Genomic DNA, 68883 nt, shown 5'->3' on the forward strand with positions numbered 1-68883 from the left:
CCGGCCTGACCAGCCCACGACCCACCTGGGAACTGCTGGCCTGGATCCCGTCCAGGTGTCTGCACCAGAGCCTAGCTGGCTGCTGTGGGGTCCCAAACGGCTGGTGAGCTAAGACCCCTGGGGGAGGAGGGGCCCAAGGCCAGAGGAGACACTCGCCCCTCCTGGCCTCCCTCCGCCCCAGGGAACCCGGAATCTGAGGACACCGTGCACAGAGGGGGCAGGTGGTAAACCCTCTGTGAGTCACCTGGACTCCCTTGACCAGGGAGCTGCAGGGATGTCATCAACCTGTTCTGGAAGCAGGCAGGAGCCGGCCAGGTGCAGTGTGTGTGGGGGGGCCACGATGGCCACTATCATTCAGCAGGGGCGGACATTCCCATCCTCACAACAGCCCCTCGGAGGCCACCGTCACAGTCTTTTCATTTTCGAGGGGAGGAGAGACAAAGCGAGGCTGCCAAGAGAGGGAAGGACCTGCCCAGAGTCACAAGCAGCCAGTGCAGGAGCCGGACTTGAACCCAAGTCCTGTGACTGCCAGTTCGTGCTGCTCGGGGTGGAGGCTGGCGAAGAGCAGGGCTGTGGGTGTGACAGGCCCGCGCTGGAGTCCCAGCCCTGCCCTCTCCTGCAGATGTGACCTTGGACATGCATCTTAACCTCGCTGAGCCTCAGTTGCCTCACCTGTAAAGCGGGAATAATTTTCTTAGGGTTCTTGCGACCTTTCAATGGCATAATGCGAGTAAAAACCGTTTGCACAGGGTCTGACGCGAGGCCTCCACGATATTGGCTGTTATTATTGTAGTCATAAATGGCTGGCAAGGCCGCGTGCAGAAGGGCCTCCGTCAGAGAGGGGAGCCACAGCGGCTCCACCTCCCAATCCTGAATTCAGATTCACATCTGACATGGTTATGGAGACAGTGGCCCAGAATATTTGAAGCTGGGACTGTCCCCCAGTGCAGGATCAGTGGGTACCACAGAGGCACCTCTCAGGTGCTGTGGGAGCAATAGGAGGGGAGGAAAGGGAGGGGTTAATCTACTTGCCACACAGGGTGGGCTTCTGGCCTCCCAGGGGAGGTGGCACCCAAGCTGGGCCTTGAAGGGTGCATAGGAGTCCCCAGCAGAGCAGTGAATGAAGGGGACAGCAAGGGGAATAGCACCCACAAAGGCATGGAAGCGCACAAGGGCATGGCACTTCCGGAAACCTTCAGGTGGCTGGAGTGGCAGTGGGGGTGGTGGGGGCAGGTGGAGAGAGGACACCTCGTCTCACCTCCCTTCCTGGGTGCCCACATTTTGACTGTGCAGCCAGGACCACAGCCTCTTGCAAGGGCAGCACTTTGCAGCTCACGCAGACTTTTTCTGTCATTTCACAGATGAGGAACCAGAGGCCCACAGCTGGGCGGGCAGAACTGGGTGGGGATCCAGATGTGCTGACTCTCAGGCCAGGGACTGACTCTCAGATGGCCGGGTGTGGGCGCTGGGAGGATTTCCTCGGGGAGCTGGGATGCACAAGACGATGGTCAGGGGCCTGCAGGAAGGGCCGGGCCAGGCCCGTGGGAGCGATGGGCAGGGATGACAGCCCGGGGGGCGGCTGACGCGTGTTATTTATGGCTGTTTCTCTCTGAGTCCTTCAGGGCCAAGAAGGTAATTGAATGAGTGAGTGCGAGCAGATGCGGGCGATCATTTAATTGTGGCAGAAAATGAAGCTGGTTGCAACTGGGGGCCGCCAGCCCATTACTGCTGACCCTGGTTTCTGCTGAGTTGGGCAAGTGGGGCCAGAGTGGTCATCCATCCTTGGCCTGCCCCCACCTCGTCCCCTGGCAGCTGTCCCCATGCCCGCAGGGCCTGGGCAGGTTGGTGGTCAGGGAATTTGTTCTCCGGGCAGCCCGTACCCACGCCCCATGCCCCCAGGCTGCCACGGACAGTGAGGGCACTGGGAGGACCCAGAGGCCAGCGGGATTCTGGTGCCCGGCAGCAAGACAGGGGTTCAGATTGTGACGTGTGGAACAGCACCGTCAGCAGACACACAGGAAGCCCTGTGTGTGCCAGGCACTGGTCTAGCAGCTAATTGCATGAACTCGGTTAATCACTCTGAAAGAAGTGCAAATACTCTCCCAGATTTCACAGATGAGGAAACGGAGGCCTGGATGCTGACTCCTTGCACAGGATGGAGAAGCCCTTGGGAGGTGCTGAGATTCTGGGGGGCCCGATGTGGGTGAAGCAGTGAGCCCCCTGAGGTGCCGAGAGGACCTGGCCATGCACGTCCCCCAGGGCCCTGCCAGCTTTCTCTCTCACCTCTCATCCTGTTTCAACCTGCTGGCCACCCCCTGCCTGCCCTTCGGGAAGACCAGGGCAGAAGCCTGGCCCCCAAGTCCCAAGGCAGGAGGACACCCTGGCAGGCCTGGGCTAGCTCAGTTCCCAGAGCTCTGCCCGCTGGCCTTCGCTCCTCTGGCGCCCTTTCCAGCCCTCTGAGGAAGCAGACACAGTTAGGCCTCGAAGGTGAGGAGCCGGTCACCTTCCCAGGCTGGGGCAGCCACAGTGGCCCCGGCTGTGGCGGGCAGGGCAGCCGCCACTGACTGGAGCGGCTGGAGCAGGGGTGGGGTTGGTGGAGCTCAAACTGCAGGTGACCTCAGGCAAGTCTCTGGGCTTCCTGCATTTTCTCTGACTACCCTCCCCACCTGCAGCTGTGGCCTCGCCTCTCTCACCTGTCCTGCAGGACGTCAGTGCTCCCCACCACACTCACCGGGTAGCCCCACCGTGAGGAACTGGAGAGACCTCAAGAGGGGCTCCTCTTGCTTTCATTCATTCATTCATTTATGTGGCTGTGTACCTGCCACAGAACACTGTTTGATTGTAAAAATTATGTCCATGTCTTACTTTTATAAAAATTAAACTTACTTAAAAAGAAGGGGAAGGGTATTTTACCACAATTAAAAAAGGAAGAAGGAAAGGAATTGAAGAGGCCCCAGGTGTATTGGTCCAGTGCACCACAGTGGCCCCCCGTGCCCTGCCGAAGCCACAGAGAATACCTGCAGTGCAGGTGGATCCGCAGGTGGGGCGGCAGAGGCCGCAGAGGGCCGAGCCTGCGGGAGGTCCAGCAGATGTTCACGTGAGCACTAATCCTGCTAACGGGTTAATCGGGTTAATCGCTGCGCCTCTCAGATGTCACAGGGGCGCTTTAGCAGCTTCCCACTGACTCCATAAATATTCACTGGCTGCAAGCTTTGACCCTAAATCGGAAGCGGCTCCCGGGGGACGCAGCTCAGGGCAACCACCTCAACCACCGAGAGGGGCTGGGAAGGGTCAGTGGGGACTGCTCCCCCTGCCTCCCCCATGTCAGCTGGGCCCAGAATCTTCCATTTCCCTGGTTCCATGTCACGCGCAGGACCTGGAGGGTGAGAGTGGGGGTGGGGGGGCGTGTTTGCCTGTGTAGCTTGTCATATGAACATGTACACAGGTGTGCACGTGTTTACACGCTTGTGGGGGCATGTGCATGTGTGAGTGGTGTCTGGGTGAGGGGGTGTGAGTCTCACTCCTGGAACACAGGCCCAGCACGGCCTCCCTCCCCTCGCAGGTGTCGTTGGCTGAAGCTGTGTGGCCAGCACAGTACCTCCCGGGAGACCGGCGCCCTGCTCTCTCCCTTGGCCCTCCCTCACGGTTTTCTTCCCCAGGGTGCTGTACATTCTCTCTCTTCTTTCCTTTGACAAACCGACTCGTAGGTGAGGCTTCGGTAGGTTTGCATTTTTAAAAAGGACAAAGTGTTAAGCTAAAGGAATGAATCTTTAATGGTGGAATTTCAGGCCTCTTCCTCTCAGGAGAAGTTTTATTTGTTTTGGCTTTGGTTTGATTTTGTCAGGGAAGCTTCCCTGTGTCGCTGGAGCCACCTGGAAGCCCCAGGCCCCCTCCTGGACACTGCAGGCCAGGTCACTTTCCCGGTCAGTTGCCAGAGCATTGCCTGGGGTGGGGGGCCGGCAGCTTCCTCTGGGTCCCAGCCAGGGAGGGTCCGCTCTCTGCTCTCTGCTCCCGCCTTCAGCCTGTCCCTTCCCCTCCCGCCCTGCCCTGCACATCCTCCCCAGAGGGAGATGGGGTGCACTCTGGGCCATGAGTGCCCTGCGTCCCCTCCTGCAGGGCCGGGGCTGGGCAGGGGGCACTCCAGCCACACCTGAGTCCGATCCGACAGCTGTGAGCATTGTTGGCTCTTACCTGGACGGCCCTCCCTGCCTCGCCTATAGCTGCAGCCGCTCTCTCTCAGTGGAGGCCTCAGCAGGGCCAGTGAAGGGGTGAACCCCTCACCCAGCCTCAGCCCCAGGTGGGCGTCCCTGCCAGCCAATCAGGGGCCTGTGCACCAGGCAGGCTGCAGGGCGGCATCGGGCTCTCCCCTCCTCAGCCTGCTGCCCGCTTCTCTCCCAGAGCAGCCCTACCACAGGCCCCTCGCTCTTCAGTCCCGGAGGATGCAGAGGGAGCAGTACAATCTTTGGGGTTCTCTGTTTGGCTGTGCTGGCTGGGACGAGAGTCAGGGGACATGGCTGAGTCCCTGGCACTCCTGGGACCCGGTCTCCTTGTCCTCAGTCCCCTGGCCCCGGGAGGCCCCCCATGGAACTGAGGGAGGGCTGGGCACTGGGGTGGGGTGCTACGGACACTGCCACCCCCTGCTGTGGAGATCAGAAGGGGAAGAGGCCTCACCCCTCAGCCAGGGGGCTGGGGAGGCTCAGCACAGATGGCTGGGTCAGCAGGGCCCATCTCTGGCCACCCAAGTGACCCTTCTGGGGTCTGTACCTAGAGCTTCATCTCCTGGGGTGCCAGCACCCCGCTCTGGCCTCCCCAGTCTGCCCAGAGCCCCCCTCGCGTCCACCGTGTGTTCATCCTCAGGGCTCCTCATTGGAGACCTCGGAGTCCTCCTGTTCCCGTCACCTCGGCCGAGCCGCTGACCCTGCAGGACAGCCTCAGGCTGGACCAGAAGCAAGGCAGCCTGACCTCACTACTGCACCCATAGTGGCTGGGGAGGTGTGCAGCCCTCCACAGGGCCCTGGTGCTTGGATGCTTCTGGAGACAGGGGGCTCACCACTTCATGCAGCAGCCTGCTCCAGGCAGAGATGCTTCTACTTCTTAGACAAGTTCTTTGTAATTAGCTGAAGTCTGAATACTGGTTACTTCCTCTGTTTATTCGCAGTCACACCCTCTGGAGTCACACATTGTCATCATAATCATCATCATCATCATCATCAGTGCTTTCTATGTACCAGGCACAGAGCATTATGTCATTTAGTCCTTTCAACACCTGTGAAGTTGGTTGGTACCTGTGTCATCCCCATTCTGTAGATGGGAAACCTGAAGTCCAGAGGAAATGTGTCATCTAAGTGTGTCACATAGCCAGGAAGTCACAGAACCTAGGAGTCAAATCCAGGCCCATGCCTTTGCCAGCTAGGGATGTGCCCATCCCACCCCCACCACCCTCTTGGCTCCTTCTCCAGCTTGTTCTTATTTCTCCGCCAGGCTCTGCTGCCCCACATAAACTCATACTTTCTCCCCGAGACCCTGCTGCTGGATTAACTCCTCTTCCAGGAAGCCCTCCTGGGACAGCCAAGGGGTAGGGAAGGAGCCTTCCTTCTCAGGTACCTTGTAACAGTGAGAGGAGGGGAGGGGAGGGGATAACGGGGCCATGTCTGTGATGTGGGTGAGTCTGCGGTGACACACTGGGGCGAGTCTCTTCCTTCTGCTCCTCCTCCCTCCAGGCCAGGCTTGGGTCAAGGACCTGATGTCCCACTTGGTGCCTGGCAGGGCCCTGGGAGTCAGCATTAGGGAAGGCAGCCCAGGCCTGGTCTCATACTGACCCTTGGCAGGATGGCAGGGCCTGTGGCAGTGGGGGTGACGTCTTCCTGCAGGCCTGTGGTCCGGCCGAGCGTGCACCTGACTCTGCTGGGGTCTCAGCAGTACAGAGAGGGCAGGGTTGGGGGTGCAGACTTCACTGCCACTCAGAGGACAAGGAGCAGGGAAGGGGCATGGAGGGGCTTCCTGGACTCCGGCCATCCCCTGGAGTGCCAGGCCACCTGCAGGGTGAGAAGCTGAGTGAGTGTGCGAGCGATGGGAGGCAGGACAGTTCTGGTGACCAGGGGTCTGGAATGTCCCGCGTCCTTTGATGACCCCTGGCCAGCCACAGTCCACGGCCACAGTGCCCTTGGTCATGTTCAGGTAGCTCACCCCTGCCTGCCACCTGAAGCTCCTTCTATTTCTCAGTCTAACTACTGAAACCCCAGGGAGAGGTGCCATATTCAGGAAGATTCCCATGGGTGAAAAATTCCGTCAAGCTTTAACCAAAAGCTTGCCTAGTGTTGTACCATCTCTGTGTAGGGCAAGACTTTCAAATTCGTCTAGTTCTATCCATCCATTCCATGTTAGCCTCTTGGCTAAGTGCCCATGCAGCCTCTGCTTACACACCTCCAGTGATGGGAAGCTCATTACCTCTCAAGGCAGCCAAGGCTCAAAATAGTGAGAGTCTTCCCTCTGCTACAGAGCTGAGGTTTGTCTCCCTGAGGCTTCTGCTCACAAGGTCCAGCCCTGCCCCCTCAGGAATCCTGAGAACCAGCCTAACACTTCCCCTTATGATGTTGGGAACAAGTGACCATCTTCCTGTTAATCTTCTCCCGAGCCAAAGCCAGTAAGAGACCCCTTGGAGAAACTGGGCGGTGCCTGCCAGAGGGGAGAGAGCATCTCACGCTCAACCTGCAGCTGAGCTGGTGAACTCTGAGCCCAGCCCTCAGCTTTGGGTAGAGACTGGAGAGAGTTCTTGGCAGAATCCACTTGTTTCTCCCCTACTCACTTTGGGGGGTCTCGGAGGCCCAAGCCTGACTCTTGCTGGGACGTGTTTAAAGGGAGAGGCTGCCTGTGGGTGCCCTAGCTGTAGGGAAGGAGAGACGGGCATAGGGGCCTGATTCCCAGGTTGACGGCATGGCGGGGGGCCGGGCTTGAGCTGCCCAAAGGTCCCTGCCCAACAGGACAGCCTGACTGTATGGGGCTCTGTGCACTTAGGTCTGGGGCCGTGGGCGTTTCACTTCCTTCCTCCTGGGAGCCGCTGTCCCTCCTCCGTTCCTCCTCTCATGGAGGCAGGGCACAAATAAATAAATAAAACGAAATAAACACGTTTGTCCCTGTTAAGTTTCATCTCGTTAGAGCTACCCCATCGCTCCGGCCTGTCAACTTCTCTTTAGATCCCAGCTCTGTTATCTGGCGTATTTGCCATCGTCCCCGCAGCTGTGTGGTATCTGCAAATTTGATGAAGTACCTGGAGCGTGTTTGTCTCAGAGGAAGCCCCCACCCCCTGCTGAGTGGCTGGAGCACACGCGTGCACACACATGCACACTTACAGGGTGTTCACGTGCACACACTTCCCTCTCTCTGGCCGAGGCTTGTTAGCCCTGTCCAGTCACCTTCAAGGTCCTGGTGGGGATCCTGGGCACCTGTGCCATACACAGGGCCTGGCACTCAGCAGCCACCTGCTGTGCACATGTCCCTATGGGGGATGGGTGCTCTGGGGACGTCGCACCTCCTTACCTCCACTGGCTGCCATTTAAACAGCCTCAGACCTGGCCGTGCCTTGCCAGGCTCTTCTACCAAGCTTGGGGCCAGGCTGGCCGGCCAGCATGGGCCTCGGCTCTCCTGGACAGCCACGTGACCCTCCCTCCACTGCTAAACACGCAAGAGGCGGTGCCTGAATGCACAGCACATCCTCCTCCTGGCTGCGGCTGTGGCTGCCGGTGGTGGAGCCTGCATGACCACATGGCGCAAGGACCCCTTCTTCTGCCCGTGCACCTGCTGCACACTGCTTCTCTGATCCTTGTCTCCAGGGGACCCCAGACCTTGTCTTTGCGGTAATTGCACAGCGGGGGTAGCCAGCTCAGAAAGATCCAGATCTTCACTACAGAGCCTGCCAGACACTGCCTTAGCAGCACGAGAAAATCCCAGGGCCTGGACAGACTTTCCAGAGTCTTCTAGTCCATTCCCCAGCCTGCCGGCACTGGATGTGGGGGTGTAGAGGACCCAGGCATGTTCCTACACAGCCACAACTGCAATGCGAGCTGTTTGTTCTTCCCTCAGGGAAGGCGCCAAAAGCTAGTTACCTGTATCAGTCAGCTGAGGCTGGTGACAAACAGCCCCAGCTTCCTGGTGGCTTATACCAACAAACAATGATTTCTGGCTCACACTGCTACATTGTGGGTCAGCTGGGGATTCTGATCCAAGCCACCATCTCTGTGGGATCCAGGCTGAGGTGCGGTCCTGGCTGCAGCGTCACACCACGCCAGAGGAAAAGAGGAGGCAGGTCATGTACTAGCTCCCAGTGTTTCTATATCCAAGTGCCATTTGTCACTTCCATTCACATTTCATTGGCTGGATCAAGTCAGCGGGCCAGGCCTAACTGCAAAGGCAGTGGGGAGTTTTCTTGTGCCAGGAGTTTTGGCAAATGGCCTCAGTGACTACTGTGTGTAGTGGCTGTTCCCATCCCTCAGGGCCAACGCGAGTTCCCACCAAGCCACTTGGATGCTGGTTCTCTGAATCCAGCATCCACTTCCCACCCTGGGGTCCCTGTGCCCAGGTTTTGCCCTCGTCTCTCACTGTGTTTGCTCTGCAGGGTGTGTCTTTCCTTCTTCCTGTCTCAGCACTCAGGGGTTCAGTTCTGACCAATCTGCTCTCTCCCCAGGGGTTGCCCTGCCCCTCACCCCCAACTCATGCCAGGCCATCGGAGTCCTTCCCTTCTCTCCCTTCCCTCACATGTCCTCAGAGGGTGGCGGCTGGGTGGAGGAGCCCTCGTAGGACAGGTGGCCCAGATGCTCCCCCTGCCTGGATGGGGCTGCTCTGGGGCCCGCCCACCCCCACATCTCAGTGGATTTGTTCATCTGAGCTGTGTGTCCACCTGTGCTGAAGTCTGTCTGAGCTGCGTTTCTGTCACTTTCAAGTGAAGAATGCTGGGTAAGACACATTCCCAGGGGGCTCATCCAGACGGTATCAGTTGTTTGTTCCAAGTAACAGACCACCCTGAAAACTAGTGGCTCCATGTGATAAAATTTCATAGATCTACACACACACCACGAAGTGCGTGTAAAACTGATAAAACCTAAAGAAGGTCTGTGCCGGAGTTAACAGTATTGTATCAAGTCAAGGTCCTGGTTTTGGCAATATGCCCTGGGTATGTGCGATATTGTCACTGGGGGGAGCAGGGTGAAGGGTACACGAGAAATCTCCGTACTATGTTTGCATCTTCTGTGAGTCTCAAACTATTTCAAATTACAAAGTTGTAATAACACGGACTCAGTGGTTTAAGACAGCAGCCATGTGCTTCCTCATGATTCTGCCATTTGGGCAGGGCTGGGTGGGGACAGCTAATCTCTGTTCACACGGGGCTGGCACAAGTGGCTTCACTCACACATCTGCCGTGCCAGCTGGGATGCTGGAACAGCTGTGGTGCCAGTGGGCATCTGTCTGCCCACGAGGCCCCTCCAGCAGGCCAGCTGGTTCGTCTTTACATCGTGGCTCTGGGCCCAAGAGGGTGAAAGTGGTTCCCCTTGGTGGGAACTGGCTGGCGGCCCTCTGGCCACATTCCATTGGTCAAAGCAGGCCCTGGGCTGGCCCAGGTTCAAGGGAGGGGAAAAAGATTCCACCTCTTGCTGAAGAGGAGTGGCAGAGAATGTGTGGCATCTTTCACTCATCGCTGTCCCCAAACGCATCAGAGCTTCTGAATTTGCCCCCCGGGGTCTAGTCCAACTTCCTCACTTGGGATGCGGGATGGAGGCTGGAGAGGGCAAGAGGGTCAGCCACACAGGGAGGGTCATGGATTTAGGGGCAGAACTGGACTCCCAACCCAGGGCTCTTCCAACCTCACCCCACGGGAGCCCCGACTCCAGGGCAGGGCCCGCCTCACCCGCCCGGCATCGCTGCCTGGGGTTCTGTTTTGCACACGCTGGTGTTTGCAATCAGAAAGTTCAGTGGCCCTTCCAGTGTGCTTAAATTAGTCCCCACGAAAACCGAATCATTTCATTTGCAGAGAAGGGCTTAATTGCAAGGGGAACGAGGCAAAGGGAATTCTGTTGCCTGTTTTCATTGAAGAAAATTACTGTACTTTCCCCTGTCTCCTTCCTAAACAGAAGCAGCTTAGCAATTGGCCTGTAATCTCCAGTGACACCTCTTCTGTTCTTTCTTCTCAGACCTTGTTCAGCTCTTCCCCGCTCCCGAGACCCTGCTCCGGCAGGTTCTTGCTCCCCCACCTGGCCCCCCACCGGCCCGGGCAGCCCAGCCTGGCCCCCGGTGGCGGACAGCACTGCCCTGGTTTGCCTGGAGTCTCCCCACACCCTGCGATGTTGAGAGGATTGCCCGTGACTTCACAGGGGCCTCAGCCACAGACTGGCCCACACTCTGACGGGAAGAAACGTCCCATCGCTTTCTTTAGAAATCACGTGGAATCCGCTCCAAGCCCTCACTCACCAGGGCTGCAGAGCGGTCACGTTTCTGACCAAGGGCCTCCCCAACCAGCGTCTTACACGAATCCTGGTGCTTCCCTGGATTGGTGCCTGGCAGAGGGGAGGGGGCCTGGCCCCTAGATTGTCTTCACCACGGATCCTTCTGTCATACGATTCCGTGGCTGGCAGGTCCTCGAGTGTCCATGTGAGGAAACCCAGCAGACATACCCACACTCTCACCCGGGGAGCTGGTTCCTCCCTGTCTGTCTGCCTGAGAGCCCCTCCCCTCAGACAAGCCAGACTGGTTCCCTCTGTGGCCACTGTTTCCCTGGGGAGGGGGATAGGGACCTTTCAGGGAGACAGGTGACAGGCTGGCAACCTGCAAGGGGAGGTGTGCCAGGAAGTAAAATATGTTGCACGTCTGGTGTTAGGAGAGAAATAAAGGAGGGCTGGGCCCCAGAGGGTGTATGGGTAGGGTTGGGCTATAGCCCCAAAGGGGGACGGTGGTTTGAAGGAGAGGAGGAGCTGAGACACATGGAGATCCGGGGGGAACAGCAGAGTGGGTGGAACAGCAAGTACAGAGGCTCAGAGGCAGGAGCAGGCCAGGTGAAGGTGAGGGCAGCAAGGCGTGGCCTGATTAGAATGGAGGGAGAGCAGGAGGGCAGGTCAGAGGAGCCTCCCAGAGCCTCTCTGGGTTCTTCGTCTGGAACAAGGTGGTGTTATTTTGTTCTGGCAAATCCACAGCAGCACAACAAATCTGAGAGTGGCTTCCCCTTCCTTTCTTTGGAGAAGGGAAGAGAGCAGGGCTGAGAACACAGACTCTGGAGCCGGGCTGTCTGGGTTCAGAGCCTGGCTCCACTACCTGCCTGACCTCTCTGTGCCTCAGTTTCCCCTCACGTGCAGGGAATAAGAACAGCACCTACCGCGTGGGGTTGTTGTGCGGATTCAGTGGGCTACAGCTCACCAGGAGTGTGTCAGGATGCTGTCAAGCGTTGGCTAATTTTATCATCTTTCTCGATAACTTCCCCTGCTACAGAGATAAAGCCATTCGCCCAAGGTCCTGGCTGATAAAAGGCAGAGCTGGTCCTGATGATGCTGAGTCCCCGCCTCCACCCTGCCCACTGCCTGGGTGCAGAGTCGCCCCCAGAAACACGGCAGCAGCAGGTGGCATGGTGAGCCCCACTCATCCCCTGGGCCTCTCTTTCCCCTGGGGCATCCTGGGACCTTCTGTCCAGATTCTCTCCTTCCCTCCAGAACTTTCTCTGGGGCAGGGGTGGAGAGGCTGGCCTGGCTGCCGGGGAGGGCTGCTTTGGAACAACTGAATTGACGTACTGCAAACCACTCCCCTGGCCCTTTGCTTTGGGGGGGCGACAGGATAATGGATTTGAGTCCACACATCTGCCTTACCAGAGGGATTTTTTTTGAGGTTCAAAGTCAACGGTGTATTAATTAAGGGGGAACAGCTGCTAGCACAGTGCTTACGATAAGTCAGTGACAAATGGCTGTGTTTACCTTTTTCCTGAGCAGATAGTCAAGAAGGTGGCCTGGAGCTCCTGGGTGGACTTCCACAGCCGAGATTCATGGGGTACAGCCTCTCCCTCCCTCACCCCCCAAAGCATCTTTATCGGTGCCCACTGAGCCCGAGAGGGCTGTTTGTCACCGAGGAAAGACAGGTCTGAGCGCCTGGAAGGGACCGAGTGGAGAGACAGAAACTTCCCAGCAGAGCTCCTCCCCCCCCTCCCGAGGATGCCCTCGGAAGCCCTCCCCAGGCACGTCCCCCCACCCCGCGCTGTCCCCTGTGAAATACGAGCTGCTTAAAAGGGAGGCTGGGCCCCTCCAAGGCGAGGGAGGCTGCAGAGCGGGATCTGAGACGTCTGCAGCCCTGAGGCCGCACCCCGGGCCTTTGTGCGGGCACAGCGTGCGCCATAAAGGAAGGGGCCTGGCTGGCGGGGGGGCCTTTTGTTGGTTCGTTTATTTTGATCTGGCTCCTGCTCTCCAAACAGCTTCAGAGAAATAGAGCCCCGCATTAGCTCCCTTCTCAGCTTCAGACCAAACAGGCAGAGGGGACTCTTCCACTGAGAAACAGAAAAGGGAAAGATGGGCTCATTTTTTTCTGGGTTGTTTCTGGGTCCTTTGACTCAATTTACCCACCAAGTTTCCAGCTTTGGGAGGATAGCAGGCCAGTGCTCACGCGCCAGTCACCACCCACAGATGGGACCGGTGTGGACAGTGGCAGCAGGGCGGTGGGAGCGGCCAGTGGCTCAGAGGCTGCCTTCTTCCAGGGCCAACCCAGGCCTTGGGGTCCCTGCAAAAGGAAGGCCCGGCTGGATCTTGGCGCCAACCCCAAATACCTCCAGCTCTCCCCACATGCCTGCTGGGCCCCAGGGTAGATAGAGGTGGTGCTGGTGAACTGAGGACCCAGAAGTGCACTTGGCAAACCGCTGCCCTGCAAAGCCCTGCCTGCCCCTGCAGGTGGGGGACCCCCGTGTGTCCCCGAGGCTATACTGGTGTTCTTCAGTGTGGGGGCCCAGAGGAGACAGGTCTGCCACCGACATCAGTCTCCTGCCTCCTTAGGGGACACTATCAGCTACCGAGGAGCTGGACCAAGCTCACTCTGCCCTTCCTTCCTCCCCCTCCCAGGGCTGGTGCTGGGCACCCCAGGGGAGCCTCTGGGGCCTTAATGCAAGGCAGAAATGGGGCAGAAAGAAAGAGGTTCTGTCGCCCCCCACTGGAACCAGGCCAGCATCACCCTGCAGTGTAGGGTCGGCACTGCGTGTTACAGACGCGGAAGCTGAGGCTCTGAGAGGGTACGCAGTCTGCCTCAGGACCCCGCCGCTAAGAGGCTGCGGCCCAGAGGCAGGAAGGCGGGTGTGCGGAGAAGGCCCCGCCGGAGCCCCTGCTCAGCCGCCCTGCCTTCTGTTCAGCTGACCCCTCCCAGAGCCAGTGCTTAATAACTCCGCACACCGCCGTTCCTCATACATCGCTTTGGGGGGAAAAGGAAAGAACCACGGCTGAGAAACACATCCATTTTTAATAAACAGTTTATTTCTCCAACAGTCTCAGCCACGATGCCGAAGCCTGTTGCAGTTTCTTCTTCTTCCGGCTGGAGCCTGATTATGAGACCGTTTCCTTGCCACGGGGCTGGCGCTGATTCCAGCCCCGCCGATCATCCAGGCATCAGAGGAAATGAGAGAGTATTGCTCAAAAGAGGGAGACCGGAGCTTTATTAAGGAAACCAAAAACACCAATAAGACAGAAAGGGGTGGCAAACGCCTTCGGCGCAGCTGTGGCGTCTCCTCCGCTCACCCTCGGGCCTGCAGAGAACACGCGGGAATGGGGCTCTGCTGGAGAGGCGCCTGCACTTAACTAAGAAGGCCCCCAGCCGGGGCGCTTCCGGAGACCGCCTCCGACACCGGGCCACGCGCGGGCGGGGGCCCCGAGGCAGCGCTGCGGCGGCGCGGGCGCGCTCCCGGCGGCCAGCAGAGGGCAGAGGGCCTCCGCGCTCCCCGCGACGCTGCGCTGGAAGTTCTGGTTGGACTGCCCGGGCGGGGAGGCTGCCGCCGCCGTAAACACGGTGCCCTCCCCGCGCCACAAGAGCGGGACACCCGAGCTCCTGGAATCGGCGCCTCGGCCTGACGCAGGGCTGCGGCCGCAGGGCTGGCCTGGACCGGCCGCTGCCGTGCGAAGCACCACTGCAGAGGCGCGCCCCGGGCTGCCTCGGACGGGCCGCAGGGACGCTGGCAGCCCCGGCCCTCTCTGCTCTCGGGCCCTGTGCCCCTCCAGGGTCCTCCCACAGGCCACACAGCAGCTCACCGCTCCTGACCGCAGGGCCCGGCGTTTCTGGATAGTTCTACAGTACTTGTTCTAAGTTCTAGCACCTTCCCCCTTCAGGATAGAAGAGGCCCAATCCAGCTGGAGGACGGGCTTTCTGCCCTCACCCTCGAGCTCCCAGGTAACACCCCCTGAAGGCACATGGACCAAGCTGCTCCCCCAGCCCGCCGTCCCGACCCACCTCCCACAGGTGCGACGCCCACCGCACCGCCGAGCCTCAGCCGCGGGGGCAGCTGCAGCCCACCCTGCGGCACGCGTGCTCTGCGGGCACTCAGCCACTGCTCTTTCACCTCTTCCAGTCATGAAAAGCAAACCCTTCTCCCTTTTCTGCCCGCAAAACGGGCAGAGAGGGTCGGACCAAGCGGAGGACACGCGAGCCCGCCGGCCCCGGCCTCTCCCCTCCGCCCTTCACCGAAGCCCGCCCTTCGAACGGCGCCCCGTCCGAGGAGTCCAGAGCCGCTGCGGCCCCGGCGGGCGGGCGGGCGGCGTCGAGGCAGCGGAATTCCGCCCGGCGGGCGCGCCCTCTCAGGCCCGCCCGGGCTGGCTGGGAGGAGGCCGCGCCGGTTAGCGCTCCGAGTCGGAGAAGGAAGAGGGCTTAGTCCATCTCCACACCAGCATGTCCTCTCCCGCCACGCGGTGGGACTCCGTCTGGATGCGGGATTCGTTGGAGGCCAGGAACTCCACGGCCCGGTCCCAGACCCGCTTCATGCGCCTCCTGCAATGAGAGAGGCCAGGCTCAGCCGGCGATCCGTCCCCGGCCGCCCTGCCCTCCCGAGAGTTCAGCGGGTCTGCAGGCCCAGCGCACAAAGGGACCGAGCTCCGAGAGGCCGCGCAGACTTGGCTGCGGGAGAAACCGGCAGGTACTAACGGGACCCCTGCAGAGGAGAGAAATTTCTTGGGCCACAGAGAAATAATTCCTCAACCTTGTCTGCTCCAAAAGCACTCAACTAAAGGGAGCTGAAAGGGGCTGGAGGGGTTTGGGGCATCCCCAGGTGTCCAAAGGGAGGGGACCATGCTGTGCCCACTCTTGTTGGGGCCTGTTACTGCGGCAGACCGGGCCAGGCCGCCCCACCGCTGGGCTGGATGCATTTTAATGCCTCATGTGGGCTAATTAAAGAGTGGCCACTGGGCTGCTGAGAACTCCACGGCACTTCAGGGGATGTGGATGAGCTAAGCATCCAACCAAGCATCCAATCGGGGAGGCCGAGACGGTGGAGCTGCTCTTGGACCCACAGCCACCTCCTGGCGGGCCAGCCTCAGGCCTTGGGCCAGTGTGCACACTCCCTGCTCTGCTGGGTCCCCTGGGCCTTGCACCCCCTTGGACAGCCCCTATTTCCTCGCCCCACCCTTTCAGACTAGACAGGAAGATTCCAGGGCAGTCGGGGAGGGTGGCTCTGGTGTTCTCCCTCTGATGAGCTCCTGCCTTTGGTCAGCACTGCAGACCACCCCCGTGACCCCCAAGGGGAGGGTGAAGGCGAGTGTGTGGGGGAGCAGCAAGGTTCACCCCGGGAGGACATGTGGAAGGAAGCTCCCGAGGGGGCCTGTAAGGAGGCAAAGTGGGGTGTCGGGGTTTTCTTCCCCAGGGGTCAGGTCCTGTCACCAGCCAAACCCCACAGCTGGCAGCAGCCCCCACTTGGCTGGTCAGGCGAAGGTCCCACATGCCCTGGGGACTGAGCCCCTCACATGGGGTTCCGAGGGGAGGCAGCCAGCACTATGTGGGGGCCAGGGTGCCACCCCTGCCCCTCCTTCCCAGGCTGCCCGTTAACAGGTGACGACAAGCCTGCCGAGTGAGCTGCTCCCATCAGCCCCCTGCTTTCCTCACTCAGCAAGCTCCTGAGAGCTCCCTCAGCCTCTCAGGAGCAGGCCCGGGTCCAAGGGGCAGAGCCAAATGAACCCTCCCGGGGCCCATGGGGGCTGGGGTCTCCTCACGCGTCGAGAGCTTGGCTGCACTGGCGGGGGGCTTGGGAGATGATCAAGGGGCTGAGGGCTAATGGGGCATGAGCCTCTGGGGCTCACAGACGGGGGCTCGGACCTGCAGGGTGGCCGCCTGCTGCAGACAGGGGCTGAGGCCCTCTGGCTCAGGCCCGAGACAGGCTATAACGCCACTTCCTTCTCTGACTCAAGGGAGCACATGTGGTGCATGTAATTCAAGCCCAAGTGGTGACGGCTGCCCTTTGATGGGGGCTCACGGGCCAGGCACTGACCTAGGGAGTGGGGGCCATCTCCCCCACACTCCTGCTCCCCTTTTCCTCAGGACCTGCCGCTACCTAACAGCACACATTTTCCTCACCTATCTTGTCACCCCCCTCCTTCCCTGGAAGCAGTGCTCCCGCAGGGCAGGGATCTTTGCTTCTTCCACTCCCCACTGTCCCCCGGAGCCGGTGTACAGGGCATGTATTGAGTGAATGAATCACGGCAGCCTCTCGTCCCCACCTCCCTCCGCAAGGCATGGGGTTCCCTCTGTTTTATGGAGGAGGAAACTGTGGCTCATAGAGGTCGTTACCTGGATCACATGGCGACTCCAGGCAGGGCCAGGAATCAGGTGCGAGTCTGAATACACCAAGTGGCCTCCCCTGGGGACTGGAGGGCCATGTGGCTGCCTCACACTGGGGACCGGCAGCAAGCACAAGCCACACACCACAGTCAGTCTGCTCTCTCTAAGCTTCCTGCCTACCACCTTCCAGGGGGTACAGTGGGTATGAACATTAAGCATCTTCACATTTAAAAGGGGCCCTTAAACGTTCTATTCTTCCAGTTCCTCTTGTGTTGCACAGAAAGGGGTGACCTCGACTGCAGAGCCTGGCAATGAGAGCACAGGAATGCCACCAGCCTTGGGCCTCTGAGCAAGTTCCTTATCCTCCTGTGCCTCAGTTTCCTCATCTGTAAAATGGGGTACCCCCTGTTCTCACCTCCTAGGGCCATGGTGAGGAGCGAGTGCGTCTGTACTGTAGAGGGCTCCTAGCCAGCACACAGCAAGTGTGAGTGCTTAGCGTCATCGGCGAGATGACGGCGTCCAGCCGGAGACTGCAGCAGAATCTGCAGTGGAGGGCCCGCAAGCTGAGCTGGACCGGGGGGCCTTGCTGGCTGCCTCCTGGCTCTACCTCACCCCTGGTTTTGTCAGGGATCCATCTAGCATCTGCAGCCCGTGTGGAAGGTGGTGCTGGAATTGTGCGTGACAATGGCCTGCCACCCCTTCCCATGCAGCTGTGCGCCCAGGAAGCCGACGCCATTTGCTGCTGTGAAACTGATTTCACCTACATGTACGTGTGTGTGTCCACATGTGTGTGAGAACTGGACCATGATATTTTAGGTAACATAGGTTTCCGACTGTGGGTCATGGTTCAAATGTTTGAGAAACAATCTCCTCCTTCTTGCCAGTGGCTGATTCGAGAATAGATAAGTAACCAGTTCTGGCCAGCAGAGCCTCAAGCAGTGTGTCCCTGAAATGTCTTCTTTTGCTCATGAGAGCAACAGGAAGTCCACCTCTGCCCTGCTGGCTGTGACAAGGCAGACATTGCTCCAGCTGCTGGCCACCACCTTGTGACTACAGGGAACTCTAGCCACCTAACAACACCCATGGAGGGCAGGACCACGAGAATCACAGAAAAATGAAACCAGAGACCTGACTTGCTGTGCTTGGAGCCCACAGGACTCCCGACTTCTTCTCATGGGAACTCGTCAGGTCCTTCCCTGCCTGAGCCCCTGGGGGAGGGGGTCTGGTACTCGCTGCCCAAAGCACCCTCTTGAGGATGAACACTAACAGCGCTGCGCCTGTACAGAGGAGGGGGGCCACACTTCCACACCCCCTGGTCTGTGCATTCCGCCAGGAAGAGCAGATCGCTGGAGGAGCCAGGAGGTGTGGAGGATGTCCCGACCCGTGATGCTGGGGTTGAGCTGGCCCCCAGCCCCCGTGACGGATGCGAGGCTCTGGGTCTCCTTCAGCGGGGCACTCAGCGGAGTCAGACCCAGGACTTACCGGCTCTGTGGAGGGATCAGGGTGTCACGCACGTGCAGGATGCCCACGTACGGGTAGCGCTCCATGTCCTGCTCCCAGTCCACGTAATGGTCCTGGACCACGTCTGCAAGATGGAGGGCACTGTTTAGGGTGAGGACCTCCTGGCGGGGGCCAGCAGCCCTTTCACCCGGGACCACGCACCTATAATCTTCTTCACCATCTCATACATGGCCTGCTCCTCCTCTTCCAACTTCCGCCACCGGTATTTCAGGAGGATAAGGAGCCCCCACAAAAAAGCCAAGCCTGTGAGGGAAGAAAGCACGGTTAATCCCTTGCGTCGCCTTCAGCCGATCAGGCGCTCACTGGCTTTCACTGAGGTGAGTTGCTGTGCTGGAGGCTGTAGGTGAGCTGCCAACGTGTTCTGAGTACCTACTATGTGGCGGGTCCCGGGCTGGGGTGCAGGAAACAAAGGACACGGGCACGCGGAGGGAGGACAGACTATTAAGTGATCATCTTCCTCCCGCGGCTGTCACCACAGAGCATCCCCAGCTGCCCAGATCTCGGCTCCTCCCAGCCTCACTGCAGGGCTTTCATCTCGTCCCTCGTGAACCAGAACACGGCGTTCATACATATATACATGCCGGAGCCCTTTGTATTCCGAGATGCTGCTGCCGATAATGATGTCTGCGCCTGATGGCGTGGGTGAGGGACTGTGTGCACGCCCAGATGGCCTGTGATTTGTAACTCGGCTATCTCTGCAGAGCCAGCGGTGTCTGTGACTCGGCCTCTCGCCTTCACAGACACCCCAGCTCTCTTCTCAAAGGCAGCCCCTGCTGTTGGGAGACAAGACCTGTGCTCTCGTCCTCAGCTCAGCCCTGGGCCCTTCCTGCTTTCCTCAGGTATCTGTGGCTTCCCAGGGGATGTTTACATTGTTCAAGGAGTAGAATCAGGCCAAGCTCCTGCTGTGCTCCCCACTTGGCACAGCCTGCACTCTGGGTCCCGGGAGGGACGGTGCTCGGCTCCAGCCCAGGCGGCCTCCCTCTGAGGGACGCTGACAGTCCCTGCCCTGAGTCAAGGACACTTTCTAGTTATCCTCACGCTCCCACCTCCCATCTCCAAAGGTAAAGACGACCCAGGGCAGAGGCTGACTTGTTCATCTCCTCTGTTTTAGTAGACAGACCTCAGGCGCACCGGACAGGAATGAACTCTCCGGGCCTGGCTTTCTCTAACCCATCACTCGTGTCTAGGAGCGCAGCTGAGCGGGGCTCCCAGGAGGGGCTCAGTGCGAGCAGCCCCGGTGAGGGGAAGGGGTGAGCAGGGTGGCCGAGGACTTACACCAGAAGAAGATGAGCACGTTGGTGACGGCGGTGAGCAGGGCGCGGCTCAGGCGGCAGCCAACACCCATGCGGGGGCGGGCGGACTCCAGGCAGACCACCTTGTCTACCGTTGTCACCAACTCTGACGGGTCTTCCCCTTTCAACCTGAGACAGGACACAGGATTGTAAACATGTTCAAAAGCTCCGAGGAGCCGCCGTATATGCTCCACTTCAAGCAGAAGGAGAAGGAAGGAGGGGCCTCGAGCCCTCTCCTTACTTATAAAATAGACTTGGTATCCTGATAGCACTCTGCCCAGAAATTTCCCACGTTGGCTACTTAGAAAGAATAAAGCTTTAAAGACGGCAGCAGGCTTGAACCCCTACCGCTAAAGTGACGTCCCCCTCTGTCGGGTCTTTGACAGCCCCTCTCAGCGTGTGGAAGATTAAACTGTAAATTGGATTCCCACCTCCCAGCACAGAGAAATGGAAATGTTTACTGAATCGCTGGCTTCGCGCTGCATGGCAAGAACTGAAAAGGCAGAGTCTGGGAGGGTGTGCTTGTCCTCGGCGACGAGGACGCACATAAGCTGTTTAAGTGTAGACATCATGGGGCGCCGCGAGGCTCAGGGGAATGAAAATGGCCAGGCTCCCCGTGCAGACCCTAGCCACAGCGCCTCCACCCTGCCCGGGGTGAGGACGTGTCAGGACCCGCAGGGACGCCGACACCTGCTCCTTCTTCCAGCTAGGTGACAGCATCATGCTCTGGCCCGCACACCGGAAAGGCTGGTACCTGAAGTGTCCTGATTTCTCACGACCCCCTTTTAACACTGATCATCTGAGCTGGGCTCAGCCCCCTCCAGGCTGCCTTCCCCAGTGTGAAAAGGCGGCTGTCATCACTCTTCTGCGTCAGCAGCCTTGGCGAGCGAGTGCTGCCGAGGAGAAAATCCGCACTCTCCTCCGCCTTTTCCAACACAAGGGAAAATCGCTCAGCCACTCAGGGAAGCTTTCTTTTTTTTCAGCCAACGAATTTTAATCATGCCATGCATCCAGTTATCAAGCTCTAGGCTGAGCGCCCAGGGGCCCCTGCTGGATGCACTGATGATGGAATTAGTAATTTGGGTGGATTAGGGAGGCAGAGAACAAAACCCCAGAGTGTTCTAATATCAGGAGCCGTAACCTGACCAGAGACCTGACAAAGCCTGGGAGGTGGGAGCGGGTGCCGAGGCGAGTGCTTTTGCAGCAGGGGGACTTCTCAGGCTTGTCCCCCACTGGCTGGCGCATCCCCCACCCCCTGAGCAGCCAGGTGGGGCCTTTCAGCAGGGTGAAAGGGCTCGCTATCTCTGCCAACAGTGCTCCCCAGAGAGAAAGGAGGTGGACTGCCCGGTCAGAATAAAATCCAGTCTTTCCTTTTGCAATCTCCATACTGTGTGAAACCAACATACAGAATCATTTCGTCTACAAATGAAACCTCGCACCCAAGGAAAAGAAGTGCAGAAAAATGCCTTCTCCAGCCAACTGTGCGGGGCCAGTGAACTAAAAGGGCACAGACTGAGTTACTTGACACAAGGCTAGCATGCTGACATCTGGATTCTGTGTCTCATCTTGAAACTGCTCCTTCTATCGCATTCCTAAGGCTGCCCAGCTTCAAGCCTAGCCCACAGCAACTCAGCTGGAAGACCCGCCCTCTAACTTCAGACCCGCGACACCTCTGTTGGAGCACAAGAGTCAGCTGAAGGGTCAGGACAGTGGCCGCAGGTGCCCACAGCTGTGCCGCCACCTCGTGATGGCCAGCCCACACTCACCAGATGCCCACGTCCTTGTTACTGCTCAGTATCCAGGTCAGTGCGGCTTCAAACTTGGTGGAAGAGCTGCCAGTCACATTCTGTGGGAGGGGGCGGGAGAGGATTAGTTCTGCGTCTGGGCGAAGCTGTGGAGCAACATTACTCTGCTGCTGGATTAAGGAAGCCCTTGCCGTGTCCTATGCATGCCTCAAAGCCCTGTTCCGCTGAATGCCCAGCAAACTGGCAGGAAGGAAATCTGGGGCTGACGAGAGCCAAGGAAGAGGCTGTAACGGGAGGAAGCGATGTGGAAGCACACACAGGAAAACAATGCAGGTCTGAGACAGCCAAAAGGATATAATTTTCTCAAGGACTAAAGCATCAGGCAGGAGAGCTGGCAGCTCATCTTGGGTAAAATGAAAAAAAGTGTGGGGGTTGGGGGCCTGGTGGCCAGTCCCAGCTATGCAGCCTTGAGCAAGTCCCTGCCCCTCTCTGGGCCTCAGTTTCCTCGTCTGTGAAATGAAAATTGGCCTAGGCACCCCTAAGGTTTCCGCCAGCTCCACAGATCCATAATCCTATCATCCTGAGGCCACACGGAAAATCAAATGCACCTGAGCAATCTACACGGTCACCGTAAGGGGAGAGGACAGACAGGGTAAATGTGTGTCCTTAAAGCTGCTGAGAAGGGGAGAAAAGTGAACCAAAGGAGGAGTAAGTGACAGGGCCACTCAAAGAAAGGGGACCTGCCGCGGCCACACCAGCTGCTCAAAGAGCAGGAGGTCGGTGGTGAGCTGCCCGTCCACACAGCAGTCCTGGCTCACGCTCAAGCTCACCTTGGGCCCAGTCACCGACTGCTGCCTTAACTCAAGGGAGCCTAACTCTCAACTAAGTTAAAAAAAAAAAAAAAGAAAGAAAAAATGCCAAACAGCAAACTCAGAAACACTGCCGGGCTTGAACGATCAATACAAAAGCCCCAGGACCTCCGGGAGTGGAGACGACGCAGCCTACTTACTGCTACATGTTCCTGCGCCTCCATTACAGGGATGCATTTGCTTTTTAGCTTCTCTGGATTTCCACATTCAAAATTACCTAGGAGGAGAAAACACACATTCACACACAGAGAAGAGGTGAAAAAAAATGACTCTGAAATGGACTAAAAAATGCAGCAGAATCAAGCCATCAGCGCTGATGGGGAGCATGCAGCCCGGCAGCTCCAGCTTCTGTGGGGCATCTTCACTCTGCGGTAGGATCAAAAGCCACTTAGCTTGGATCGATTCCAGATCATTAAAACCTGACCTGCAAAGCAGTGCGGCAATTTGCATTAAATGACTAAAAAGCTGCCCAATACTGAGGTCTGTTTGCAATTGATCCCTAAAAGGATCAGACAGATAGCTCTGGAAGGTACTGGAATGGCACTATAAATAAACACAGCCTGGGAAAAAAGAACGGCAGGGAGGCCACAGGCACCGCAGGGATTTCGACTTGTGACACAGGCAGGTGACCTGGAATGCCAGGCCCACTGTTTTGAGGGGTCCTTGGGAGACATGTCCAGAATGCCCCAAAGAGGAAGGGGGTGTCTGGGTGCTGGGCAGCAGGGCCTCGGTGTGGTGCTCCAGGGGGCAGCTCCCTTCCGAGCACCCTGGGCAGCTGGCTCCCACCAAAGGTGGAGGTGGGAGCATCCCCCTCAGTCCTGACAGCCTTCCAGGCCCAGCCCACAGACCACCTCCTCTGAAGAACCCCTAGCCCATGGGGGTCTCCTGTTTGGCCAAATCGCTCTGGACTTGGCAGTCTGCCACAGCCCCTGGCTCGCTGTCGCCCACTCTGCATCACCTAGCACACAGGCCTTCCCGTGGGTCCACTAGGCTCCTTGAAAGCAGGGACAGCACGGGGCTGTGCACGTACAAGATCCTGGGCCGTCACACATGGCCTGACCGCTCTTGACCCGGCACAGCGTGGGGCTTCAGATAGCCAGTCTGTGTTTGTCTGTGTGCTGGGGAGGAAGTGGCTGACGGTAATGTTAAAAAACCTTGAGAATGAACTGAAGCCCGTCTCCCACCCCCAACACGGCCAGATCCTCAAGACCAACTTCAAGGTTGATCTTGGTCCTCTTGGTCCACTGAGACCAAGTTTCTCCCGTCCTCCTGCCCCCACCCAGACTGCCCTGCCGGGGCCACGGCCACCTGACTGGTTTCCCTCCTCTCCCCGTCTCCTCCATGTTTGGTCAACAAAGCTCTAACATGATTCTGCTGCAGGGACACTAGCCCACTCGAGCTGCTGCCGCGTTAGCCTTCCTGGCGCCCGGCTCTCCGCACTCACTCCCCTGCTCAAGCGCCTCCTGGCCCTCTCTGTGCCTGCGGGATCAAGCCTGGGGGCCTGGCCCAACCGACATTTCCCAACTCATTTCCCAACTCCCTTCCCTCCGCTTCTCCTTCCCCTGAAGCCAACTGCTTCCATCTCTGACCCTGTACTTTCCTGCTCTTTGGCCCCACCTTGCCCCACATAGACACAATCAATCCTGCTGGGGCTTGAGGGCCTGGCACACATGCCACCTCCCTCTTGTCGCTTTCCTGACGGCTCCAGCTAAAAAGCACCGTGCCTCCTGGAACTTCCGGCCTCTCGATTCTCAGTTCATCGCATCTTATATCACCCAGTGTCAGGGAGGCAGGTGGCCTGTCTCTTCTACTGGACCACAAGCAGCCTGCAGTAGGAGCCTGGGCTGAGTCATCTCATGTCCTACGAAGGCCAAGGCCGGCACAGTGCCCTGCCCGTAGCTGATCTCCTCAGGAGGTGTAGGGAGGGAGCATGGCCTAGCAGAAAGCCGGCAACCCCCTGCATCCTGTCTCAGTGAGATGCACCCTCAGGGCTGCCCCTGCCGGTCTAGTCAGAGGACAGGGCTCCCTGACAGCATAAGCCAGGACCACATGGAGGGTGGGTGGAAGACAAATGTTAACTAGGACCCACAGCTTAAGAGCAAAGCTTCTCAGCTTTATCCCCTGGGGGTCTCATTAAAATGCAGATTCTGATTCAAAGGTTTGGGATGGAACCTGAGATTCTGCATTTCCAATAAGCTCCCAAGTGATGCTGAGGTTGCTGGTTCTCGGACCACAAGAGTCACTAAGGTTTGGAACACCCTTAGGCCAGAATTCATATTCCAAGCACTGGGCCCGAAAGAAGTGCTCATGATGACCACGACTCTGTGGGCCCCAGTTCCTACTGTCCCTCTGAGGAGCTCACAGACACCTCCTGACCATCCCCAGTCTCCCACCAGTCAGGAGGGAGGAGGTGGCAGAGCCGAGGCCCACAAGACTGGCCTTGAGGACTGGGGCCCAGTACAAGTCCACCCAACCGTGACTTCCCAGTGACAACCTCAGACAGGGGTCGGCCCCGCAGATGCCTTCTGACATCCCCTAAGACTGAACAGCTCCGTCTGGTTCCCCTGTCAAGTGTATTTAACGTGAGGCACAAGCCCTGGACCTTCATCTGTGTTGTCAGCAAGTGATTTTGAGAGCTGCCGAGACGCCAGGTGTGGGAGAGGACACAGTACTGCAGGGGACACCTCTGGCCTCAAGGAACGCATTTACCAAATAAAACAGTAGGGGAGCCTTCTGGATGGAGGAGTTTTCAGGGCCTGTTTCACGAGGGTGCTGAGAATGCCTCATCTACAGCAGAGCACTTGGTTTTCATTTTGTAAAGAAAAGAAAGACCTAGCCACAACTAGAATGACCTGCAACTAAGATATACAACTATGTATGGCGGGTTGGGGAGATAAAGCAGGAAAAAAAAAAAAAAAAGATTGGCAATAGTTGTTAGTTCAGGTGCCAATCTTTAAAAAAAAAAAAGAAAAGAAAGACCCAAGATTACTTGGTTAGATGAGGAGACTGAGGCCCTGAGAATATCTGGGGCCTGGCCCCTTCCAATGCAACACAGACCCCTCAAAGCATCAGGTAGGGGGCATGCAGAGAAGGGAGCAAATCTGTGGAAGGCCTGTGCATGTGCCAGGACCCCTGGGACCCTTAAAGGGGATGTGAGAACCGAATGTGTTCGTGTCTGAGTGGGGAAGGGGGGGAAAGGGAGACTCGGTTTCTGAGTATGTCTTTGGGGAGATGACCACAGAGTGTCTCAGTGGGCTGCCGGCCAGCCTTGCCCTAACTCATTAGGACAGTGGCCCACAACCTGCTCCCAAGGAATCTTGGCCTCACGGACCTACTCACCGGCTTGGACGGCCAGGAAGTTGTACAGCTCATGCAGCAGCTCCAGCAGGGCGGCCTTCTGCTTGGCCTGACAGAACTGAAAGGGCACAGGACAAGCGGTCAGCAAGGAGGGGGTGGGAGGGGATCTGTCTGTTTGGTTTACCTCCTCAGACACACTGCCAGTACTAAGCAGCAAGGAACACCTCAGGCTTTTAGAAGATAAAAGCAAATTCTGCAAGTAGTGGGCCCAGGGACAGGGTTAACTGACTGAAAGGAACACTGCGAAAGCTGAGGCCGGGCCGCAGGAGACGCAGTAACCAAACGTCTGCCATCCTGGCGGCTCTCCGGCCTCCGCCCCACGGCTCCTGCTGGAATAAAGGACACTGAGTGGGGCGTGGAGCAGAGGTGATGTGGCTATGGGGGAAACGCAGGAGCCTGGCTTCCTCGAAGGGAAAAGCACCTGCTGTGCAACTGCCATCCTGTCTCCCCCAGGGTCACTCCCGTCCATTTCTGGAGAGTCCAGCGTCTACAGTCTGCCTGTGGATAGTCTGCCTTGTGGATTATCTGTTGCAAATGTTTAATCTGAGACTGGATTCCCCTAGAAATGGAAAATTTCTAGAACTATTGAAACTGTAGGGGGAAAAAGTCATCTGTATGAGAAAACAGGAACAGGAATATATGCATACCTAGTCCTCCAGCACCTGTGACAGAACTCATGCCACTTTGCTAGACTTACTGGATTTAGAACATTAAAAAACAAGGCTGCTCTCCATTGAGAGCGGACGATGGGCCAGGTGCTGTGGGAGTGGCTGATACTGGAGCACGCACTGAATCCTCGCTGCAATCCTTACTGTACCCCAACTTCTCAGATGAGGAGCCTGAGGGTTAGAGACTTCGGGCCACCAAGATCCCACAGCTCGTAAGTGGTGGAGTGCTGCTGGGGACTCCAGGCCCACGTCCCACACTCGGGCCTCCTGTGGGCTGTCATTGGGCCGAGGGCCCGGGTTCTGGACCTGCCTCTGCAGCTACAGAAGGAACCAAAGTCCTTCTCAGGCTCATTAGCTGCCCTCATCTGCCTCGGTTTCCAACAGTCTCGGAGGCCCCTTATGGTGCCTAAAGACCCTAAAGCCTTTGCAAGGTACCAAATGAGGTAACCAAGATTTATACACATGACCACAAACGTTCAGAAACAACTCACATGCCGACTAGTAGAGTTCTGCACCCAAACTACTTTTTAAAGAGTATTTAAGAGTATGGGAAATAGTGATAATAAGCGTTAAATGTAATGGAATACACACGAGATCCCAGTGCTGTAAACAAACATCCACAGAGAGGTAAGATGGGAAGGAAAGGCCCCCAAAACGTAATGGGGATTATCTCTAGGTGGCAGAATCATGGGTGATTTTTCTTTGGCACGTTTTTCAAATTTTCTACACTAAACATCTATTACTGTCACAACTAGAAAAAAAAGCAGTAACAATTAACACTGTTCCAAATTAAGCAAAGCAGGGCTGATACCACGTAAAGGAAACTGGAGGACAGAAGGTACCAGACAACGAGACGGCCTGATTAAGACAACACACCCACCCCCAGCTGTCCCCACGTTTTCAGCAGCACAAAGGCAGAAGGACAAGCACCAAGTGTTGCAGTCGGCTGAGGAGGCAAGGAACACGTGTATCTGAACTCAGACACCCGTCGGGTCTGGGTGAGCCGGAGCCACACGAGGAGCTGGACTTCCAGCAAGAACCTCACCAGAGCCAAGAAAAGCGCCTCCCGACCTGCCTGTTCCCGCATCCACCCTCCGTGGAGGCAAGGGCGCCTGTGAAGTCCCAGCTCCACAGAGCCTGCGATGGTAGGGCCAGACCCTGCCTTCCAGTGCGCTGAGGTTACAGGCACCCAGGATGCCCAGCGAGCACAGCTCCAGTGGGACCTGGGCTCACTCAGGTGGGGCGTGGGCCTGTCTAGCTTGGAGGAGGGCCAGGGAGCAAATCTGTCATTCAGTTGTGGGCCTGACACATTTAGACATGGGAAGAACCAAGACAAAGACCCCAGGGAACCCATTTCTAATTAAAAGACAAACAAAACTAACATCAGCAGAGGAGTCTAACAGAAAAGTTGTTTTCTCCTGTTTTTATTTTCAGTCTTCCAAATTCTAGTTTCCCCTCTGGCCACTGCCTCCGTTTCTGGGCCACTGCCTCTAAGCATCAGCTGTGGTTTTTATGATGGAAGGCAGAGTCAACTTATTATGAATCTGTTTCTACAAAACAATCGGGAAGAAAAGAGATTTGGTAGATGAATGCAATAAATGAATGTGATAAAACACCCCCAACTATGACACAGCAGAAGCCAGAGAGAAATAAAACCAGTTCTCTGCACCAGGATGTCCCTTCATGAACGTGGGTGCCAGTCAATGCAGGGGCATGGAGCTGACCATGTGTCACTTCTCTCCCAGCCCCCAGGCTGCCAGAGACGTGAACTGGGCTCTGGGAGGCCTGGCACTGCACACTTAATAATTAGACTACTAAGTCATGCCCTCTGGCAGCACAAGGCTTCTCCTGGTAGGATTTATGACCTGAAAATTTACTGCCTCCTCTCTTCCCCAGACTACCACCTGTACCAGCAAGCCAGCTCCTCGCTAATGCTGCCTTCATGACTCATAAATGAATGGGGCTGCTCGCCTTCCCCAAATATTATTTGTAGGGAACATTAAAGCTTCATAAAACAAATCTATAGACTAAGAGGGCTAATTCCACTTCAGATGTTTTTAAAACGCCATCCCCCCCCTGCCCCCCATGATGTTTCAAATCAGCATGGCATTTTCAGAGCCACAGATGTACTACTGGAGGGGAGAATGTGGAACCGAGAACCTGGCCTCCTCATGCTTAAAAACTGCCAGCCCTTCCTCCTGAAGCCGGGGAGCTTGAGAGGTCCTCCAACCACAACCTACCGCATCCCCCTAGATCGACTTAGGCAGAAATCAAAGTCTCCAACACTGTGATTGATGGCAGCGCTTCCGTAACGAGCCCAAGGTTGGATCTGGGGAGCTCAATTCCCTGTTTCAAGTACTCCTTCACTGCCACAATTGAGTCTGACACAAACATCACAGAACACGATGTGTTTCTGGTACATTACGGGAAGGACTCCTGAAAATGATGCTATTATGATCTTTTTCTGGGGAAGTTTACCTCCTGATGGAGGCTAACATCCTTGGGAGGAATGACAAAAGCTAGAGAAACTCCAACTCACCTCATCTGTTTTTTTCTCACAGTCCACTGGCAATAATTTCACTGAGACCAAGAAAAGAAACACAGAGGAAATTAAAAGTGTGGCATGAGGAAAAGAGTACAAAAGGGACTGGTCTCAAATTCAGGGCAGGTAAAATATTACCAACGTAAGGGTGGAGGTTAGAAAGATGTCATATAAATGAGGCAGTTTTAAAATGCAGGCAGTAAAATGTAAGGGTTTCCCCGTCCTGGATTAGGAATTAGGACAGCTAGGTCCTAAATCCCAGGTGAATATGATTAGCCAAGGGCTCTAGGGCAACTCACTTAACCACTCTGAACCTCTGTTTCCTCATCTGTGAAATGGGATCAATAAAGACTTCCCTGATTAACTCAGGGAGTTAGCCTCAAATAAGGCAACATGCATGATGGCTCTGTAAATTGTAAACAAGGGTATGTTAAACAGGGATTAATACCATCACGAGAGGGGAACTCCAGGTAAATCCCAGTATATACCCAAGAGCTGCTGTTTTAAAGCATCTTGGCAGTAAGTATGACAGGATACTGTTCCACGTCACCAGTGCAGTTACGGTACCAGGACACTCCTGGGGCTGCTTAATTTCTCTAGAGGTGGAGAAACTGCTCTCATAGTAAGGACGTTACTTGGTGTGTGCACGAGTCTGGGATCCCCATGCCCACAGACATGTTCATACACGTAAACATGCTTCTCCTGCACCAGCTAGTACATAATTTAACTTTTCCTTGCATTTTGGCTGTTCCTGCTAGGTATGGAAAGATGTGGCCTTGGCTCGAAGCTGGGAACAGCATGAATCACATTTATGCTTTGCAAAGAATGTTAAAAGTTGGTGAGCTACAGTGTCATTTTATACTTAAATTGATAAAGAGATGATCTCTGTGTTGTTTCCTGTTAGACCAGAGCCCAGAATTACCCGAGAGGCAAAGTTCCCTTTTCGGAAACTCACAAATCCTCAGCAACTCAGGAAACATGCTGTGTCCTGCAAAGCTCTGATTGGCATGTCTAATCACATAACCAAGTGTGGACAGAAGCAGGGCTGGCAACGTCCTTGACCCACAGGACCCTCTCCTGACAGCACTTCAGGAGGGTGCTGCCCGCAATGATAAACACCTCTGTTTATATCAGTTCAAACTCTTTAAAAGGTTCTTGCACACCTGTCTCATAAGCAGGGCTAGCACAACCTCCTTCTGACAAATGAGGGCCCTGTAGTCCAAAGAAGTGGAGCCCGTGGCCTTTCTGGTGCTGCAAAGCTGGGCCCCCAACCAGATCCCATCTGTGGGCAGTGAAACATGGGGTGCCTTCAAATGGGCACTAATATGTGAAGGAGCAAGATCAAAAGAAAAAATTAAAAGGAACGGGAGAGGACTGTTAGAGGGGGGAGTGGCTTTCTCTAGACGGGGAAAACCAGAGGTTGGGGTAAAAGTGAGTAGGAATGGACACTGCTTCCTGCACGTGGTTGAAAGCGAGGTTAGTAGGGCGGGCTAGGGCAGGAAATGAGAGCAGGAGAAAGTGAAGACAGAAATTATTGCAGGTGCAGGAATTCCGCCCTCTCCTCCCACAGCTGGAGGAAGGAAAGTCCCAGTCCGGAGGGAAGAGGCGGCTGCCCAGGCCCGGGAGCGTGCAGCAGGGCGCTGAGGACGGGTGGTCGTGGTGGCGGACACGCGCGCGCCCGGGGCCCTCCCCTGCGCCGGCCCGGGACGTACTGTTGTCCTCCGCCTCCTGCGGCGCCGAGGGCTTGCCCATCTTCACCCAGAGGATGCCCAGGAAGACGAGCAGCAGCCCCAGGCTGGCCCAGAACAGGAGCCGGGACAGGCAGCGCTCCAGCCGCCGCCCCGCCTCGGGCCGGGCCCGCGCCGCGCCCGCTGCGCCCGCTCGCGTCGCCCGCAGGCCCGGGCGCGGGTCGGGGCCGAGGAGGGCGGAGGGCGGCCGCGCCGGCGCCGGGGACGCGGCCCACCAGCGGCGGACTCCGGGGCCCAGGCCCGGCGCGGCCCTGTTGAGCGGCCGGGCGTCCTCGTCCTCCTCGGAGCTGCCCCGGACCGAGGCGCGGCGCCTGAGCGGCGCGGGGCGCGCGGGGTAGGCGAGGCCGCGGCTCCCGGACCAGGAGGCCGCGGAGGCCCCGAGGTCGCCGTAGACCCCAGAAGTCGCGTAGGCCGAGCCCGAGGCCGGCGGCGAGAGCCAGGGCTCCGCCCGCAGAGAAGCCGCGGCGGGCCGGGCGCGCAGCGGCGCCTCCTCGCGCAGCCGGGCCTCCTCCCGCAGCCGCTCCTCGCTCCGCGGCCGGGCCTCCTCCCGCAGCCGCTCCTCGCCGCGTAGCCGGGCCTCGCCCCGCAGGCGGCGCAGCTTGTTGCGGTAGACGTCCCGGGTGGTGTCGGTGATGGGTCCTGGCTGGAAGCCCAGGGCCTGCAGCTCCCGCCGCAGCTCCAGGTCCGACAGGCCGGCCATGGCCAGGACGCCGCCCCCGCCCGCCCCCGGCGCTCCCCGCACCCGGAACTGCTCCCGCCGGCAGCGGCGGCGGCGGCGGCGCGGGCGGGGCCCTGCGCCATGATGGGAAGGTCCGTCATGGCCGCCATGTTGAGGAGGTCTGCGTCTGCCTTGGCGGGCCGGCCATGATGAGGAGGTCAGACTCGGCCTCACGGCTGCCATATTGGGGAGGTCCGAAGGTTTGTGTCTCTTGTTTCTTTTTTCTTTCCCCTCCTTGCTCAGTCCTTCTCCTCGTCTGTCAGACCAAGAGGTGCTTATCTCTGAATCCTCGGCCCCTCGCGCGGTCCCTGGCATGTGGTAGGCGCTCAATAAAGTGTTGATTTAATAGATGAATTGCTTAATGGTGAAAGACAAACCTTTGCCGAGAGTGGGAAGACGGGATCCTTTGCCCCTCTCTGTGCTTGGGGCCCGATGGGTGACCCCTTCAGCGCTCAGGGAAGGCGTTTTTTGGGTCGTGGATAGACCCAGGTCTGCCTTGAGACCAGTCAGACCTCAGGTCGCGGCCGCCACTGAGCGCTGGCGGGTGCGGGCCCTGCCCCGGGACAGACAGACGCCGGCCTTCGAGGGGCGCCTGCGGCGGAGGAAGGCATCGCAGCCACCGCGAGGGCGCAGCCTTAGCCCAGCCCAAGAGATAGGTAGGGGAAGACCCAGAGACACAGTCTATGTCACTTGTGGATTTAGGCTGGGTGCGCTCGAATCCCTACTCTGCCACCATTAGATGTATGATCATATCCAGTTAACATTTCTAGCCTGTTGGCCAGTAAATCTTCTAGGGTTGCTGTGAGGATTACAGAGGCGATTTGTGTAGGGTGCTTAGGACAGCGCCTGCACATGCGCCTGAGTGTGCATACTTCACCCGTGTCTCTGCAGCCTCGTTGCTGTGGAGAACCTCTCACAGGGCAGGAACGCTCTCAGCGAGAAACCCCTAAGGGAAGCTGGGGAGTGGTGGCCAGTGGAACTAGAGTCCTGGTTCCTGGTCTTCCTCCCGCCTCCCTCTCCCTCTTTGTATTCCTTCCACAGCCCTCATCAACTGCCTTTCCCACAGGTTTATTGCCGGCCTTAGGTTCCGTTCCATTTAACCCCCTGGAATTCAGTTCTCTTCCACATGCTCCCCTCCTCCCCTGCAGTCCCATTGCCCAGCCCCCACCTTGTCCCCTCCCGTCGTCCTGTCCCCTCCCCGGCTCCCTGGGCAAGGCCCCTCTGCCGGTGGTTTGCATTCCTGCCACTTGCTGCCCACAGGGGTATTCAACACTGACCACGTTGCTAGGAAAATTACAGCCTGGGCATGGTCAGGCTTCCGTTGTTAGCCTTCCCATCTTGCCCGACTTAGCTGCTCCCACGTGGTGTGATTTCTCTCACCAAGTGTTGTTTTCCTTTTCCCCGCCTGTGTTTGCACAGAATGCCATGAATTTGATATAGTGATTGCCTAACACATATACCACATAATAGTATTTTATTTCTTTCTGAAGCACTGTTTGCATGACAAATGAGTCGGTAACATTTGTGCAACTCCTTGCAGCTGTGCGGTTCAATATATAAAGAATGAGCCTTTCGGCATCAGTACTGGCCCTGTGCATTCTAAGAGGGCTTGAAACGGATGCTTAAACAAAGTTAACGTTACAGCATTTTGCAGAGTTATGGTCTATTTCATCATAATGGATCTCTGGGCGATTTAAAAATATGAACTAGAGCCACCCCCAGCGGTGGTCCCCAGTGTGGGCTTTGTCAGCCTGCCTTGTGTTTGGGGACTCTGCTGCTGCTACACGCACCGAGGGCCAAATGACCCATAGCCTCTCCTCCCTCTGCCACCAACCCAGATGTCCTCCCGCTAGCCTAGAACCTATGATGTTTGCAGTGCCCTTTCCCCGTGTGGTCCACCGTCTGCCTCCACGGTGGCTTCTGGCAGCCCCTGGCCTTGTCTTGCTGAGTGGAGCAGAACTTTGCTGTAGTTGCCCCCACTTACAGCATCTTTGCCCATCAGTGCCTCCCTCCGCTCCCCCCTCTGGAAAGAAACCTCACAATCTGGTTGAGAAAGTCAATCAGAAAAAACCTCAGAAGTTAATCGTTCCTCCCAGGTGTCGGCCTTCCCCTCTTCCTCCTGAACTCCCTGACCAGCCCTGCCCTCCCTGGATTGATGAGCCTCCACGGCCCTCCATCAGCATTCTCCCCGCGAGGCCCTTTCCCCCGCTTTGGTGAATATGCTTGTTGCTGTTCCCTTTCCTCCATGCCACCATCTCCATACTGCCTTCCCTGACCCTTGTGTCTCCCCGACACACGAGGGCCAGGCCTCCGTGCTTCTTTGCCACCACTGCGTCGTGTCGGGAGCTGCCCCTGAGGCCCGTGCGGGGCCTCTCGGAGTCTGCCTTTGTGTGTCTTCAGTGCAGTTCTTTGACTGGGCCTGTCGAGTATGGGCACACGTATTTTAAAGAAAAGGGCAATATTGCAAAGTCAGCGGCCGCCCTGCATGCCCTCCTTTCTCATCACTTTGTGGTGGGTTTTTTTAAGATGAGCAGCTCAGCCTGTGGTTGGTCTTCTTGATTTATTAAGGGCAAAAGAAGAAAAACAAGCTCCACTGTCTAAATCTACTTAGTAACCACATCCACACAGTGAGTAGAGGTGAGGGCCCGTGCGGCAGACTCGCTGGGTTCCCAGAGGGCTGCCACGCTGCCTGCCGTCCTGCTGACCTCTCCCTGTCTCAGTGGAGCCTTATAATAATAACAGCCATAAATCTTTTAGTGGGTTCCATTCCTTCTCTTCCTGCAAAAAGCCCTGCACACATTTATCAGATCCTTAAAGGTGCTCGGGGACTGTGCACCTGTCCTTGCTCCACCTCGTCACTGGCCTCTGGTGTACCTCTCAGTTATTCTGGGCGTCCTTTGAACCACACTCATGGGTGGTGCCACACTGTTGTGGGTGGGTGGGGGGGACACCGGGAGAGCGTGGTTGAGAAGGGAGGACCAAGTGGGTGCCATCTTGGGCTCCAGTTTTGACTGGAATGGGCCCCGGCACCGCCCCACTTCTTGCTGCCTCATCTCAGTGCCCTATGAAAGGGGAGGGTCACCCTTTTCTTCTCTCTAGATCAACGAAGGGACAAATAGAGTCACAGAGAAATGCCAAAATGGGTTTAAAGGGCAGTTATGTCACCTGCTTTTCATAATTGGCTGAAAATGACAACTCTTGAGCTTTCGGCCACTCACACACTTTGCCATCTGTGGGTAAGAGTTCCTTTAGGGGCATGGAATGCATTTCCCAGTGTCAGTAAGAAATTGTGTATGAAGAAAAACGTAATGCTTTCAGAACATTTTCTTTTGGGCTTTGTCCATGATTAGATTATAGCAAATTACAGAGTACACATATCAGGCAATTACTCTTTGCTTTTAACTATTCAATTTCATGGCAAATCCACGTAGCTCAGTAATTATAAAATCCTGCCAATGTGGTTACAGAGAAAATACCTCATCATCTCCATCTTGTGAAGCAAGGTTCAGCTTGCCCTATAATTACCTGGGGTCCTGTTAAGTGTAAAGTAGATTCCAGATGCAGACGGGGGAATGGGTAACTCTCCCTAATTGCCAGGTATCTGGAGAGATTCTCACAGATTTTGCTGGATAGACCTCAGTGCTGTGTGAGGAGGACCACGTCCTCTCCCTGCTGGTTCCTCTGGGCACCCTCCCCATCCGTGATCCTGGTCCAGGCGTGCTGCAGCTTTAACCAAGGTGCATCTCTCTTTACTTCTGTCTTGTGAAAACATGGTCATTTTCTCTTGGCTCAGCTCACAGAATCCTCCCCAACCTTCCCCCAGTTTTAATTTTTTCCAGGGCTCTGCATGGCCTGTAAGCAATCGAGTCCGCTGTCCTGGAAACTGGAGGAGCTCGTTGGAGAAAAAGAATTATTTGAGCCCATTGTGAGAAATCGAACAGTGGCAGGAGGAGGAAAACGAGAGAAGAAAGGAGCCGACACATCTGAACAGGCGGCCGCGGCCTGTGCATACAGATGCAGGTGGTGGCAGGGTCCCTGTTGCAGCTCATTACCGAGAAGCACATCACAGGCCACCGGGCGAGGGTCGGGACACCCTGGCTGCTGCGCTGAGCTTTGAACAGGGCTGTGCCGCAGGACGGAGAGCACCTGCATGCTCCCTAGGTGCTGTGGTTGCTGAACCAATTCTCATTAAAAAAAATGCAGACCACCTGGGGCGAAATCCCCTGGAGAGTCTTATTTCCCTCTGTGGCACTTATTTCAGCACTGCTGTACAACCCCCAGGACCTTTAGGAACATTCCGGAGAGGGTGCTGGGGCCCCTGCCCCAGGATGGGGCACCCCCTGCTGGTGATGGGGAGGGTGGTCTCACTGTAGGAGGAGATCCGAGCAGAGGGTGAGGAAAAGACACAGTCTGTATTTTCCACATGGAAGGAGACAGGGAGCAATTTGCTTTTCTGCCCCTTGAAGTGCGTTACTGATAATGGGGTAAGCCGGCACGGTGGGACTCGCATGGGCGAGGAGGAGTCTTGGCTCCAGGTTCTCCCAATCGAGGCTTTATAGGTTCCTGAGTCTGCCTCCTTTCTCTCCCCTCATGCCCTGCTGCAGCCTCTCTCTCTGTTTTCACCCGGTGTCTTGGCAGCGTTGCCCAGGAACACGCAGCCACGCTTGCGTTGATCGGTCCGTGCATTGCAAATTGGGTCAGCTTGGGGGCTGGTCCCATGTAAGGTTTGGGTGTTCCTCAGGACCATTCAGAGCACCCAAACAAGGGTCCCTTTGAAGGGTTGGGGGCTTCTTGTTTCACCAACTACTATCTGTGGCTAAGCGCTTGCAGTGTTTGGGGGAGTGGAAATACAGAAGGGACACTGTGTCTAACTGCTAGTAGCCTATGGATCGAGGGAGCTGTGGTTCCTATATGGCCCCAGTTTATAAATAAATGAACATTCATTAAAGTAAAATTAAATTAGAATGAAATTTCCCATCCAGTTTTGTGTAGAAGGCAGAAATAAGTGGGTTGGCTGTGTGATTCTGTTGCAGATGCTGGCACGTGTAGTCACAAGGTGATAGTAATAATAGTAATTTGCTCTTTGCTGGTGCCTCTGTCCCCACGTCTCAAGGCAGGTACTACCACCTTGCTTTTGCAAAGCCTCATTGAGTTTAAAGGGCTTAGCTGGAAGTTAGAAAGGGTTGAGTGCAGAGGCCTTAACGCTCTCTGGTCCATTAGACCTCAAGCTCATCAGTAAACAGAAAATGGACCAGGATTCAGGAGACCTGAATTCCAGTCCTTGCTCTGCCACTGACTCTGTGTGGGCAAGCAACGCCATCTCTCTGGGCCTGTTTCCACGCCTTGAAAGGAAGGGCTGGCGCACATCTTCCGATTGCATGTGTCTAAGTTAACATTTTAACTTAGAACTTACAAAAGGCACACATTTTGCTAATGTATGACCATTTATGGCCAACTCCTTCGGAGCTGTATTGTTTTTCCCCTTTATGGCATGGCCTGAGTTTGACCTTTGGAAATTAAAATATTAAATAAAAGAGTCGTTTCTGTATATTTCACCCTTTATTTGCTGGAGGGGGATTTTCTTGGGAGAGCGTGTTTTCCTTCCAAGCCCAGCTGACGGGCTATGCAGATGACGGGGCCTCCCTCGGGTGGGAGGGGGCCGCTGGATCCATCCATCTTCTCCCTGGAGCGGCCGTCACTTGGCTGCTGGAGAAAGCAAAGGGGGTTTGCAGCTCAGTAGTGTCAGCAAGTCGGCTTATGAAACCACCTTTAACAGGTCTGAGGGCGGGGGCACCCAAGATGGGAGGTTTTGCCAGGCTTCTAGAAGCTCTTCCTCCAGCTTTCTCTATAGCCCGGGGCAAGTCATTTAACCTCCCCGCTCCTCCACCTCGAACAGCGCTTTCTCCCTGCCTGTCTCCTCTGGGACTGTGAGAAGTCATTAGTGGCTGGCTGTTAGACGGGACCACGCTTTGCACAAGTGACTTGGGCAGACCTTGAACTGGGCATGGCGAAAAGGGGCTCAAGACTTCAATTTGCAGAACAGGTGAAAAAAACGCGGGCTGCACCAGGGTTCCCCCCAGGGTGGCCAGAGCCTCAGTGGAGTTTGGGGAGGGAATGAGCATCTCTGGAGCAGGGGGAGGGTTGGGTGGGTAGTGGCCCTCTGCCAGAAAGGCATTTGGGAAATGGGCCTGAGCCATTGAGGCAGGGCCTTGAGATGCCCCCAGCTCTGGAATATTAACCGGGTGGGCGCAGGCCAGGCCCCAGCAGCAGTGACCGCCCCCCTCCTACCGTTCTGTGTGGATAGCAGCACCTCGCTCAGCAGCCCTTCCAGGGCGGCCCGGTACTTTTCCAGCTGCCTGGAGTTCATCCTCATTCCAATTTCCACAGGAGCAGTCAGCTGTGAAATAAGGCAGAGTTAACAAGAAGGGAGAGGCGCAGAGAGTGCCGTTAACCCCTGGGAGCCCTACAGGTGGCAGGAGGGACTGCCAGGAGCTGCACCACCCTGCCGGCCCTGCTCTCCCCATCCTCTGGGGTCTTCTGGGCTTCTAGGGCCGGCTGGGAATTCTGACATCTCTGCCCAGTTCTGACCAGGGGCTGGATCCTGGAAGTCGCTGAGAGCTGCTGGGAGGAGCATCAACAAACCTCCCCTGGTGGGGAAGCTGGGACTGGAGGGGTGGGGGTGGCTGGAAGCCCCATGGTTTTTCATATGTGGAGGGAACTCACCTCTCCCAATAATAGTAGCTGACACTGTGGAGTCTTGTGCGTGCCAGGGGTCGTTCTGAATGCTTTCTGTATGTTAAACCTCTCACTAACCCTATGATGCAGAGAGGCTTGTGTCCCTGTTTTGCAGATGAAGCCACTGTGGACAAAGAGGTCTGGTGACTTGCTCAAGACCATACAGGCAGTGAGGAGGAGAGGGAGAAGCAGGCCACCCAGGGGGCCTGGCTCCAGGGTCTGTGCCTGTGACCACCAGGCTGCACTTTGTCCAGCACTGAGGGGACACGAGGGAGCCCCCAGAGGAGCTGTCTGGAGGCTGTCCACCAAGAGAGGCTGTGCGATGAGCCAGGGCACTGACTGGCCTCGGCGTCACGCCCAGAGCTCCCTGGGTCCATGGTCTTCCTGCACGAACCAGCCAACAACCCAGAGATTCCCGGCCTCTCCAGACAGCCTCGATGGAGGGGTCCCAGGCCCATTCCCCCACCTCCCACCTGGCTCCCTGGGGGCGGGAAATGAGCTCGGGAGCCTGGAGGGCAACCGCAGAAGCGTCTCCTTGGGGCTTCGGGTCGGGGCTCCAGGTGCAGGCTCCGGGTGCAAGCCCTGCTGTGCCAGTCCCTTGCTGTGGTCACACCTCTCTCTAGGCCTCCGTGTCCTTACTCGAGAATGAGGAGGCTGGACTGGACAATCCAGAAAGGACCTCCTGGCCTGCATATCGTGGTTCTAGGGAGATGGAAAGGCAACGAGAGCTACTGCACCCCAGGCCTCCCTGAGAAGGATGTTACATCGGATGTCACCGCACCGTGGACTTAGTGCCTTAAACTCTGCCTCCAGTGCGTTTAGAGGGCAGTTCTGAGCGAGCTCCCCTTTGCCAGCTGCCTGGCTCCCTCCCAGCTCGCTCCCTGAGAGCCCAAGGAGCATTTGTAAAGGAGAGGAGTGCCCTCCCCACCTCCCACCCCCCACAACTCATTCCCCCCACTGAGTGCAGTGACAGCTCCCAGGTCACTCTGGGCTGCACTCTGACCTCCCTGCTTATGGACAGCATGCTGCGGCGACCCCAGGAGGTGGCCAGTGACCAGTTGGAGTCCCGCTGGGTTCTGCCCTGACCACTGTGTGACCTTGGCTAGGCCCTCACTCTCTAGGTATCTATCTCCTCCCCTCCCAGGCCCCTTTACAGGGAGGTGCCCCACGCTCTGTCCTGGGGCCCTTCCTTCTCCATCCGCCTACCCCCTCGGGGACCTTCCCCTGTCCTGGCTTGAAATCTCGTGACACTGCTGACGACTCCCCCATTTACATGTCCAGCTCTAACGTCCCCCGAAGTCCAGACTCATGTATCTACCTGCCAGCCCAATGTCTCCACCTAGATGCCCACAGCCATCTCACAATTCACTAGGCCAGTCTGACCTCCGGATCTTCCTCTCCATCTGCAGCCAACCACAGGCTTCACTGTCTCCATTAGTGGCAAGTCCAGCCTTCCAGGTGTTCTAGCCCAAACCTTGAAAACCTCAGTTTTCACTTTTCTCTTTCTTCACATCCTATATCCATTCTTTCAGTAAATCCTGTGGGCTCCTACCTCCAAATTGTTTCCTGAGTCTGACCACTTTTCCTGCCTCCACTGTGACCACCCCGGGCCGAGCCACTGTCTCGGATGCTGCAGCAGCCTCCTCAGTGGTCTCCCTGAGGCTGCCTTTGCCCCTTCAGTCTGTTCTCAGCACAAAAGCTGGGGAGACTCTTTTAATAGGTAAATCAGATATGTCCCTCCTCTGCTCAAAAGCCCCCAAGGGCTCCCACCTCAGCAGTGAGAGCAAAATCCAAACACTCGCCTGTGAAGTCCACAGTCCGGCCTCAGGGCCCACGCTTGCCCCCAACTCCCTCTGCTCCAGCCGCTCCAGCCTCCTCACTGCGCCCTGAATGCACCAGGTCTGCTCCTGCCTCAGGGCCTTTGCACTGGCTGTTCCCTCTGCCTGGATGCTCTTTGCCCAGAAGTCCCTATGGTTCACTCCCTTGCTCTCTTCAGGTTTTTGCACTAATGCCATCCACTCATAAAGCTGCTCTGATCACCCTGTTTAAAATGACAACCTACCTCATCCCCTTGCCCTGTGATATTTTCCTCCCAGCACCTGTCACTACCTGCCACACTATAAAGTTCACTCATTTGTCCTGTTTGTCATCTGTTGCTGGTCCTTCCAAGGTCTTGTTTCAGGTCCCCCACTGGAGTGTGAGCTCCGCGAGGGCAGAAGACTTGTCTGTTTTGTTCAGCACTCAATCCCTGGGGCCCAGAACCATGCCTCGCACGGAGCAGGGGCCCAGCAGGTGTTCATCGCCTGGATGACTGCAGCTGTGCAATTGCAGAGCTGTCCTGGACAAACTCAGGGCTCTCTGCAGCCCCCACAGTCTGTGCATCCTAACCGGGCGCTGATGGCCCCTGGCCCGGGTCTCGATGCTATAGTGTCTCCGGGCTCCTGTGACCCGCATTGTCTCTCTCCCGAGGACAGCAGCTGCCTCCTGATTACTCTCCGGCCTCCTCACCTGCTGCCCCGGGTCTTTCTAAGTTGGATCAGGTGACTTCCCTGCTTCGCACCTCAGTGGCCACCCAGATGTCTTGCCTGGCCCCCAGCCCTGCTGGCCTCTTGCCCTCTCCCAGCCCGCCCCAGCCTTGAGGGCCTCCAACCCACCAGGTGCTCCCTGAGCAGGGCCTTTGCTCTTCCTTCCTGGGATGTTCTTGCTTAGCTCTTTGCATGGCTGGGTCCTTCTCATCATTCAGGTTTCAAATCAAATGTCACCTCCTCTGAGAGGCCTTCCCTGACCACGCCCCCCCACCAAAGCTGTGCCCCCAGGCTCCACGCTGTCCCTTTCTCTAGTACCTCCTTATTGATGCCTAGAATGGATTATTGTCTCAGCATTGGTGTCTGTCTCTCCCTCCTGGGATGGAGCTCGTTGCCTGAATGTCCTGTTCACTGCTGTATCCTAGAACATTCTGTGGCTGGCCACGGCAACGGTCCCCTGACTAAGTTTCTCTGCATTGTCCCCCGTCTGCTCACCTTGATAACTTCCTTTCCTTCTTCCTCCGCGGCCTCTGTGGGGTCCAGAGAGCCCACCTCCTCAGACCTCTGCTGGAGGCCCAGGGATTTCTTTTGCCCTCTATTCCGCTCCTTCTCCTGGGGGCAGAGCACAGAATTGCACAAAACCCGCCCTGCCTGCACTGCCCAACGGCCCCGTGCCTGGCTCTGCCCAGGGTGCCCTGTGGCCGGAGCCCCCTACAGCCAAAAGATCCCCTTCTCCCAGGTGCCTCCCGCACGCGGAGTCTCAGGTCCCCACTGGCTTACGAATGACCCCAGAGCTGCCCACGAACAGGTTGACTTGAAGAGGAACCGGGCCTTTGCAGTTCCAACGTTGCGCCCAGGTTGTTACTGTTAATTAAGCTAAAATGCTGAAAATAATGGCCGCCCTTCATGCATATTAAGTGTGAAAATGTGTTTTTCTGAGCAGAAAATCTATAAAAAAAGGTGGCAAGACAGCCGAGTCTGTGAGGGCGCCACAGGGTGGCCCGGAAACGGGAGTCCCTGGGCGGTGATTTATAAGAGGCAAGACAGGGAGATGAATTACGCAGGAAGGAGTTTGCAGCTTCTTCATAAAAATCCCGGTGCCTGGCAATTACGAGGAGAAAAACCACAGAGCGGATTGATGCAAAGTGTCCTTTGGCTGCCATTTTGCTCATTTATGTTCTGCTGAGTTTGACTGTTTCTGTCCCATCCCAAATCTGGCCTGGCATCCTGCTTGCCAGGTCCCCGAGCACTGAGATCAGACACACCCCATTCCTTTGGTTTCTCTAATGACAGTCTTGAGATTCAGCTCCGAGCCTGCCCTAAGACACAGTGATTCTAGAACAGCTGGTCATCTCTTGGGGAGAGGGAGCCAGTGGTGGCAGAAGGTGCATCTAGGGCCCGCTGCGCCTCCTGCATCAGTTGCCATGTCTGCCCCTGAAGAGGGGAGCGGTCCAGCCTTGCCCCTGTGAGGGGTGCTGTTCAGTGGTCTGTGGAAGCCAGCCCCACACAGAGTGTGTCAGTACAGAGCCTGTGCGCAGGGCCACGCGACCTCCCAGAGAACAGACTCATGTGCTCGTCCCTATTGGAGCCTCGGTCTCAGACAGGTGGGACATGAAAGGCCCATTTCTTCATCTCTTCAGGTTAAAGAGAAACAAAACTCTGCACAAGATGCTCAGGATCCATTGCTGTCTAAAGGAAAAGGCGCAGGGAGGCAGGTCCAGCTGTCCAGTTTTCCTTAGGCCCTGCTGCCTGAGTTCCATTAAGCCTGCCCTGTTTTCTTCCGGCTCTAAAGAGAAGGAGGCTTGGCCACCACTAGGTGGAGAGCCCCCTTCTTTCCCACTCGGGACCTACCTTCCCTCGCACCAGTTCCTCCCTCCTTCTCTCCCAAGGCCCCGGTTCAGCTCTCACCTTCCCCGCCGCCAACCCCCACCCCCCCCCCCCCCCCCCCCCCCCCCCCCCCCCCCCCCCCGCAGGCTTCCAAACACACGCGCCAGCCCACAGTGATTTCTCCCTCCCGGAACTCAGCTCTTACCATCAGCATCACTTATTGGGCAATTAATCATGTCCTGCCTTGTGACATCTCCCTTTTGTCTTCTATCGTTAGTGAATTTTTCATATGTTTGTGTCTTGGCTCCCCGGGCGGTTCTTAGATTGCCCCGCGTGTCTGGCCTCTCCCCCCCGCCCCCGTGGCCTGTCGTACTGTGGAGATGCTCGACAAATATTTATTGGTTTGTTAATTGAAAATTTCCTCTGAAGGATGGGAGGGGTGGAAAAGATGTCATTCATGGGAGCCTCTGATACCTTTGTGATGCTAGTGAAGGAGTGGAGGTGCCAGGGGGATGGCTGGAGTTCGGGGTATCATGGGTCCTGGTTCTTCATGCTCTCCTTGGGGTCACTGGCAGAGTTGACTAAATGTGCGTTTACCAAAGGGACACTTGTACCTTAGAGAGACTAACACCACTCCAGGGCTGGGCAGGGCTGTGGGTTCCCTGGGCCGCGCTGGGGAGGCAGGCAGCCTGGGGAATCTTCCCTGCATCCTCTGGAGTTCGCTGTAGGTGAAGATGGGGACAAAGGCTTCTGTCTGGGAGGCCAGCATGGCGGCCACGTGTACCACCAGCAGGGCAACCACAGCCTTGCAGGACACCATCCTGGAGCTGGACAAGGACAAAGAGCTCCTGTCACCAAGTTCAGGGTGCAGTGACAGACTGCTACATTGGAGGCAGGAGCCCTCAGCTCTGGCCCAGGCCCTGCCTGTGGCTATGTGATCTTGAGCAAGCCGCTTAGCCTCTCTGGACTTGACCCTGCTACGAGGTTTTACTAGATGAGCTCAGAGCCCCCTCTCTTCCCCAGAGCCGTGAGAGCTAACCAAGCGCCTGGGAGAGGCCGCCCAGCCTCCTGCCACATCCTGGGGAAGAATCATTCCACTTCTTGGCCCTTCTCTTTGTTACAGGTGAGGTCTTCTGGGGTCATCTGGGCTCATGAAGTGGGAGGGACCTCATGTCTCAGAGAAGAGACTCCTAAATTATCAACAGAACTATACCCAAGACCCAGGGACCCCTTCCTGCTCCCTGAGCCAACTGGGATGATGAAAGGGATGGACCCAGGCCCAGATGGTCCAGGCTCTACTTGGAGCACCAGGCCAAGGCCCTGGTCTAGAGAGGAAAGGGCCGAGACCCTCCGCCCATGTGGAGGCAGGGCCAGGTGGACACGCTCAGTGAGGAGCAGCATCCAAGAGCTGCCAGGGGGTCTCCACCCCTCTAGGGCCAGCACTGGCTCTGACACAAGCCCCACCCCAGCTCCAGCGAGTCTAGCTGCCTGTTGGCCACCATCTAGAAACAACAGAAAGGGTACCTCCTCCCTGCAAGTCCCCCCCACCTCCAAATGCCATGAGTGCTGGTGAGGTGTGGGAGGGCCTCCCGCACCCCAGGAAGTGGGTGTGTCTGGAATGGCTGGCGGGAAGGTGGGCAGCAAAGACCTGCCAGGGCACAGGTGGGCGTGTTGACTGCAGGGGTGCAGACACTTGAGAAAGGGGGTCAGCCAGGCAGATTTTGGGCAGGCTCAGGATGGTCCTGTGTGTGTGTGTGTTGGGGGGGTGCTGCCTGCTGGGTGCCAGCCTCAGCTGGTTCCTTACACTGGTGCACGGTGTCCCATTGGAAGCCTTCTCCTGCACGATCCTCACGCCGATATGGGAGCAGGTGCGATCTGAGGAGGTGAAGGGACTCGTTCAAAGGCAGTGGGCCTTTGAGTAGGCAGAGGCAGTGGCCTACTGAGGCCTGGGGCTTCTCCCAGAACCCCATGCCATGCTGCCTTTGCCCACAGAAGGCGGAGAAGGGCATCGCAGAGGGTGGACCTGCTGAATGTATCTGGGACACCAATGTTCCTGTGCTGAGTGGACTGCTAAGCGCCGGGGCCAGGCCCCCAGAGCAGGGAGGGGAGGCCAGGGCCATCCTCTGCTGCAGCAGGAGTGGGGACGACTGCAGGGTTCCAGATAATGAGCTCCTGGGGGTCAAATCTGGGCTCCCACAGCCCTGGGGCAGCCTGGATTCCGTTGGTCAGCGAGGGTCCTGCACAGAGCTGGCCTTCAGGCTTCTCTGCAGGTCCAACCGGACTCTCCCTTTGGGCCAAATCTTCTGAGGCTTGTGTCCTGCCTCTTGGCCAGGACCTGTCTCCTCAGTCATCTGAAGCCCCTTCCACTCAGCGTGACACTCTCTGCCTTCTTGTGACCCTGCTGCCCCATCCTACTTTCTCTGTCTTGTGAAAACTCCATGAGCAAGAACAAGAGAGCTCAGACAGCCAAAGCCTCCGGTGCCAGCTGCTTACAAATTCCCAGGAGGGTGGGAAGGACCGCCCACCCACAGAAGACCACACTTGGAGGCCGTGGCCCTGTACTGAGCCCCTGTACTGAGCCCTGAGCCCCAGGAGGCTCTTGAGGGAACAGAGGGCAGATGGGGGTAGGGAGCTCCAATCCTGTTCCTCTGCTCCCTTCCCATGCTCTCCCCACGGCGTCTCCGGCCCCGTGCTCCCTCATGGCAGAGGCGGACGTGTTACATTTATGGCGTCCCATTTCCTTCATGGAGGTGCTATGGATCCCTTTTCATTCTGGTGTTCACATTTAATTCACTCCATAAGAATCAATAAAAACTTTGAATAAAGAAGGGCAAAATCCAATTGTTGCTCATTTTCTTGATCCAACTGGCAGTCGGCCTGTCACCTACATTCATTTGTGTTCGGGGAGCTTGAATGGGAGAGAGAGCTTCTCACCGTGCGGTGAGGCGCTGACTTCCTTCTCCCATCGTCAGGGCCCAGTTTCAGGGGCTCAGCTCTGCGTGAGGGGCTCCTGTCTCCTACCCCCTCCTCCCGTGGTGGTGCCAGGCCCGCATCCACTTGCCCGGCCACATCCTCTCCCTAGGGACCAGCTTTTTCCCTTAACTTCCCAGAGCAAAGCTTCCATGCTGAGCGGGGTCCTGCGTCCATGCTGAGCTCTGGCCTGGGTTCCGGGCCCCAGTCGATGACACCACCCACCCCAAACAGCCTCTCTTTTGCCAGGAGTTGCAACCCCCTGCTCCTCCCTCTGACCTCCATGCCTCGGGGCGGCTCTGCTGTTTCTCACTCTGTGTGGCTTTATCCCATACTCTGGAAATCAGCTCTCAGCTCTCAGTCTGAAGCCCAGCGAGGTGTTGGAAGGTGGCAGAGGGGCGCAGGAGCAGGTCAGCTCACTCTAGAGAGCTCTGGACTGGGCTGACTTGGCTCACGCCACCGTTCTGCCCTAGGGCTTATGCTGACCCCTCTCCACCCACTGTCTTCCTTGGCTACTCACGGCGAGAGTGTGGGCTGCGTGGGCCTGACAGAGCCTCCCTCTGCTTATCCTCTGGTGTCTAGCTGGTCTGACGGGCCTTTATACACTTCCTGTCCTCCCTTTGGAGCCCATTAACCTTTGGCCACAACTTTGGGGGCTCTGAGTGGGGAGCCTGGATTCTTGGAGCTCGTGGAAACAACAGGCAGGGCCTGCTATGCGGTGCACTTCTGGGGCTTTCCCGGAGGGCCTCTTCCTCGAGCCACCGTCCGGGTTTGGTGGACGCCAGCTCCCACCCAGATGGCACTTACTCCTGTCCACTTAGCACTCAGCTGTGCTCAGACAGTTGTTTGAACAAAAGCCCTTTCTTCCTCGTTACCTAAATATGTGATGAAGTTGAGCATCTCCAGGCCAACTCCTTAGCGATCAGATTCTCTGGCAGCCTGTCGGAGGGCTGGATTAGAAAAATGGCTTGTCTTCAGTCTTCCCCCTGGAGCCCCTCATGAAAGAAAGGGCTCAGGCGTGTGTGGCAGGGTTTCAATCAATTAATGAAAAGAAATCACAATTCAGACCCAGGGCAGTGAGCACCAGCGGCTCTGTGGGAGCCAAGGAAATGAGTAAGGTACAGAATGTTTATAGGTTGGCAGCCTCTGTGGGGAGACGGGACACCTTTCCAGGAGGTCTTTCATAGTCACTGCGTCATTCAAATGGCAAATTTAAAGATTCAAAGATGGGGGGCTGGCCCCATGGTCAAGTGGTTAAGTTCACGTGCTCCACTTCAGCAGCCCAGGGTTTCACCAGTTCGGATCCTGGGCGTGGACATGGCACCGCTCATAAGGCCACATTGAGGCGGCATCCCACATGCCACAACTAGAAGAATCCACAGCTGAAATATACAACTATGTACTTGGGGGATTTGGGGAGGAAAAGCAGAAAAAAAAAAAAAGTTTCAAAGAGGGAAGAGGTGAATGTATTCCGGAGTCAGATGGGGCTTGCTGCTGCAGCTGGCCGGGGCCATTTCCGAACATGGTGGCGCCTCTGGCACCACTCAGGGAACACTTGACACACATGTTCTAATTAAACCTCGGCCTCCCCATGAGGTGGGTGCTCTTATTTCCCCCATTTTACAGATAAGGAAACTGAGGCCAGACTAAATAGCTCCTCTGCGACCCCACTGCAAGGTCTCTTCATACAAGTGGCCAGGTGTGGCAGTAGAGGGGCTTCTGGGGTGCAGGGCCCACACAGGTGTGGAGGATGGCACAGGATGGGGTGTCACAGGAGGTCCCCTGCGTGGATTGGGAGAGGGTCAGTCTGGGGCCTTAGAAACTGAGCAGAAGTGTTTAGATTTGCTGGCGGAGGAAATCAGGAGTCTTCACGGTGCTTTGAAGGGGATGACATGACAAAAGCGTCACTTGGGGAGATCACTCGGAGGAGGGGTGCAGGCGTTCAAGCAGGGAGAGGTGAGGCTGGGAGACCAGTGGGGAGGTGACTGGGGCAGACCGGTGTGAAGTCCCAAGGGTCTGGGTGGGCAGAAGCCATTTCCCCAGGTGAACCTCATTGGCCATTAGTGCCTTCCGGAGAGAATGCCCCAAACATCGGGATGGGGACCACCTCTTGTCCAGGTACCCGTACCCTGTCATCCTTTGGTCTGCTCTGGCTTTTCCCCTCAGAAAGAAACAAATGTTTACAGTGCTTCAAACCCAACCCAGACTACCTCCGACCGCCTGCTCGGCAAGGCTTCCTACCAGCGGGGTCTCTGTTCTGCTCCCGATGTGAGGTTGGAACTCCACCAGCAAGCTGGACTGAAGGCTGCTGGACTTGCACGTTGGGTCTCCACAAGCTTTGAGATTTATCTCAGAGGAATTAGAGCTCAAAACGTCAGGGCTCGGAACTGAGTTGCCATCCTTGGCCTTGGCCTGATCAGAGTGTCACCACCACCAGTTCAAGAGGAGCTTTTAAGACAAGATAAGACGCCTTGGCAGGGGGCAAAGTAGCATGAGAGCCATGAAGGAGCCCCCCAGGTTTCCAGGCTCAGGGAGGCCCCGGGGAGGCTCCTCCTGCACCACGGGGGGAGCTCCTATGGCGGGACATGTTGGCATTTCCATGTCCGATGCCTGGACCAGGGGGCGGCCAAAAATGGGCCCTATCCAGCCCGCCACCCCTTTTTACATAGCCTGTGAGCTACGGGTAATTTTTACATGTTTTAATAATTAAAAAAATAAAAAGAAGAATAATATTTAGTGACATGTGAATTTATGTGAAATTCAAATTTCCACATCCACAAATACAGTTTTATTGGAACACAGCCACTCTCATTCATACGTGTATGGTCTGTGGCTGCTCTTGGGCTACAGCAGCAGAGTTGAATAGTTGTGACAGAGACATTATGGCTCACAAAACCAAAAATGTTCGTTATCTGGACCGTATAGAAAAAATTTGCTGACCTCTGACCTCGACAGTGTCTGGAGTGTGGGAAGTATTTGATATGTAATAAATAACAGCCAGGCATCACACATATCAGCTTTTAAAAATCTCACAACAACCCCACAAGCTCAGTGTGGCTATTATCCCATTTTAACTGAGGTGAAACAACTGGCCCAAGGTCACACAGCTATTAAAATGGCAGGGCCAGGATTCAAAGTCAGGAGTCTGGCTTCAGAACCCACTGTGCTTTCTTGCCTCTCAACATTTGATGGGTGAGCAGCGGATGCCTAGAGCTGAGGGAGGCCCTTAACAGGGGCGGGTACAAGTTCTCCAAACCTGCCACTCTCTCCCTGAGTCATCCTTCGGCAAGGCGTCTGACATGATGCAGTCCCAGCCGACCAGCTGGGACAAGAGCAGGTTGTTCTCGTGCATTCTTAGGTTTGGACCCAGGGAGGACTGCAGACGGTGGGCCAGGCCTGTCTGCCGAGCACCGGGGAAATGTGAAGCCAGTCCCACTGCCCTCCACGCCGGGCTCTGCTGGGCCAGCCTGGGCTCTGGGCCAGAGATATCTTCAAGACACTCTGAGAAATGATTAGGAGCCTTGGAACCCGAGACGGGCCTGCAGTGAGAGACGGGGAGAAGGGAAGTGCTGGGAACAGTAAATAACCCGGGATCAATTTTCTGGGCGTGAAGAGCATTATCCTGGGTCTCTCTCGGGATTCGGTACTTCTGATCCAAGCAATTTGCAGTATTACGGTATAAGAGCTGCAGTCTGGTGCGGAAGGAAGGCAACTCGGGGTTCCTGATGGGCTACTCCTCATGACACAGAAGGGAATGTAGACTAATGGGGCTCCAGATCTGCTACGGGGTCACAACAATGCTGGTGGCACACGCCGCAAGGATGGAGGGGCCTCTTCTTCGGGCTCCCCGGGCTGCAGATCTTGCGGTCGCCCTTTAGGAACTGTCTCACCAGGAACACGTCTTCTCTCCCCTCTCTGGTGCCCTGGTCCTCAATGTGTGTTTTCCGCTGTCACGGTTACTGCTTCAGAAATGGAGAGATGGGCGGATAACAAGCCTAATAACGACTACTTTGTCTTCCTCATGTACACTGTCTCTCTCTACAAATGTTCGATTAGTGGCTGTTTCTCCACTAGAAACTGGACAAAAATAAAAGGCAGGCATAGTCTGCGGCTCTTCATTCTCCCAACGGGAATTAGCACAGACATGCAGCGGCTGAGGTGGGGGGGGGGGGGGGGGTGCATAAAACCTAACCCAAGTCTGGGAACGGAAGTCCACAAAACTCAGAGGAAATGACTCAAACCACATGTGGGCACTTGATGGCCACTTCCCCCACGGTGTGCAGAGGTATTAGCAGTTGAGCTCTCCTCCGCTCTTGCCCTTGAAAAGATTGTTTGCCGGGGACTGCCATAACATCTTCATTAATGGCCTGGAACAGGGAGGCACCGGCATGTTAATTAAATTTGCAGAAGATACTAAATTGGGAGATGTAGCAAACATCAGGGAGGAGAGAGAGCTAATGCAAGAAGACATCGGGAGGTTAGGACCACAAGTTGGAAATGGTAGGTGAGCTGCTGGGCATGTGTCATCCAGGCCCCAAGGACACAGGAGAGAAAGGAAAGGACACTCAGAGAAGGAAAGTTGCAACGGGGGCGGGGGGGGGGGGCACCCGTGGGGAGGCATGGCAGCTCAGACTCAGCCCTGTTTTCCAGATGGCACCCTCAAAGAGGCAGAGGATGGTGGCGAAAGCAAGACAGAGTTCAGATGAGCCAAAATAGCCTAGAGATTGCTGGGAGCGCCAAAGCTTAAGGTCTAAAAATGAAAGGTTTCCAAAGGTCAGCTTGCCCAGAGTGCTATGAAGAGCTAAACGTGCGCTGCTCATGGAAGCAGAGGCCAAGGAAGGCAAAGAACCCAGCTTCTCAAGGGCAGGGGCAGAGGCGGAGGGGCAGGACAGCTGTTGCTCCAGCTTCCGGTTAACGTCCTTGATGTCCTCACAGAGCTAGAGGTGTGCCACTGGGCTCATGAGCAAAAACACTAGTTGACGGTGATGGCATTTAAAACTAGGGCAAGCAAAGCGCCACCGAGAGATGTATTTTAGGTAACAACTGTGCCCTGGCCCAGGGGACACAGGCTTTGGTGACCTGTGGGGTATTTTTATTCTTTTCTTTCTATGGCTTAGGGTCTTTTTTCAGAACTCACCAATGATTCATTGAGAAATGATGCACAGCACACGCCACTGTACCCCAAGAACCCCTGGGATAGAAATAGTGCAGGTGGAGAGGAAGAGAGACAAAAGCAGAGAGGGCCCACCCAGAATTAATTTCCAATTTGCTGAGCTCCTTGTTTGTGTGTTACACATCTGCTCCTTGAATTAACATTCTTGCATCTCTGATTTCCTGTTGAGTTCATTCAATGCGTGCCGACAACCTGGATGCGGAACAATCCGATAAAATGCTCTCCTTTTCGGTCCAGCCTCCCGGACTATTGACAGTGGGCACGGAACGTGGGGACTCGGCTGGGTTTTACAATCACATTCCTGCTGCCTTCTGGGTCAATACTTCCCCGGGGGGTTAATACATTCCTAGAAATGCCCCAGTCCCCAACTTGCTTCTGGGTTCCTTTTCTATTTATGGGGGTTTATCATGAAAGCTGCAGCTATAAAACTTCAAGAAGAGGCCACATAACTTTTTTCCAGAGACGGGATGTGGGTGCTAAGAGCTTTGTCTGTGGGCTGGGCTTGGGTGGGATTTATTTTTTCTGCTCCTTCTGTGAATTGAACTGGTGACACCGGGGCCTCCTTTTAATTGAATTTTAAATCTATGTATTTATATTTTTACGGAGATGATGGATGTGCGTGAGGAGAAAGCAGATGGCTTTGGAAGTGACGAATTAATTATGAGGAAAGGTTGGCCTCTCATAAGCTGAAGTGTCTCCTTTCTCTTCAACTCCTTCAGGGCGGGCAGCTCCCAGCTCCCTGATCCGAGGGCACGAAGCGCTGGAACAAGGAGGCAGGGACAGCTGACACATTTTCATAAATGATTAAGGAAGCCTGTGGTTGAGAAAAGTTTGTGCTTTCATGTTTAAGGAGGAGAGAAGTCTCGGTAGAGGTTTTACGCCGTGTGGATGGGAGCCAAAGTCGTTTCAAATGTCAGCCTAATCCGGGGTAGAGTCAAGTAAAAGGAGCTAGCTGTCCAAACTTTTTCTCTCCCATCGCATTACTGAACCTCAGTCATCGACTTCCCCACATCTGCTGGGCTGATGGCTTTGGATTTGGGGAGCTGCCAGCGGCTGCTAATGGGAGCAGAGGCCCACATGCAGCCTTCCGGTTGACAGCTGTGGCAGTCACACAGGCCTCCTTCCCACCGACCTGCTCTGGAGCGAGCGGCAGCGAAAAGGGGAGGGTTCTGTTTCCGCTGTGGTCCAGGGCTAGGGCTGGGTGGCCGCTTGGGGTCTTGGCAAGTATGGGGAGCAGGGAAGGAAGGTGAGTTCACCCAGGAATTGAGAGATTTTTCCTGCTCAGATCTGGTGCTCAGGGGCCGTTCACAGCTCCAGACCCTTCATAGATGTCTGGCTGAGCAGAGACCTGCTCCACCACCACAATGAGTATGCTCCTCAGGTCCTGAACCCTTGCAGTATCTCGTGCACCACATCTAAGTGAAGTATGTGCCAAACGGGCAGGTCCTAAAATCCCAGTTGGATAGTAGGGTGAGCCAGAGGCACGATCTTGTGTCCACACTGCAGAATCCAGGATGCAGACAGGATGAACTCGGAGAGTGCAGTTTGGATAGTGGCAAGCTTGGCTTCTCCTGCCTAGATCTAAAACCAGAAAGAGCTGCCCAGGGTGGCTCTGAAGATGGGGGTGTTAGAGCTCACCCTCGACTCCCCTGGCAGCATGCACCCCTCTTTTTTCTTTTCTACTTCTTGGAATAATATTCTTCTTGAAAGAGCAACTAAGTTATTGGGAAAGTGAAGCCAAAACCACCGCAGGACTTTGAGAGAACATCCCCAGGTCCCAGGCAAGACCCAATCACAGAGCTAATTCATCCAATCATTATTCACCCAGGGCCCGTCTCACGAATGTTTGACTGTCAGAACTGAATTCCACCCCAAAGAAAAGCTATCCTCAGAGATTTGCAGTTGTTCTTTGTAAAAAGGAGAGAAAAAGTGGAGATTTATCTAAAATAGACACGTGTAAGCTCCCAAGGGACAGGAGGCATAAATTGCAAGAACAGCTCCAATCAAACTCGAATCCTCCTGGTTTCAGATTTTACTAAGGAGGATGGAAAATGAAAGGGAGCCGAGTATCCTCCCTCACTTGCCAGTCACATCAAGGCAGCCAGCCTGTGATGGGAAGATTACCTGCAGGAGGGCTTTATTTGATGTGAAAAGGGTTAACGTCATTTTAGCAGATTAGAAATTCTCTGGGTCTCTTAGGAGTGAAAAGCAAATTCTGAGCTTATTCATGGAGGAATGTGCACAAACCCTTTGCAGACACGCAAAACAAAAGGGGGGAACGGGCAGACGCGCTTTGTGTCTGACACACAGGCTCATGAGGATCCTGAGTTGTGTTATTCTCACTTTAGGGATGGCCTTGGTGGGTTGGGGGAGGTCATGGGGCGCAAGGGTGGGACTACTTTAAAAGCTTCAGCTGATGAATCAGTCAATGAGTAGTTAAGGATCACCTACCCAGTGTTGCTCTGTGCTAGGCACTGGTGGGGGGGACACTGATGACATAAGCACAGCCCACCCCTGCAGGAGCACACGCTCTGCTTGAGAAGGAAGGATGAACAGCCAGGAACCAGCGCTGAATACCATGAGATGGTTGTTAAGCTCTAGAGGACTCCAGAGGAGAAGACTTCTTTAAGGCTGGAGTCATCAGGGAGGGCTCCCAGGGAGAGGTGTGGGGTGGGTGAGCAGACTTTAGCTATGTGGTGGGAAGGCGCACAAGCCTCAGAAACCTTCTTCGTTCCCATGCCACCATGTTCTCCTTTTCCGCCTCTACCTCTTCCCTCGTTGCCACATCCCTCTGCCCTCAGCACCTCCCCACACCCCACCTCCACCTTCCCCAGAGATGGAGGACACATTTCAGGCCAGCCGTGTTATGGGATTTTAAATGATGCTATGGCTTTTTAATTCTTGCTTTAATTGCCTTTCCATGCAGGGCACTGAGAATGGTTGATTACCAGGCAACTGGGCCCGGCGGTGACATTCCTAATCTGATGTCCCTTCAAGCTGCAGTGAAAGGGATGTGCTCTCAGGGCCTCGAGGGTAGTGTTTTCTTAGGCCCTGAGCCACCCCTCCCCATCCTCCAGCCTGTAGGTGCCTGGGGGCCAATTGGACCCGGGGCGCTGTCCGTGGTGCTGATGGTCCCACGTAGCCCCAGTTAACCAGGCACCCCGGCCAGCCCAGAGCACCACTTCATGCAGCTTTGAAGCTTGGAGAGCTGAATAATTTAAACAAATAGACTGGGACATATTTCCCTTTCCCCTAAGGGCAGCAAAACATCCCCTGCTGCATCTCTGGAATGATTACCCTCATTCAAGGGTACTCAGAGGCAGAGTGGGGCTGGGTGTCCCTGCAGGAAGCTGGGAGAACAAGAGGTTGAGGAGGATGGAGAGGGGAGTGTGAGCAGACTCTGCTGCATCCTTCCTGCTCTGGGTGGGGCCCACTATTAGCTCTCAAGGGAGAGGAGCCCTGGAAACAACCATCCCTGGCAGCCATGCCCTCAGCCTCCTGCCTGGTCAGGCCCATTGGGGGGGGGGGTGGCAATTTGTCCCCTCATCATTTTCCCTCAAAGCTTGTGATGACAGGCCCAGCACCGTGCCAAAGAGAAGGCCCTGTTGTGCCCTGAAAGACTCCCAGCCTGTTAGTGAGGGCAGGCTCCCACAGGGACCAGCTCCACACAGCCCCTCATGGGCAGACGCTGTGCAGGAGACGGCTCGCTAGAGGGTGGCACAGTGTGGGTGTGGGGTGGCTGCTTGGGCAGGCAGCAGGCCTCCCCTTTGCCCTGCAACTCACAAGCTGCCGTCCCCGAGGTCAGCTCAGGTTCCAGGGAGGGGTACCCACGGCTCCCCCTTTCCTCCCATTGGCCCCTGCTCCATCCTGCTGGCTGCTTGTTGGGGGTTCTCCTCTCCTCTCTGAACAGTGTTTGCTTCCCCCCAACCCCGTCTCCCAGCCTAGGGGTGAGTAGCTACACCTGCTGGGCCCCTCTCCACAGATGGTAGCCACCTCTTTCTCGCTTTTCCTTTCCCCTGAGAACTTAATCCACTTGGCACCCTCCTATGTCCAGGAGGTCTATGGTCACAGTCAGTGACGAGGGGACTGAGTGTTGGCGCTCTGGAAACAGGAATGCAGCCCACCTCCTTGAGGGCTAAGCTCTCTGGGATGGAGGAGGGCAGGGGGGCCGCTTCCCATATAGGAGGTCTAGGCCCTGAGGGGGGCAATGTCTGAAGAGCCAAGGAGGCCACTATCTCCTCGCCAAACTTGCTGAGGCCATCTCCCATGTGTGTTTTGTCCAACACCACCAAGCAATTCTCCAACACCAGCTGGGTGTCCTACGGTTTAACTCAATTCTGACACTACCTACCTGAAGATAGAGTCAGAGCTCACAGGGCAAGGTCTGAGTCCCACAAGACCCCCTCACCCCCGACATCAGTCGCAAGGCCAGGTTCTCACCTGTGCTTCTGACCAAGGGGCTATGAATTGGCGGTTCCCAGAATCCTCTCCTCCAATTTGATTGATTTGCTAGAGCAGCCTACAGACCCCAGTCAGAGAAACAGTTACTTAAGTTTACCAGTTTATTATACGGATACAGACGAATAGTCAGATAAAGAGGTACATAGGGTGGGCTTCAGAGGGGTCCCGAGTGCAGGAGCTTCTGTCCCCGTGGAACTGGAGTATACCACCCTCCCGGAATGCAGATGTGTTCACCAACCTGAAAGCTCTCCAAACCAGTCCTTTTGCATTTTTCATGGAGGCTTCGTTACGTAGGCGTGATTGATGAAATCATTGGCCTTTGGCAACGGAACTCAATCTCCAGCCACTCTCCCCTCCCTGGAGCTGGGTGGGATGAAAGTGCCAACCCTCTAATCACCTGGTTGGTTCCCTTGGCAACCAGCCCCCATCCTTAGGGCCTTTCCAAAAGTCATCTCACAACATAAACTCAGGTGTTGTTGAAAGAGGTTCGTTTTGAAAACCAGACGCTCCTTTCACCTTTATGGCTCAGGAGCTGTCTCAGGAACCGAGGACAAAGATCAGATATTATAACTAAAGATGCTCCCATTGCTCTTATTGCTTACGAAGCTCCAAGGGCTTTGTGCCAGAAAAGGGGGAAAACCAAATATGAATTTCTTATTATAAATTGCAATATCACATCCCCATTAGGGACCACTCTCCTACATGATGGGGGGGTGAGGGTTGGGGACTTAAGTACAATTTGAACGGGGTGGGGGGGCAGGGGCAAGAGAACTCCCTGCAACCCACAGTGTCTAGGCTGGAGCCGGAGACGAGGAAGGCCCAGGGGCAGGGAGAGCACGGGGCAGGGAACTCAGAAGCCTGCAGAATGAGGGCGCTGATGTCAAGCATGGCAGCCTGGCACTGCTGCACCCCCCCACCATCACTACACTGTCATTGTCAGAGCGCGGGTGTGACAGGCTCCACCCGGCCGTCCCACTTTCATCTCCGGCATTTCAATTTGCTGATTTAACATTTCCCCGGAACGCCGGGTTGGGTTTTTTCCTCCACTTGATTTCCTAGGGTTTGTCTCTTCATTGTTTTTCTTCTTAAAAGAATAAAGCCAGAGACAAGCACCTGTCTTTTATGCTCTCAGGCTGAAATTTTGCAGCTGTTGGTGGTGAAGGAGGTGGGGGGAGGCGGAAGGAGGTGCGTTTGGGAGAAGGGACAGAGAGGGACAGGATTCCTGTGCCCATTGAGGATGGGGAGCTCTGCCTCTGGGAGAAGCACCTCCTGGAAGATCCTGGGCCTGGGGGAGGGTGCAGCTGGCACCTGAAGGTGCTCCCCTGGGGAAAGCAGCCCTGGGCCCAAGGCCACCCTGACAACACCCAGGCTTTGCGAATGTGCTGGCCGCAGAGGCTGGATGAGGGTCACCCACCACAGCTGACTGGAGCATGGCCTGGGCACCTACTGGACATGAGACTAGGTCCCTCATCCCTCCCACCCCTCCAGCAGGGAAAGTGGAGCAAGCAAGAGGACTGTGGGCAGCCAGGGTCATGGGGCAGCACTTCTCTGCAAGGGGCAGCCCTGATGGAAGATGTAGAGGCAGGAAAGATCTTGGCTGTGTTTTAGAAACTGATAGTTCAGCATGATGTGGAGTGAGCCTGGTGAGAGGATTTAGGGGGAGTGGATGAGCTGGGAATGAGGAGGAGGCAGGAGCTGGATCATGCCATGCCTGAAAGCTACCTGTGGACATTTGTCATGCTTTGGCTGTCAAGTATCCATGATCCTTCTCTTCTGGGGCAGAGAGAGGGAAGCCAGAGGGTCCAGATTCTTTCTCTCTTGGCTAGGATATGGCGCTTGATTGCTTCCTCTTGCTCTGGACTTTGAATCTCAAAGAGCCAAAGATGGGAAGAAAGTCAGGCTCCTCCCAGGCAATGATGAAGGATGTGGGACCTAGCAGTCTTGGGTGTGTTCCCCACCCAAGGTTGTTCCTGCCAAAAGATGCTTCTTGTCTGTTTTCTAAACCCAGAGTCTCCTGTCATCAATTCTGAGGGCCCCAATATCCTCCAGCAGAGCCTTTTTTTCTTAAGCTAGCCAGAGACGGGTGGTACTAGCTGTGAATGAGCACTTCCCGATTGACCCTGGACAAGAATCTGGATTCAAATGCAAGGCCATTGAGGGGTTTTAGGCAGGGGAGGATGTGATCTGAGTTTTGTTTTTAAAAGCTCATTCTGGGTGCTGTGTGGAGAGTAGCTTGTGGGGAGGCAAGAAAGGAAGCAGGGACACCAGTTGGGGGGCTACGGGCCGGGTGAGACATGATGGTGGTGATAGAAACCAAGGGGTCAAGATACATGCTTGCAAATGGATTTGGTGATAGATTGGATGTATGGAAAAAGAGTCAAGGATGGTGTTTAGGTTTCTGACTCGTGTACTGTGTGGACAGTGGTGGTGTTTACCAGGCTGGAGAAGAGTGAGGGAGAAAGAGATCATGTTGGGGGAGGTGGAATGGACAGTTTCGTGTTGCACATTTTAAGATGAGTCGCTTTGTCGGTGAGAGTCCAAGCAGGAGCTTTGCCAGGTAGTCCAGTAGACGGAATACAACATGCAGAACCAGTCACAGCGGTGCTGGAGGAACCGAAACAGGAGATGCGGGACCAACCCCTAGACTGCTGATGGCAGGAAGGTGCCCCGCCCTAGGATGGAGGCACAAGGGAAAGAGGTGATGGGACCAGCCCAGGAGCTGGGGCTGCCCGGTGGGAGCTGGGATGTGGAGAGGGGGCTGCCCAAGGGGAGGGGTCAAACTGGGGAAGCTGAGGCCACAGCAGAGAAGCGGCCACTGCCAGAGAAGCAGTCACAGGCAAACGCACCACAAATCAGAGAGAGGGAAGAAATACTCTGGCTTCTCCTTTTCTCCCTCCCACCAGTCTCCAGCCAGTGGCTTCCACTGGCCGAACCTGACAGGAAATCAGCAGGCAGGGCGCCTGGGAAATGTAGTTTTCTGGGGGCAGCCACTGTGATACAGAGCGTAGGGGGGAAGGGCAGGCAAAGCAGGCAGGGATCAGCACAGATGTCTACCGGAAACCATTGACGGTTTAACTAGTCTTCCTCCAGGAATATTTGTATTTTAACATGCCATATTCAAAGGGATAAACCTCTAATGAGGGGATTCAAGCATCAGGGACAGGTGAGTTGGAAGGCCATGGGGTCATGAGGGTCCCTCCTAGTTTCCCTGCAGAGAGACTGGAAGTGACCTTTTATTCCATCCAGGACACGTCCACCTTAGAAGGCAGAACCGGCCTTGTTCATATTCTAAGAAAGCCACCCCAACCCCCCCGCCACCCCCAGCCTCTTCTCCAACCTTCTTCTGCCCTTTTCACAGGGAAATGGAAAGAGCGGACTTGTCAGAAACCTGCCTCCAGGATAAAGAGAAGGAAGAGAAATGTGATTCCAAGAGGCGGAAGCGGTGATGGCAGCAGCTGCTTAATAAGGGAAAAGGGATCCTAATTATTGTTTGGACAGGCAGGGAAGTAAGAAGTCAATCAGAGCGAACCAGAGGGCGGGCACACGTGTGAGGGCGGGCTGCACCCCGCTAAGAAGCCGGGATCCTTCCACCAGGTGCCGGAGCCTCCGATTGAGAGGCGAGGAGATGCTGACCACAGGGGCCTCGCCGATCACTCGCTCGGCCCAGAGGGGGCGCTCTGGCTCCAGAGAGGAACGGGCGGTGGGGCGGAGCCGGGGCGGGACCGCGGCATCCTTCTTCCAGGCGGGAGGGCGGGGGTTCTGGGGAGCCTTGGGCAAGCGGTGTCGCCCCTCGGGGCCTCAGTTTTCCGCTCTGTAGTAACCAGATGCCTCCCGCTTCTGCGGTCTGTGGGACTGGGCTTCCGTCAACGCCCACACAACACAGCCCCTCCCGCTGTCGGCAAGAAGTCCAGCCTTTCCCAGGTTCCTCTCCAATTTGTTCTGGGGATCCTCAAGGAGGTCTTGCACATCCCCCAAATCCGTGGTAGGGGCTTCACCAGCATCTCGACCTGGGCGTGACGGCTGTTCCTGGGCTCCGCCTGCCCCCTCCTCACTGTGGGCGTTTTCGGGCCAATTCCTTCCTCCTCAAACTCCTGCCCTCCAAGCCGGGAGACAGGCCTAATTCCCTGAATTCACAAAGCCTGGCCAAGACTAGTTTCTGGAGTCTAAGCAAGCCTTGCTTGGGGCTTAGCCAGCGGGAAAGTCAAATGGGTCAGCAGGTGCCCGGCCCTGGGTCTGAAGGCCCTGTGTCTCCACGGGCACCTGCCAACCCTTCTCCCTCAGGGCGGCTCTCACCTGCCTTGGACCTGGTGCCATGGGCCTGCTCATACCCCTAATGAGGGCTCCGTTGGCCACGGCCCTGGAGCCAGAGCCCAGGCCGTCAACCTGTGCTGGGCTCAGGGAGAAAGAGAGAGGGAGAGAGAGAGAGGCCACACTGCCCCCAAAATCACGTGCTTCTCGTCAGATCCATCCTCTCTAATCAAGAAGAGGACTTTGGCTGCATTTTTACACAACAAACCTACTAAATGATTTTCCCCAGAACAAAAGAGCTGTCTCCACAGCATGGATCAGAGAACTGCTGACAGCACATTTGTTCCCTCTTCTGGCCATTGAGTTTACAGAAACATTGGGAATCGGCCTGGTTAGAGCCCCTTTTCGTGTGAAGAAGGGGATTGTAAGGTCTGCCGTGCTGGGGCATTGTGAGCATTAAATAGATAGTGGATGTAAGGGCCTGGTGTATACGGTAGGTGCTCAATAAGCACCTAGCATTTTCTCCATCTTGGCGCAGCTACTTCAGCTGTAATATAAGGGGCTGGAGGAGAGAAGGCCACACTGGGGGCTTCTGGACGTCCCTCCCCACTCTCTGAATGCCAGAGGCAGGGAGGAAGGTGGCTTTTCCGGGTGATGACCCTGGGGCTGGGGAGGGGGCCACACCAAGAACGGTGGATGTGGGACCGGGTCTCCACTCACTGTGGTCCCTGGAGGCTGGCTGTGTGGACCAGTGAAAGGCGTAGAGAGCTAGGTTTGTGTCCAGGCTCCTTCCCTCCCTGCCTTGCTGTGTGCCCCTTGGGCAAGGCACACCTCCCTGTGTCTCCCTTTTATCAACTAACAACTGGGCCTGTTAGCCCCACCAAATCCCGCTCCACTCCCAGCTTGGCCTGAGATTTAACCAGATGCGGTTGTGAAAATATTTTTCCAACTTACTTAAGTGTGATCTCTGCCAAGGACAGGCCTGTGTCTCTGATTCAGGTTTGAGTGGCCAACACCTGGATGTGGGGCAGAGCCTGGCCTCCTGGGGTCGTGTGAACTGAGGGGTTGTAGGGCCCAATCTGTGTGGAGGGTTTGGAGAAGCTGCCTGCGGTCACGCCTACAGGTGCATGACGTTGTCCTTGTCACTGCGCCCCCACTGACCTCCCCTTGAGTGGAGTGACCTCGCCTTCTCCTCTCTCCACCCCCTCTCCCCGACCCCGAGGGCTCCGTCCTGCACCTGGTACACAGTGGTGCTTAGTTAGAGTTTGTGAAACAAATGGATTTGTGGGTAAGGAGCCCTGGTTTAAAAGGTGAGAAAATGGCCAGAGGGGTGGAGAGAATCGGTACGGGCAGCAGAAGGACTATGTCAGGGTGGAAAGATGGTCTGCCATTCGTTCAGCTGTAAGCAGCTATGGGGAGCTCACGGTGGGGGAGTCAGAGATGGACAAGGCACTGTCCCCGCCCTTCAGGAGCTCACAGCAAATGATCCACAGTAAAGGGTGCATCAGGCAAAGTCCAGAGGACGGAAAGGACAAAGCTTGTGGGCCTTCAGTGTAGGTGAGCTCCAGGAGGGCTCCCTGGAGGAGGTGCATTTAGATGGTGTGGAGAGTAGGGTGCTTAGGGACAGCTCTCACAGGGGCTGATGGAGCTGGAGTGAGGTTAGGCAGGCAAGGCCCTTCAGGAGAGTGGCTGGGAATGAGACCCCTCATCCCCTTCCCCACCCCTCAGTGTCCAGACCTGGACCGCTGCTGGTGGGTCTGCTCCTGCTCGGGGGCTGGGGTGCCCACTTCTTCGCACTGCCCTCAGAGCTTTGAGGCCTTAGATCTACCGCTGTGTGCCAGTGTAAGAGTATGACTCAGTGTAACTAAACAAGTGTTTCTAGACCATCCACCGTGGAGCCCACAAGTGGTGGTCCTAGCCTGCTTCCCCCCTGTGGGTTGGAGGAGAGAGGAGGATGCCGACTGGGTTAGATGAGATTGCTCCCATCTACGGTGTTGGAGGCGGGATTGGGGTGGAGACTAAGAGGCAGGCACAGTTCCGGTCAAATGAGAGGAAGACATGGAGAACAACGGCTCGCTGCCTTTTCAAGTGTAAGGATCCACGTTTGACATAAAGCCTTTCAACAGCTTTGAACACTGCCTGGATATGAAAGCCTTGCTATTAAGTGTGATAATGATATTTTGACTCTGTTTAAAATGAAGAGTCCTTATCTTTTAGAGATATGCAGTGAAATATTGACAGGTGAAATATGATGGCTGGGATTTCCTTCAAAATAACAGGGCAGGGGGCGTGGCCGGGGGGGAGCCGCAAAGACTGGCCATGAGTTGACGATGGTTGTGGCTGGGTGATGGGTACCTGGGGCTTCATTAGATGATTTTCTGTACATCTGTGTATTTTTGACATTCTCTACAATAAAAAAGGTAAAAAAAAAAAAAAGAATAAAAACCACACTAATTTGTTTGAAAACAAAAACTTCCAACCACACTTTTGGTAATCTGTCACTGTGCAGGGAATTCACAGTGACGACAATCCGCTGTGGATTTGGGCACGCTGTGGATGAGCTTGTGTTTTATTAATCACAGTAGCATCTTTAGACATGTGGAAAATGGTAGGGCAAGTGTGTGGGACAATATGTTCACTCTAGACTGCGTCTGGCTGGCGTTCGATGTAGGAGATTTTGACATAATTTGAAAGCTGCTGGGGGCTGGCACGTGCAGGTTGAAGACGGCCCTGGGGAGTCAGGCAGGAGTCCCTCTTGCTGGACCTCCCCCCCCTGCGGTGATGTGACCTGAGGCTCCTCATGAGGGTGATGGGGACCCAGAGGGCTCGGGGCCCTCCTTGGGGATGCGGGAGGAGCACTGGGGCAGTCCCTGCTGAGGACATGCCACGCTGGGTTGCTGTGCGTGGTGTGGGGTGGGGAATGGCCTCATTTGCACCTTGTGACCTAATTCCACCTGCTGCATCGCATTAGGCAGGCTGCGTGATTCCTCCAGGCCCAGGGATGGGGGGACGATGGCTCTCCCAGGTCCCTGCCCCTGCCAGCATGGGCTCTGGGCACTTGTGGCGTTGGAATTTTGGGTCAGGCCAGATTTCTCCCCGCCAGCCCCAACCCTTCCCTTCAGGCAGGTGCTGACACTTTCTCAGCCCTCCCAGCCTCGGCTTTCTCTGTTGGCTTCTCCTTTTGTTGCTGCCATACACACAGCAGGGGTCAGGAAGTCAGGCAGGAGTCCAGCTCGTGGACCTCCTACCCTCTCTGCTGAGCTTCCAGGGGCTCTCTAACGTCGTCCCCGCACCCCCCCCCCCCCCCCCCCCCCCCCCCCCCCCGCACCGTGTTCTCACTCTCCTCCTGTCAGGGCCTGAGTGCCAAGGTCTCTTTCTGTCATCAAGGGCACTCACTGATGTTGCCTAGGAACTTCCCCAGGGGTGTTTAGGAAGGGGACACAGGAGGCAGACAAAGCTTGACCCACAGGAACAACCACTGAGGGGAGGAGGAGGGAGGGGAGAGACGGGCAGGAGAGGGGAGGGAGAAGGAAGCAAAGTGGAAGTGGGTGGGGGTGGGGTGGGGGTGGGGGCCGGCTTGGGAAGGGGAAGAAGGATGGAAGGTGCAGAGGGAGGTGGGAAGCGGAGGAGCTGGCAGTGTTTCCTGCTGCCACTCAGGCGGGGACGGGTCACCAGAGGGGGTTAATCCAGACCTGGGGGCACTCCAACTATAGACGTGTCCGCATCCTACTTCTGCTGCAGGACACTCACACGGCTCACCTCACCTCCTGGCCGATTGATCTGCAGGTCTGGGCACCTGGTGCCTGTCACCGCCATCACTTCGTGCAGATCTCCGCCACTGAGGAGAGGTCTGCAGGCACTCGGCCTGGCCCCAGCAGGGCATCTTTCCATCCCCTCTCCCGTTACCCACAGGTACTGCAGCTTGTGGCTCACGCTGGGGCGGGGAGGGGAGTTTAGAGAAACTCCAGGCTACATGGGTGGTCGCTAGGATGGGGGGCGGGGAGGTGTGGGTCTGAGGTTCCTGAGGACATACACAGTTAGCTTCCTGACCCCGACCCCCAGGCCCAGTCTCCTTTCCTGGGCCTCGAGGGGCCTGTGGCTAGAGCTGAAGGTGTTTCTGGGTGGCCTGCACCCCCTCTGCAGAGCATCCAGGCTCTGAGTCAGCGTTTCTGGGCCGGCCCTCGGTGTCTCACATAGGCTGGGAGATTTCCCCACAGGGAGGTCTGGCCAGCTCTGACCAGCTCCCCACGGGAAAGAGGCCTGGGTTTGGGATCCTGCAGGGCCACTAACTGGCTGTTTGACCTGAGGCGAGTCGCTGCACGCCCTGGGCTTGTTTCCTTAGCTGCTAAGAGGCCACCCTCTGCCAGAGCTGCTCTTAGAGACTCAGGCCAGAGGGGTGAAGTGGCTGAGGAAGGCAGAGGTCCTTCTGAGGTGTAGGGCTGCACTGGGACTCCTGCCCTGAGAGGGTTAGAGAGGGAGTGATGGCCCTTAGGGAGCTGCCTGGCCTCTCCTCCTCCTCCTGCCATGGCTTCTGCCCTTCCTTCTGCCCATCCAAATCCAGCTCCCTCCTCCAGGAAGCCCTCCCTGATTGCACCAGCCCTTCCTGCCCTCCTTTTCGAGGAATACCATGCTAAGTGCCCAGTCCTGTGGTAGGACTGGAAGGGGGGTGGGCATCAGGGCTGAGCCCTTAATTATTCATGTGTTGCAAGGGATCCTCTACAGCAGGTCTAGGGCAGAATCTCCCTCTGCTCCCGCCCCCTGCCCCTGGACATGCCTAGACGTGAACCAATCGGATGTGACTAGGGAACTAGGGCGGGGTCACATGATACAGATCATGACCCTCTGCAGCCCCCGACCTGAGAACCTCAGAGCATATCCCCGCCCCCATCCCATTCTCTCCCCTCCCGAGGCCTGGCATCGACTAGGGGCATTCTCTGTGCCTGCTCCCCGACTGTCCCCAACCCAGGGCCTCATCACCCTCCCTGGTCTCCAGCCTCCATGCCTCGTCTCATCCAGTCCACCCTCATGCCCACCAAGACGTCCTTCTGAAGTGCACGGCTGAGGGTCCCATCTTTCTGCTTCATGACTCACAGGGCTCTCTGGGAAGTCACAGCCACTTAGCTTCATGGACAGGGACTTTGAGCACCTGTCCGCCACCTGCTTCTTCTGGCCTGCCTCCAGTGCCTTCCATCCCCCCATCCTGGAGGCCTCCTGGCACCCCAGGCGTTTGGTCCAGTTCTTTAAAAATGCAGGCACTGTATTTCTTCAAGCTCTGCGCTCACTGTTCCCCTTGGCTGGGGTCCTTCAAGGCTGAGTGCAAATGCTGCCTCCTCTGGCAGTGTTCCCCGACTCCTCAGGTGGAATTAATTGCCACTTGTGCTCCCATTGTACCTGTAAACACGAGTGTGGTCCCTCCTTCCTTCTGCCGATGCTGTTTTATCTGTCTCACTCCCCATCCTGACTCTTCAGTGTCCAGACAATGGGGACTCTGTGTTATTCATTTCAAATTCTGCCCTGCACACAGTAGGCACATCATAAATGCTTGTTAGGTTGAATAGATAATTGCCATTCACACCATGCATGAATTGCTCATTTTCTTTTAAAACTTCTAAAATTATTACAAAAATAATCCCTATGGCTTTTAATCATTCATAACCACCCCGAGTGGATAAATAAAGAGCAAAAGGCCCTCACGCCTTTCTTCCCTCCCCGTCTAGGCCTCCGCCAGTGGTTCTCAAAGCTGGTGCCCTCCAGCAGCATCAGCCTTGTTAGAAAGGCAGACTCTGCGGCCCAGCCCAGACCCCCTAGAGCCGCAGCAGCTGGTGGGGGCGGGTGGGGACCAGACCAGCACTCTGCCTGCAGGTGGAGCCCCAGCCTGAGCAGCAGCTCCATTAGTGCTGAAGCCCGTGGGCCAGCCAGGAGGGGAGGGGCGGCAGCCCAGCCTCCATCACAGACCCTCACATTTTATTTTGGAGCAAAACTCCAAAGTCAGCTAATTTCCTCGTCTTTTGCCTCCTTCAGCCTCGGTGGGCGGTAGAAGAGAGCCGGTGTGGGCTGCAGTGCCCGCCCCCTGGGGTTGGGGGTGGGGCTCCGGTTGGCCCCCGAACTTGCTGTGTGACGTTTGGCGAGTCAAGTACTTCTCTCGTCTCAAAAAAGCGATTGTTGTCTGACCGTTCTCCAGTGTGTCCAAGTGAAATACATGGACAACAACCATCTGTGTTTTGAGCTCTCTGAGGGCTTGCGGTCCAGATACAGGGACTTTTGTGGTTTCCGAGGGGCAGGGGCAAGATCCCGCAATGGTGTGAAAGGACTCCCCTTTCCCCTGTGCTCTCCCTGCAGAGCATACCACTGCCCATCATTTGCCTATGTGACCCAGGTTTCTTTTGTTTTTGAGGAAGATTAGCCCTGAGCTAACATCTGCCACCAATCCTCCTCTTTTTACTGAGGAAGACGGGCCCTGAGCTAACATCCGTGCCCATCTTCCTCCTCTACTTTATATGTGGGACACCTGCCACAGCATGGCGTGCCAAACGGTGCCATGTCCGCACCCGGGATCCGAACCAGCGAACACCAGGCCATCGAAGTGGAGCGTGGGAACTTAACCGCTGTGCCATGGGGTGTAGCATGGGCCTCCCCCATGACCCAGGTTTTTAGTTCAAGGCAAAGAAACTTCCAGTGCATAAATTCACTTTGTAAAGAACAGGATGTGAGAGACATTTATTCAGCACCTACTCTGAGCCAGGCAGTATTCCAGACGCTGGGGATACGGCAGAGAAGAAAACGGGCAAAAACAGCTGCCCTGATGAGGTTTACATTCTAGTCAGGAGAAATAGACAGGAAAGAAATAAAGAAACTGAGATACACAGAGTGTGTGGGGCAGGGGGCAGGGCCTGGAAGCACCCTGTGCTCAGGGCCCTCCTGCGAAACAGGGAGAGGAAATTTCCAAACGTTCTTCACAGGCGCCAGGGCGAGTGCCAGGTTCTGCCCTTAAGGGGCTTCCGTGTGTTTAGAGAAAGAGACAAGACTGGCCTCAGGGTGCTGTGTGATGCTTCCGTGGACGGGAATCCATTTATGAGCCACCTGGGGCAGGCCAGGGAAAGTGGGAGTCAGCAGGTTGGAATGTTCAGCGAGGGCTTCCTAGAGGAGGTGGCACCTGGGCTGGGCCTTGAAGGATGAACAAACTCACAACTGCTCAGGAGGGAGAGGGCACCCCAGGCCAAGAAACAATGTGAGCCAAAATGTGGCAGGGGTTGTTCAACCCACCCCGGCCCCCACTTCCTCACGGAGCCCAGCCCGGGGCCCACACGCTGCAGGCGTTCCTGGCAGAGTCCTCCCTCCTTACACCCTGAGCAAGCGCTGAGCCCTCACTGTCCTGGCACCTTTAGGAGGCCTGAGATGCCAACCTCTACCCGGACGGGACATTGACCTCATTCCTTTGTTTCCTCCAAGACCTGGCCTTCTCCTCCCCACTGGCATCCTCACCCCACAAGGAACTGTTTCTGGCAAAAATCCCAAGAGAAAGTTTCCATCTGGGGGGTGGGCTACAGGAGGACACAGAGGTCCATCTCTCTTTTCTTCAGGGAGGCCCCAAAACGGTCATTCCACGAACCCAAGGACAACTCTGGTCCCCTGCATGACCCTGAGTGGGTGGGGAAAGTCTGTACAATGAGTGGGTCTAGTGGTCCAGAAAGGGGTCAGAAATAGTCCCGTGCCTCAGTTTCCCTATTTGGAGTTGTGTGATGGAACAGGGTGGGACAGTCCAGGCCTCACGGGCTCTGGAGTGTGCATCAGCAGGGGCTGGCTCGCCAGTGAGATGACCGATGTGGGTGTTTACATGGTCCCGCAGCTCATTACCGGATTACAGGCAAGTCTGGGCCGCAGGGCCTGGGGTGAAATATGGTCCAGGGATGGGGAGGCGTGTGGGCGGCTAGGGCCAGGCCATTACTTAACCATCCTGATGGGCTTTACGCTCCCAGTGGTGACATTTTTGCTGCGATTGCTTAAAAAAACAGTAGCGGCGCCTCCCCGGGTTATCTTTCCACTTTTTCCTCATAAATGAAAAGGCAGAAGTTTCCCAGAAGGGTTGCAGCTAGAACCTCATTTCTGCCCAGTGCCTTAGAGCCTGGGATGAGATAGAGAAACTGCCCCCCCTCAGGCCTGCCCTCCCCTGCCTCCTCCTCCTCACTGGTCCCCTCCCCACCAGCCCCTCACCCCTCATCACACTCGCTGTCTCAGTGCTGGCTCCCGGCTGGGACTCCCGATAGATCCCTTTGTCTTCAAGGCTCCTTGACAGCCCCGCTGTCATTCTGCCCTCTCCTCTCCTTTTCAATCCTACCCTCCCCCTCCTGTGCTCCCTTCCTCCCCATCCTCTCCTTGGCCCTCCTCCCTCAACCCCTCCTCTCTCCCACTGTCCCGGCCTCTCCCCATTTTGCAGATGAGCAGAGACTGAGAGCCTGAACTTGCCTCAGGTCACACAGCTCATCCCCTGGGGCTTGGTGACCTTACAGGTGCTCTGTATCTGTAGCACAGGGGCTAGATGGTGGCCCCTCCAGCCGGGCTGCCTGTGTTGCAGTGTCCATCTAGGAAGCCACAGGTCTGGCTAGACCGTCCCTGGCTCTGTGGACCAGCAGCATCGGTGTCACCTGGGAGCTGGTTAGAAATACAGAGTCTCGGCTCCCACGCAGACCTTTTCAATCAGATTCAGCATTTTAACAATATCCTCCAGGAGAGTCATGGGTACATGAGAGTTTGGGCTGGAGGGTGTTCAGGCAAGGGTCCCCATCCCGCCCCTCTTGCCTCCGGGAGGGGGGGAACTGCATACATCTCAGCCGCCCCAGGTGTGTGCTCACAGCCAAGCGGCAACACTGCTCCTGCATCAGGGAGAGCGTCTCACGGTCCCCAACAGGCTGCCTGGCCCAGAGCGGGGGGCAGCTGTGGGCGGGGGCTCAGCTGACTGCCTCTGGGTCTCCAGATGCTTGATTATGCCCTGATAAATAAGGGGTTGCAGACACAGAGACCGTAACCTGGCATTAGCCAGCTGGACACTTCCACCTCTTTCCTGACCACGGTGGGGCTCTGGCCCGGGTCAGGCCCATTGTGGCAGGGAGGGGCACGTCAGAGCCTGGCCTGGAAGTGGAGGCAGGATACTGGGAAATGGCTGAGAGCTTAGGGGTGCCTCTCAAGTCCAGCCCCCCAGCCTTACTCTCAGGCCCCCAGGTGAGGTTTAGGGAGCAGCCCTGGGCGGAGAGGTCATTTGTCTCCCGGGACGGCCACTCCCAGCCCCTGTGGCTATGCACCAGGGCTGGAGGGACAGCTGTCCTCTGATCCCAACCCCTCCATTTGACAGGAACAAACAGGTCCATGAGAGGAGAGGGCTTGGCTCAGTTCACGCAGCTTTGTCTCTGGAGGTAAGATCTTTGGGATGTCCGTGGCCCAGCCCCCAAATCCTGGAGTCACCTTTGACTCACCTCCTTCTCTCACACCCTGTGGCAGATTACTGATGGCCAAAAATTCTCCGCTCCCCATCCCACTGAAAGATGGAGGTGGCATCTAGTCCCCTGCTCCTTGACTCAGAGCTGGCCTTGGTGGCAGCTTGACCAATAGAAGGCGATAGAAATGATGTTCTGGGGCTTGAGGCTTGATCCTAAGGAGCCCCACAGCGTCCACCTTGTGGCCGTTCATTCAAGTCCTTGTTTAGAGAACGAGTGATTATGCTGCCTTTGCAGG

The 68883-nt window shown here is 56.2% G+C and overlaps 2 protein-coding genes across 3 annotated transcripts; both read right to left on the reverse strand.

Annotated features, from left to right (window-relative positions):
* Positions 1-13458: 13458 nt before the first annotated feature.
* Positions 13459-31245, reverse strand: LEMD2 (LEM domain nuclear envelope protein 2). Its single transcript, XM_023624736.2, has 9 exons — positions 30465-31245; positions 28750-28790; positions 25525-25600; positions 22326-22402; positions 21338-21417; positions 19555-19700; positions 18421-18522; positions 18241-18343; positions 13459-14979 (listed from the first exon to the last, which is right to left on the reverse strand). Exons 1-9 carry the CDS (start codon positions 31198-31200, stop codon positions 14829-14831), a joined length of 1512 nt encoding a protein of 503 aa, XP_023480504.2. The 5' UTR covers positions 31201-31245; the 3' UTR covers positions 13459-14828.
* Positions 31246-36913: 5668 nt separating this feature from the next.
* MLN (motilin) lies at positions 36914-43126 on the reverse strand. 2 transcript variants are annotated; one of them, NM_001163967.1, is made up of 4 exons: positions 43009-43125; positions 40974-41090; positions 37507-37615; positions 36914-36924 (listed from the first exon to the last, which is right to left on the reverse strand). In NM_001163967.1, the coding sequence occupies exons 1-4, from the start codon at positions 43123-43125 to the stop codon at positions 36914-36916; spliced, it is 354 nt and encodes a 117-aa protein (NP_001157439.1). The 2 variants fall into 2 exon arrangements, with proteins under 2 accessions (NP_001157439.1, XP_023479774.1); XM_023624006.2 differs by lacking the exon at positions 36914-36924 and adding an exon at positions 36988-36996 and having other exon boundaries at positions 37493-37615; positions 40974-41093; positions 43012-43126.
* Between the last annotated feature and the right edge of the window lie 25757 nt (positions 43127-68883).

This window comes from Equus caballus, chromosome 20 (genome assembly GCF_041296265.1).
Source record: "Equus caballus isolate H_3958 breed thoroughbred chromosome 20, TB-T2T, whole genome shotgun sequence".
Lineage (NCBI taxonomy): Eukaryota > Metazoa > Chordata > Mammalia > Perissodactyla > Equidae > Equus > Equus caballus.

Excerpts from the sequence above, each read along its gene's own strand:
- MLN (XM_023624006.2), bottom strand. The coding sequence starts at position 43,125 with ATGGTGTCCTGCAAGGCTGTGGTTGCCCTGCTGGTGGTACACGTGGCC. Across the intron at positions 41,094-43,011 it reads ACAGCGAACTCCAGAGGATG|CAGGAGAAGGAGCGGAATAG; the intron begins CAGGGAAGATTC and ends GTGCTCTGCCCC. Across the intron at positions 37,616-40,973 it reads AAGGAAAGGAAGTTATCAAG|CTGACTGCTCCTGTGGAAAT; the intron begins GTGAGCAGACGG and ends CTTATTTCACAG.
- LEMD2 (XM_023624736.2), bottom strand. The coding sequence starts at position 31,200 with ATGGCCGGCCTGTCGGACCTGGAGCTGCGGCGGGAGCTGCAGGCCCTG. Across the intron at positions 25,601-28,749 it reads GTGAGAAAAAAACAGATGAG|TTCTGTCAGGCCAAGCAGAA; the intron begins GTGAGTTGGAGT and ends GTGCCCTTTCAG. Across the intron at positions 14,980-18,240 it reads CTGATCCCTCCACAGAGCCG|GAGGCGCATGAAGCGGGTCT; the intron begins GTAAGTCCTGGG and ends CTCTCATTGCAG.